The sequence below is a fragment of the Amphiura filiformis genome, chromosome 17, assembly GCF_039555335.1.
Source record: "Amphiura filiformis chromosome 17, Afil_fr2py, whole genome shotgun sequence".
Lineage (NCBI taxonomy): Eukaryota > Metazoa > Echinodermata > Ophiuroidea > Amphilepidida > Amphiuridae > Amphiura > Amphiura filiformis.
This window is the reverse complement of record NC_092644.1, coordinates 5,289,279-5,356,724: the sequence shown is the minus strand read 5'-3', so window position 1 is coordinate 5,356,724 and position 67,446 is coordinate 5,289,279. Positions and strand designations below refer to the sequence as shown.

The 67,446-nt window shown below is 37.6% G+C and overlaps 3 protein-coding genes across 3 annotated transcripts; all 3 read right to left on the bottom strand.

The window, feature by feature from the left end:
* Nucleotides 1–12,930: 12,930 nt before the first annotated feature.
* On the bottom strand, nt 12,931–47,254 carry LOC140136842 (serine/threonine-protein kinase greatwall-like). The gene is made up of 13 exons (XM_072158441.1): nt 47,054–47,254; nt 42,202–42,257; nt 41,568–41,757; nt 39,126–39,265; nt 37,334–37,422; nt 35,040–35,152; nt 30,029–30,443; nt 23,405–24,369; nt 21,086–21,290; nt 19,775–19,888; nt 18,402–18,503; nt 16,382–16,492; nt 12,931–14,883 (listed from the first exon to the last, which is right to left on the bottom strand). Exons 1-13 carry the CDS (start codon nt 47,111–47,113, stop codon nt 14,825–14,827), a joined length of 2,619 nt encoding a protein of 872 aa, XP_072014542.1. The 5' UTR covers nt 47,114–47,254; the 3' UTR covers nt 12,931–14,824.
* Nucleotides 47,255–49,928: 2,674 nt separating this feature from the next.
* On the bottom strand, nt 49,929–50,730 carry LOC140138338 (uncharacterized). The gene is made up of 2 exons (XM_072160244.1): nt 50,369–50,730; nt 49,929–50,232 (listed from the first exon to the last, which is right to left on the bottom strand). The coding sequence occupies exons 1-2, from the start codon at nt 50,728–50,730 to the stop codon at nt 49,929–49,931; spliced, it is 666 nt and encodes a 221-aa protein (XP_072016345.1).
* A 15,980-nt stretch (nt 50,731–66,710) lies between these two features.
* On the bottom strand, nt 66,711–67,157 carry LOC140138337 (uncharacterized). Its single transcript, XM_072160243.1, has one exon. The coding sequence runs from the start codon at nt 67,155–67,157 to the stop codon at nt 66,711–66,713; it is 447 nt and encodes a 148-aa protein (XP_072016344.1).
* Between the last annotated feature and the right edge of the window lie 289 nt (nt 67,158–67,446).

Genomic DNA, 67,446 nt, shown 5'->3' with positions numbered 1-67,446 from the left:
TAAGTTCCTGCATTTGGAGGGTTATATAGGCCTACGATGCTCAGAAAATCTATGATGAAATGAAAGTTATCTACGGTGATGATTGCCCATCATATGGCACTGTTGCTTTTTGAAAAAGGAATTTCCAAACTGGACACATATCCCTCACAGATGAGCCAAGAAGTGGACGTCAATCATTTATGGATGATGCGGCCACAGTGAAGAAACTCAAGAAAGTGGAGGATCTTATTATGAAAAGGTTATGCGCCTACCGCCCATCATAGCGCCACCTGTAAAAAATTAAACATACTTATGAGACCATTTTTGGATCATAATGTACATAAGGACCAGTGATTACACTGACAAAATTTCATCAATATAGCTCTTTTCCTTCTAGGTGATGTCAAAAACGTTTGGATACCCCCTCGTATGTTAATTTCTTTCTCTTCCTCAATCTTTCAACCAATATTGTTTGAAACACTTGTTTCATTATACTTATTAAATTTATGTGCCTATTCGCCAGTGAAGTGTTACGTGTAATCCGATTATCACCATGTCAACTGGATCACACTTTTGAGTTCTACACCACGATCGAAATGATCACAATACAAAGTCTATGGCATGTACTATCATTTCCAAAAGGTGTGTGATCCAGTTACCAGGGAGTTACATAACCACTTCGCTGGCGAATTATGTATTTGATAGATTGATATGAACATGTTGAATGCCATCTTTCTTATTTATAATGTAATAACTAAAAGTGAAATTTCTAGAAAAGTAGACTTTATTATACCATATCAATGATTTATTTTTATATCAATTTATACCTAAAGTATTGACTTTGTTTAATAGCAATAATTTACAACATTCCAAATTTTGTAGCTTTAAGTGTAGTTTTAAGCTTTAGTCATATTATTTATGTTAAGTGTAACCTGTTATCACAAAATGAGCATAAATTCGCCCTGGTGATTTCAAGACCTTCCAATTGACCTTTTTGGTAAATCCTAAAGCCTTTGTGAGTACACCTGAGATGTCATTATTTGACGTCAGTATACATCAAGCCAATGCGTACATCGTTTAGCGAACATTGTTACTGTGTATTGCAAGGCGGCATGACATCAAATGACAACATCTCAGGTGAAATTGCACAGGCTGATGGGATTTACCAAAAAGCTCAATTGTTGAGTTGCTATTTTTTGTTTGAAGATGCCTGTAATGATGTCCTTTGTGAATGGGGACATAATATCAAGGGGGTGACACTAGATTCACGGTTGTTCTATTATCAACGCAAACCTATGACATATCCCGCTGGCTTGCTACTTAAAAAATGAGGCCAGTTATCGATCGGTTATGAATAATTAATTTCGATCCCTTGATCATGTTAATTAGGGTTGGCAAATAACGGCGCCGTTAGTTTTGCGAACTCTGCCTGTTGAATCACGAGCAGCAAGCTTAAAGAGCGCCAGCTAGCAGAGCTGAGAGCAATCCGGTGATGGCGTACTAGTATTTCCCATCAGGCACCAATGATTTGTTTTTTTACAGAAAGTCTACTAATTTGATAATGGAATAACCTTTCGCAATAGTAATGTCGAAATTAGAAATTGGTGTCAATAATACGACGGTAGTGTATCACTTGAATTTGATACGATATCCAGCCAGCGATTTAGCGATAAAAAACCTTTGACCACTGACCTGACCTACCGTCACGTGAAGCGCCATATTCGTTTGTTTTTATTTCCTCGTGTGATAATAAATATCATTCAAACTATAGTAGTCGGCCGTAAACGTAGTTTATTACTGGCCTAAGAAGTTTATTTTTAAAAACAAGTAAATAATCATTACTCACCGTTCTATTTGATCTTGTGGATTTCTAAACAAGTAATAAATTGAAACGCCGCCACGGATTGCTCTCTCCGGTAGTAAAGCGGCGCACTTTCAAGCTTTGAAGCTTGCTGTTCACTACCGGTAGTAATATTAATTAAGTGATGTCACTGATGTGCAGAGTTTCTGGAATACCACTTGTATCGTGCATGTATAATTTGAATGCAACTTGCTGTATTTAATATGTGTAGGCCTATTACAAGAGTTTAGGCCCATCGAAAAAAGCAATTGAATAATTTTGGAGATTATCAGGGGCTGTGCAATAGTTTTGAGTCCTGGGGAGGGTAAAATGGGGGGTGCGATTTAAAACGCTTTATAAAAGGCTTAGGATAACCTGGGGGGTACTTGGATTATTTTTCGCGGGATGTGCCCGAGCTTCGAACCCATAACCATTTCTAAGGGTCACGATTTTACCGAAAATAGGTACCCATATCTAAGGATTGTCAGGAAAGTAAGGACCCATATCTAAGGATTTGAGCTTGAAAATAGTAAAAGCAACATGTTTTTCCGCATGTTTTTCCTTTTCACACATAGCACGGAAAAGGGAGACCCATGTCTAAGGATTTTTTCTTCAGTAGACCCATGTTTTAGGATTTTTCGTGGGAAACCTTTATGCGAGTACCCCGGGGAGGATAACAGTAAATGTCCGGAAACGCTTATGATATGGAAATTTAAATTTAAACAAAAATTCTTTAATCACTATTGATGATTTACGCCTACCATGGTCAATAATGAGTAAAATTTTTTTAGTTTTCTTATTGTAGGCCTACATCTACAAATCTGATGTATTTAATCATTATTTGGAATCCCACTAATTTGAATGTCCAACAGGGGGGTGGTCACAATATTTTGGCAGGCTGAGAGGGGAAGCTATTTATTTATTTATTTATTTATTTATTTATTTATTTATTTATTTATTTATTTATTTATTTATTTATTTATTTATTTATTTATTTATTTATTTATTTATTTATTTATTTATTTATTTATTTATTTATTTATTTATTTATTTATTTATTTATTTATTTATTTATTTATTTATTTATTTATTTAGTTATTTAGTTATTTAGTTATTTAGTTATTTATTTAGTTAGTTAGTTAGTTAGTTAGTTAGTTAGTTAGTTAGTTAGTTAGTTAGTTAGTTAGTTAGTTAGTTAGTTAGTTAGTTAGTTAGTTAGTTAGTTAGTTAGTTAGTTAGTTAGTTAGTTAGTTAGTTAGTTAGTTAGTTAGTTACTTAGTTAGTTACTTAGTTAGTTAGTTAGTTAGTTAGTTAGTTAGTTAGTTAGTTATTATAATTATTAAGGCTTGTTCAAGTAACTCGCCTCTACGCACTCACTTGCACCGGCTCAACAAATCATTCAATCAGTTAATCAATCAATCAATCAATCAAGCAATCAATCAATTCACAAACAATGAATATGAATAAATTATATTCAATTTCGATCAACAGGCGTATCACAACCATCAAACAATGAATAAATGAACTGATGGACCAAGAGCCCTCTTTGAGTGTGAGTGAGTGATTAAACAAAATAAATACATAATTATTTACATTAAAAAACAACAACAAATAAACAAATAAATAAATAAATAAATAAAAATTTTGAACAAATGGTATCGTAGCATTGCATTCACAAAAATAAATGTTGCTGACAGGAGGACTCGAACCAACAATCTTGGCATCATCAGTCTGATGCTCTACCACTGACCTACGACGGCGGGTAGTGGTGAGGATCTAGTTTTTAGCCTATACAGTGTTCGTCTGTGATAATGCTATTTTGATATCAATCTTTTTTTTTTCAATAGAGCCGTAACATTTTGTTTAAAGATCTCAATTTTTATTTTCTTTAGAGCAGGGAAAAACATTTCCCCTTTTCTACAATTTGAGCCCAAAATAAGAATCTACTTCTTTTATTACTGATTTAATGTTACACATCTCACAACAGATATTTAGCTGGCTTAATGGTGTTGCACTGTGCTTTTTAACCGGGAGGTACCGAGATCGATTCCCACCTCTACCTACAATTTTTTTTAAGCCTGGGAAATAATAAGTTTATTTGGCTTCTGGCAACGCTAAATTATTCATGACTTGCCCGATCTGGTGGTGTAAAGTGCTCTCCATAACATATGAATATTAAGCAATAACAAAGTGGCTAATTTAAATAAGAATGCGGCACATGCAAATGAGGGATTGCCCTCTCCAGGAATTGCTTCATGATAATATGCTGTACTCTGTATTCAGTTTAGTCCCTATTCACAAAGGACGTACCACGGACTAGACAGGTGTCTTCAAACAAAGGACATCAACTCAGAATGTCTTGAAACTTCCAACTTGCAACACTACACTCATTTTGTGGGCACAGGTCACAAATGGTTCTGCAGTTGAGTAGTATATGTAGTTAATTGAAGTGTAGACATCTGTTGGGAATGAAGTATTTGTGTTTGTTTGTGATTTTCTTTGAATTGTATGAAGTGTTTCATGACTGATAATTATCCAAGAATTTAATTCACTACAGTTCATGTGTAAAACAAACTCCAATTTATTTTGTATTATGGTTTCTATCAACAGTGACATCTCATAACTTAAATTAATACACATGTTACAAAAGTCTCCATCTTTTTTGGAGTTACCGCGGCAATGAGGATTGGCACGTTCCTCCTTTGTTCAGGCCCTAGCCACTATTGGCAAGTTGGAAAGGGGGATAAGAGTTCAGGGACAACATATGCATCAAATTTTCAGTCAGCCTAATCAGGAAGCTCCCATGGCCAAGTAGGCAAATGTTTTGTAAACCCCTGGGTGTATAAACCCAAGGCCCTGGCTGGGTTGACTCCCAGTGGGATCCCGGGGTGGGATCACTTTATTAATTTCCTATTTTGTGGAAAGTTGTGGATTATCGCACTGTTGAAACCTTATGAAACCAAGTAGCATAACTGTACTATCAAGAGTCGGACCAAAGTATATTATTTATATATTTCAGGACTTCTTTCTTTTGTATTACAACCATTTAATGTACTGTAAAAGTAGAAATTTTCATGAGGTTTTATTTTCGCTTGAATTTCATGAGTGGACATAAAATCGCGAAAATAAAAACTCATGAAAATAACCTTTTGCATTAGGTTTCTATTGTATCAATATCAAAACCGCGAAATTTAATTCTCGCACAATTGACAAAATCTTCAAAATCGCGAAAATATCTTCTCGCGAAAATATTGACTTTTACAGTATGCTGTGCATATAAAATGTGTATATATTTTATATTTTTGTATATTTTTTTCAATCTAATAATTATGCAAATTCTTGCTATATTGAGTTATAATTTGATTAACATATCCGATTTGTCACTGAATGGAAATATTTTTGTATATTGTTTGAAAAAATATTGACTGAATTCTAGGTTATTCCTTCATGTAATTTTACACAAAATTAGGGTTAAGGTTAGGGTTAGTTTAGGATTAGTTTAGGATTAGGGTTAGGATTAGGCTTAGGGTTAGGGTTAGAGTTAGGATTAGATTACACAAAATAATTACATGAAGGATCGACCGAATTCTATTTAAATTGGAAGGACATTATAAATTGTCATTGAATTGAAATATTTTTGTACATTGTCTGAAAAATGACTGTGAATTGAAATGCAATATTTGTATATAGTGTGCTAGTTAAATACCATAGAGTGCCTAAGTGTTAAAATAGTTGGACCCATCTGCAATTTTACCATTGTCCTAAAATAGCAGTATCCCCCTCCTTTGTAAATGATATTGATTCAGGCTCCCTATATGCTCCAGTACATTATGTGTAAATGATTGATATCCTTGTCGGCTGTTACATGTGTCTTTTTATATAATATAGGGTGTCCCTGGAAGAACTGTATCGTCGGAAACTTAATTGTTTGGGTATTTTAACGCCACAACTAAACATAACTATAAATAACTAGGGTGGTTGTGGAATAAATCAGCTATCACACACTCTTTGAATTTTGACAATTGACTAGCTATTATGTGTAAAGACTAAAGAGACACATGTAGCAGCCGACAAGTGCATCCTTTTGATATAGATGTACACATATTAAACATGAAACATTCTGACAATTCCACATCCTTGGCATTGCAATCAGAGTTCAAGGGATGCATGATGCAGTTTTGAGAATATGCTGTGACACGACATACATTGAGAATGTACACTGGTGTTGTTGACATGGAGTTGCTTTAGAAGAGGATTTCAGATTACCAAAATATTATTGTACATTTGGTAAAGATGGAATTTCATTGGTGGTTATAGTAAAATCAACCCTGTGAAACTGATTTTAATTTTTTTTGTACGTAGAACGCTGAAAGCAAAAACATTTGAAATTGTGCACTCACTAATTTCAAAATGTTGATATCACACATATTTGAAGCCTATTTAGGCGAAATACGAAATTCATGTTAGTCCACATATTTCAGGAATTTGTAGCTACATGGGTAGCCATTGTTTAGTTATTAAACATGCTCATGTGTACCCATGGTAACACCCATCCCTGAATGCCACTTTACCTCTTTTCTTATCCTAAATAACGTACCGCTTGTATTGAGTCCCTCACATTCCAGTGTAGTAACTGGATTCCTTGCCCCTATTATATACAGAACTTTTGTTACCAGTGTTATTATTTTTTTGAGAATAATGCTATAATAGTCACAAATTTATCAAGAGGTGTAGTACCACCTTAATGTGGATATCAATGTGCATTTCCATTGGGGTTTGCTTTGTCAGCCTTGCTGTAATGCAGTCATGGTTTACACAGTCATGCATACAAAGTTTTGCTGTGAAGCGCTACATATTTTTTATCTTTTCCACAAGGCACCGAGATGCCTTGTGCTTTTTTTTTTTGCGCTACATATTGGATTACCAAATGGCCTATTTGTAGATTTCACTCACGCACAGACCTTCACCTCAGGATATCCTAAATGACCACACCCAGTATGATGTTTATACCAATCAGTTAGCCACACCCAGTGTGATGGTTTTATCATACCAACCAGTTAGTTATTAACTGATGATTTTGTTTCATGTTGCTCTGTCATGTTAGTGATGGAACTGAATATTGATTCGCTATCATTACTCCCCATATTCCAGAAAAATACAGCACTAATCTTATTTGGGGATTAAAAAATATAATCAAGTTCTGCTAAATGAAACACAACTAAATCCTAATCCTTTATTTACTGCTGTAGTTCCAACTGGCAATGAAAGTCAAATTTTAATATTTTGTAAATTTTTGGAAATAAGGGCCAAAAACATGCATTTTTAGGGTGTTTTTCATAGGCTGTGACAATCAAGCCCAAAGACTTGTATAAAAGACTAATTTCAAGTTATGCATTCTAACTTTTGGAAAACACATTTTCTAATATTTTCCATAACCAATTATCAAAAATATAAACCATAAAATATTTAAATTTTGAGCTCACTCTTAGCCTATAATCAAGATTTTGAATGCATAGACTTGTGCCAGGTCTTAGAATGTTGTGACTACAATTGTAAGAAAACATGCAAAATTGCATGTTTTTGGCCCATTTTCCCTCAAATTGTCCAAATATTAAAATTAAACTAAAAGATTATGTTTCATTTGGCAAAACAAGATAATATTTACGAGTGGATATTCATACGTAGTGGTAGATAAAATGATTAAAGAGTTTAACTTCAACACTGCACTATTTTTTCGCTCACCTGGAACGTTTTCACTAGTTCGACTAGTGTAACATCCTATGACGTCATTCTGTCAATCATATGACGCCATCAGTGAAGGTTATCCCGATCGTAGACAAGATACCATCACAGCATCACCATCTTTAATCAAGATAATATTGTTTTTAATTACAAAAAATTAGTGCTGTATTTTTCTGGAATATAGGGAGTATTTGTTACAAGTAAGTGAAATTTTAAGATAAGTGACAATGCTGATTTGCATTGTTTCTTCTCTGTTCTCAACATGGCGCTGACCAAAGTGCTTTTCAGTGTCATAGAATTTCAGTACTTGGTACTGCAAGTGTGCAGTTGCTGAACATTCCTGAATGATTTACAGTGACGAAAAAAAACCTGAAAACATTTTTTTTAAACATTTATAGTCAAAATGAATCAATTTGATTTGTCTTACTCTCCCACATCATGCAATTACTGAAAAACAATAAAACAATTAATAACCAAGAAGGGGGGATCTACTTTTACTTCCACAAAGCATTTGTGTAATATGTTAACAAATAAATTGTACCAAAATGCCTAAAATAAGTTAGGCCAACAAATATGTCTTTATAGTTGTTTGTTTTTTAATTGATGTTGTCAAACCAATGTTTATCATTGATTAACATCTGAAGATGCAATGGGCTATTCCATTTATAATCCATACTCCCCATGTGGAAGATTTTGGAAAAATCTTCCACATGGGGAGTATGTTTTTCAAATATAATTGGCCAGGGTCAATCATTGTGAAACCCATACTCCCCCTGTATTATGGCTTTACCTATCTTCCATAACTGGAGTGAGTATTTCAAATTGAAGTTACCCAATTGTTTATTCTATTCAAAACTCATACTCCCTCTGTGGAAGGCTTTAACTAAATGGTGTGGATTTTAAATGGAATAGCCCCAATTGAGACGTTTACCAAATAAGCTAATCTGGCATGATTTTATCCGCAAAGGTTTTTATGGCCACTATGTTTTTGTTGTTTTTAATATTGGCATCATTCGCTACTTGCATGATTCCGCCATTATGCACTATGTGCGGGGAGAGCCACGAATTGGCAGCATACATGAATGGAAGAATTACGTAACCTTACACAGAATGTTATATGACTGGTTCAATTCCCATTCATCAGGGGTGTGAGTGACCTCTATTGAAAAAAGAGGAACTTGGTTCAAAAAAAAGAGGAGAAGCACTAAAATGTGCTCAAAATGAAAGAAAATGCTAAAATTTTGCCTCAAAGAAATTTCCAAAAAAGAGTAATTCACACCCCTGATTCATGTATGCTGCCAGTTCGAGGCTCTCCCTGCACAAAGTGCATAATGGTGGAACCATGCAGGTAGCAAATTACTCAAGTAATAGAAATAAGACCAATAATTTCTGTAAACTATGCCAAAATTAATATATTGGTAGATTATAAACTTTATTATTAAACTTGATTTTTTTCCGTTTGCACATATTAATAACAATTATCACAATTTTATATACCTATGATCATTAATTAATAAATTATGAATTAATAACTATACTCATTGTGTGAGCGCAAGGTTGTAAGTGCATAGTAACAACAAAGCACTTAACACCTTCTTGCACTCAGCTGATGTATCATAATGTCAACATTTATCATTATCTTCTGTTCAAAATATCCTGCCCAGCCCAGGGCTATTCCAGTTGAAATCCATACCCCCCCTATGGCAGACGTGACCTTAATCTCCCACACAGGGGATTAAGATTTCAAATGGAGTCACCTTTAGGTAACCCCATTTGAAATTCACACTCCCTGTGTGAGAGATTAAGGTCATGTCTTCCATAGGGGGTGTATGGATTTTAACTGAAACAGCCCATTCTGACATGTGACCACAAATCAGAGGATTTTCATCTTTATCGTCGTGAATTAAGCTTAAGCTTTCATTTAAAAAAAAAAAAAAAAACACTGAAAACTTTCACCCCTGTATTCATTGATTTCTCTATCATTCAATTCTCTATATCATGATTGCACCAAAACAATAGAACTGTATGAAAACAGTTCCACACACACAATTCTTAAATATATTTCTGATCTAAGCAAAAGACTGCTTTACTGTTGAACAAATGTCACATAGCATTCAAATGCTGACATGGTTCCAATGCAACTACAAAATGTTTGCTACATCATGATTCAATGCAATGAAATGGAATTGAAATTAATTTTGGTGATTTTGAATATTTGAAATGAAAATCATATGCATTGGAATTGAATTGGAATAACAAAAAATAGTTTGGCTTGAGCATGAACTGGATTGGAATTGAAATAATTGTGAGCAATGACAAATTGAATTGGATTGGATTGGATTGAAATCAATATTTTGGAGTGAAATAACATTAATCATGATAGCAAACATTTGTAATTGCATTGGCATACCATCAGCTATTTAGGGTGTGAATTTGTTCATGACAATACTTATATATTGGCACACTACCTAATCTTACGAATTAGGACTAATATATGGTGTCTCAAATCAAGTTGAGAGTAACGCCATGTTGTATTGCAGTGGCAGTTTTGAATCGTGGGCGCTAACCAAATCTTACTGGGTGTATAAACACTCGTAGAAGTGGGGTTTGTCCGTAGGCTGGCCACGCAACTGCATAAATGCACCAATGGTACTCTCAACTTACACACCGAATACCACCACCAATTCTATACTGTAAATGGGCTGTTTCATTTAAAATCCACACTACCCCTGTGGAGGATTTTGAAAATATCTTTCACAGGGGGAGTAAAAATTTCTAATGGAATGAACACATTAGGCAGCTCTATTTGATTTCATACACCCACTGAGAAAGATTCAATCTGAATCTCCGATGGAGGGAAGGTGAGTTTCAAATGGGAGTTGGCTAATGTGCTAATTCCATTTGAAATTCATACTCCCCCTGTGGAAGACATTTCCAAAATCATTCACAGGTGCAGTGTTAACTTTAAATGGAATAGCCCTAAAAGCAGTGACATTAACATACAATTTGATCAACAAATTAACCCCCTGGACACTACTGGCCATCTAACAGCATTTCTGATTGGTTGATAACTTGAAATACTCATTTCAATTGCCAATTATGACTTGGCTTTAAACTATTTATGGTCAAACTTGCATTTGCAGATGGTCTTATTAACCTCCTTGATTGGTTCAAAATTGGACACAATATTCATTTCGGCAGGTAGTTCTCATGGGGTTAACCCACCTGATATCGTGTGTGCATATACAAGACAAAAAGTTCCAACACCACTGGAGAAAAGAACCGCACCATTATTTTGAGAAAGTGTACACTAAAACGCCCAACAATCTATGTTCTAAACATTTGAATTGGACTATACCAGTTGAAATCCATACATCCCCTATGGAAGACATGACCTTAAACTTCCTACCACATTTCGTTTCACCAGTCCCAATACATGCATGTGTGCATCAAATTAAATCAGAGTGGCTTCAGTACTATTTCTACTCTACAGAACAGTGAAAACAAAGTATTTGATAACAGAAAAGTGACTTAATAATAATATTGTGTGTTCTCTATACAGCGTGTACCTCAAAAAATGTCACAATCAAAAAAGATATATTAAAAATATGAGGACTCTTTGTTTTCTTGACTCAAATGTCAGTACAAAGCAGAAAAATTACTCAGCAGGGCTTTTATCCCATCCCATTTAAGCATCTACATATTTCCAAAGATATGGTGATTTTCATGTATAGAAAATACTAGTTTGTAACTTTTTTTCTATAATAAGGTGGTGTGATCAATTATAATACCTCTTCAATTGCTGAAAGGTCCGTTCATACTACGCCGCAATTGTTTTGGGGTGCATTGCCGATATATCAGTTACTTTTTGCCGCAACTCTTCGCATTACCAAGTTAAAATGTATTTAACTTTATTGCGATACCGCAATGCAGTATTTTGCAGAACGATGCAGTGCGGCAACGCAGTGCATCACAAAGCAATTGTAGCATAGTATGAAGGGGCTAGACATGCTAGATGTATAGAAACTTGACCAGATGAAAAACCCAGTAGATTGACTGTCACTTTAGAACAAAAGCTCTAAATTACACAGGAAAAATTAACCCTTCTTGGCCAACATCAGACTACACACCACCAAGGAAAAATAGTTTTGATATCCCTTTCTTCTAATAGGAAAAAATTTTGAAATTGTAAAATTTTCGAGATACACCCTGTACGTTCAACTTATGGAGATCACATTGTTAGTAATAATTGCATTGGTTACAGCAATAAGAATATAATATATAATATAATTTACACCTTTTAACAGAATGCAGCAATAAAGGTGTTTGGAATCACAGCAGCTGAAGGGAGTATCCCATTATGCTTTGCGATACCATTATAGGACTGATTATGCCATAGAAAATGTACACAAAATCCCACACTTCAACTTTCAATTACTCTCTTAAATCAGGGAAGCTTAGACTTTTGTTTGAAAATATATCACCCATAGAGTGTTGTGACTCTATCAATAGCTCTCAATATCTAAGCGGCTCTTGTGTATATTTTGTATACATTTGCTATGGAGCATGCAGATATACTGCAATGCATGATGGGATACTCCTTTCAGCTGCTGTGGTTTGGAATGATGAAAAACAAGATGCCTCCCTCCCTATAGAATGATCAAGGCTACAACCAGCGTTTGACCGATTTACCTGCTACACAAATTTTAGTTTGTACATTGTACAATTTTTTACAATGTAAACATATAATATCATAAGAAAATCACCTAATGTTTTCACTGAAAATTGCTATGCACATTTTTTTTCAAGTAAATCGAACCCTGGCTACAACACATATTAATACCTGCATGATCCATGCAACTAATAACATTTCATCGACAGAATACAAGACTATTGTAAGAGACATTTTTGGCTAAATTTATATTTTGATGAACTTTGAAAGAGCACACACTTTAAATCATGTTGTAAAGTTGATTAATTATGTTTTAATTAATTAAATCAGATTTTGTCAGTGTAGTTTAGTTTTGCTTTTTTTTCTGCTACCTACAGCTCTTACACATGATAGTCTGCATTGGGCGAATCCAGTTCAAATCCATGTATCCCCTATGAAAGACATGACCTTAATCTTCCACACAGGGAGTGTAGATTTCAAATGCAGTTGCCCATTCAAGGTCGTCTGCTCCGAAATGGGCGATTCCAGTTGAAATCCATACACCCCCTATGGAAGACATAACCTTAATCTTCCACACACAGGGAGTGTGAATTTCAAATGGGGTTACCTGAATAGGCAACTCCATTTGAAATCCACACCCCTGTGTGAAGATTAAGGTCATGTCTTCCATAGGGGTGTATGGATTTCAACTGAATAACCCATTCTCACAATTGACCTTTTTGGTAAATCCCATAAGCCTTTGCGAGTATACCTGAGATGTCGTCATTTGATGTCACACCGATGTGCACATTGTTTAGCAAACATCGTTTCTGCGCATTTCAAAGCCGTAAAGTGTGCAGTAACGATGCGCGCATCGGGGTGACAACGTCTCAAGTGTACTCGCAAAGGCTTATGGGATTTACTGAAAAGGTCAATTGCTCTCCACATTCCACAAACATAATCAAGAAATGATAACAATCAACACAAAATATAGCTCTATAATAAGCATAGTGAGAAAGATACATGAAGTCTTACTGTGAATAGTAGCAGCATAGCACCATTAATTATATATTATTAAATACTCTGTAAGATGAAAATGATCAGTTTGCTGGTTTGTAAAGCTGTTTTAAGATCAAGTTATAATGTTGTGAACAGCTTACACAAAAAGTCATTGTGACAAACAAATACTGTTTTGATTTTTTTTAAAGTTCATGAAAAAGTATATTTAACCCCTGAGCACTACCTGCCGATCTAACATTGCCTCTGATTGGTCAATTACATGATATCTTCACTTTAATCACCAATCAGAATGGAGCTTTGCAAATAATTCACCCCAATTTTTTTGTGTGGTGAAATGTTTCTAACAATGTTGCTGATTGGGCCAATTGATAATGAAAACTTCTTTTTGGCCAATCGGCAGGTAGTTCTCATGAGGTTAAAGCATGATGCTCTAGTCATTGTCAACTTGGATTACATAGCAATTATGTTGCATTACATGCACAAAATGCAAATATAATGATTATTTGGCAAAATCTGAGACACTGTATAACTGACATTTTTTGCGAGGGTTTAATTTTCACACTTTTTTGCAGTCAAACAGGCAGCCACAAATTTTAACCCTGCAAAAATATTGATTACACATAGAAATTAATGTGAATGTATTTGGAAGCGTGAATTAAACACCTACTAATATGTCAAGAATAAAATCGCAAAAAAATTGACCCAGCGAAAATATCCCAATATGCAGTAATCTCAGGCTAAATTATATATCGAATTTAGTAAAACCTGCATATCGTTTATATTGCATAGATTTAATATCAATAATAATGATACAAAATACACCTTCCTAGACCATGTAAACACACCCCTACAATACACGTAATACATGTTGTTATATCTTGGTTCTCAAATTTGTCCAATATTTTTTGTGAATTTTATCAGTTATTTTAATAACTTAAAAGTGCCAAGTTTTCAAAATTAAAATGCATGGTATACCCAACTCATCTCATCTAGTATTAGTGTACACATATTAATTGCCCATGAATTGTAATGAGTTGAAATATAATTATTTTACTAAATGATTAAATAATCTATTTCTACCAAAGACTACATTGTATTTTTAAATACAATGTAGTCTTTAAAATGCTCTTTGGACAACACAATGCAGCCCACCCCCCCATCACCAAAGTCCAAAAAGGTCCACGCGAGCGAAAAACAACCCAGGCTTTTTCGGTCAAAGAAGGTACTTTCTTGGTCAAAAAAAGTCCAAATTTTGGGAAAGGTTCACTTTTTTTGGGAAAAAGGTCCACTTTTCTAAAAATCCACCCCCAAATATATCCCGGCACCAGATTTGCAAGGTTATAAGTTTGGCGAGAACTGTAATGCCTGAATCAAAGCCCATTTTTGTATATTTTCAAAATCTATCCAGTAGGTAATTTGTAAAAATCCATGATTCCTAATTTCTTTGTAAAGATGACGATTTATTCTCGCATTATGAGATGAAATTCAGGCCATTGATTCACCATAGCAGAAACTCAATGCCTTACACTTAACAGGTTACTTTCAGTGCATTGATGATGAGGCTGAAGAACGGTGGCACTAGATTGATGCTGTCAGCTTGGAATGTCTGGTGAGAAGTGAGACAGTTGTAGATGTTGCATATCATTACGTGCTGAAAAATAATACGAAAGAGGTTCATTTTATTAGACTTTTACATTACAACGAAAGGGATGCTGCTGATTTCAAACTTCCACTGATTGCAACTTTTCAATTTTGATAATTGATGATATATGTGTATATCCATATCAAAATGATGCACTTGTCGGCTGCTACATGCGTTTCATTTCATATAATAGCTAAGAATAAATACCAGACTCATCTCAAGTGGAGGTCACTTCCAATCATCCCCAAGTCACATGGATAAGGAATGTTCTCTGCATTCCTAAACAATGTGACTTAGGATGATTTGAAATGACCTCCACTTGAGATGAGTTTGCATGGTATTTAATATTTCTAACTATTATGTGAAATGAAACGCATGTAGCAGCCGCCAAGTGCATCAAGGTGTGTCACTAGGGAGAAACATAAATTTTTGGTGGGTGTGCTCCCTGGAATTTTGAGAGGGTGGGTCTTAGCCTGACGGCGTGAGTGGGTCTTTTGGAGCTGCAGGTAAAACAGGGTCTTTTGGAGCTGCGAACAGTTAAAATCAAGGGTCTTTTTTGGCTTTTTGGTTGAAAGTCGCCTGAAAAAAAATGTGAGGAATGAGCAAATTATGGGTATTTAGAGCTGAAATTTTCAAAATCAAGGGCCTTGAGCACTCTGTTTTGGTCAAACTCAGGGGTCTTTCGAAGCTGCGTGGTCCAAACACAGGGGTCTTTCCGGGGGAGCATACCTGATGGTCATTTGTGTTGAGTGACGACCAGTGTGTCAATCTTTAGGTAATAAGAATATGACAAGATTACTGCCCAAAATTTGTGTTACATATATGTTACAGAAGTTGGAAAATTTAAATGAAATACTCTGCATGCTAGCCATAAAACTTTAACATAAAAAGTTTTGAGATATTTTCTCAAAATATCAAAAGCTATCTCAAAAACCACTGAATCAATACTAGGCTTGTTTGTACTCATTTTAATGCATTTTGCATGCTGATTCCAAATATGTGATGCGATCAAGCAAAATCAGTCGGAACTCGAAAATATTAAATTTTCAGTTTCTTATAGGATAGTAAAAAACATTTACAAAGCTGCATTTTGCAGAAAACCCCATTGAATTTGAACAACCAGTTCTAAAGATACGAGCAATTAAAGAGTTTCCAAAACAAGAGGAAACAAAAGGAAATATTTACTTTGTTTGCCTATATCTCAAAATCAATATTTCCGAGTTCCGACTGATTTTGCTTGATCGCATCACATGAAAACTGACTATTCTGAAATTTTGTTATTAAAAAAATTTGAAACTTGTTGTCTGCTGTTGACACCCGTGTGGAAAGAGTTGAGTACGCGGCATAGAACATTTGTTATTGACTTGTGTTCAAAGTATGGTGAACTTCAACTTGTGAGCAGCACGACAAAAGCTTTAGATTAAAAAAATATATAAATGTTAGTTGATCGATCGATCAGGCCCGTAAAACAGGTTTTTTTTCATCGCTTGATATCATAATACGCTACCTTGAAAATACGTAGTGTCTAGTTCATCATCTGGATCTGGTACAAATGGTGGTTCCTGATCTCTTATGTTGTTCCAATCAATACCAGCAAACAAGGCATGATATTGCAGCTCTGTGATTAAAAATAGATACAAATATTTAATTTTTTATAATAATCAATAAGTCTGCATGACAGTAGTATTTATGATGTGATGAAGGCGGGACACAGTGTCATCGCCATAGACATACCACCTAGACCTATGACTGCCCATCCCTTACCACAGCGGGAGGTGAAGCCCCGTATCCAAGGTGATTTTGGTCGGGTGGTCGGACGTGGAGAAATAAGCGTTCATGTCTGGAGAGAAAGACGCGCTCATTTGCGTGATTGTTGCGCCATTATCGCTCGCGTCAAATGCGACATGTTCCATAGACGCGATTATATCTGCTTGCTTGCGTCCGGGTATGCGTCCTTGTCAAAGTCGTTGCTAAGCAGTGTCGGCTTCACTACGCGAGTCAAAGTCATTGGTCTAGGTTCTTGTTTGTCTGGGGTCATCGCCCGATATCTTCATGGCAGAAATCGCCATGGTAGGTTGAATCCACAGCCACGCATGGCCATTTTGTTCCGACCTTTGAGACGCATAATGAGCCGAGGGACATCTGACTATAAGGTTACTGACAATAGCCTGGTAATTGACCTCTCTGTGTGTGAGTGAGCATGTATACGCCATTATGAGGTCAATGGTCATATGCTTTTAGACTGCTTGCACGAGTGAGTGCAGCTAGCCTATGCTGCGCTATAGTTTGGCACATATAAAATCAGAATTTTTGTCAGTTTTTGAGTTCAAGACGCACAGTTCTTTCTCAAGACGCACGCTAACGACTATCATATCCGTTCAACACATATATTCAAGTGCAAGGATCTAAATATGGCTTCTTTAGAATAAACAAATTACGGGAGATATTCAACATTTTCTACCCCGGTATCCAAAGATTTATCGTCTGAATATCAAATTGTGCATAGCACATTTACGTGTATCTATCCCGGGTATTTATTTTAGTATCTCTGCTGTACCAAGTAATTATTAGCCAGGCGATGTCGGTGTGTAGCGCTGTTTGCATTCAAATATTGAGACAAATAAAGCTGACATTTCTGTTGTATTATCGAGAAAATGATGATATTATTATTAGCCCAGAAATGAATGCACAAACAAGCACACATAATTACCATGAGTAAGCCTGTGTACATGCGCATTAAAACAGTGAATGGAAGATACATTTTCAATAGTCTTTTAAGCAAAAAAAATTGTGTTAATGTGTAAACTGGCAGTAATGAATGACAACAATAACTTTACACCATCTTTGAGTAAATGTTCATACAGGCCAGGGCTTTGAAATCCCGACATTGTACACTTCATTGATTAGACCTAAGGTCATTTTGGGTCAATCGTGAAGTCAACTCCTTCACAACATCTTTGGAGTTCTCCTGATGAGGAGGACATGTGTCACACATCGAAATATTAAGGTCAGATCTCAATAATTGTTGTATTGAATGGCTGTTTAAACTTTACCTGCAGTTTACACCATCTGTTTTACAGTCATTACGTGAATTTGTCAGGTTTCGTGTTTCAGGGTTTGGTTTGGGCCTCGATTTTTTTGGAAAATTACCACAAAACAAACCCATCTGATATTTCCGCCATGACCTCAAATCTCTAATACATGTACAATGCATGCAGTATGATAATTATATCAGTATTTCAATAATTCGTCGTCTGCATCACATACTGTCGGTTGTATCTCAAAAGGCTGCCTTGTGTGATTTATATATTTATTATCTAATTGTGTTGAGATACATGGTAAAACTTAATATATTAATTTTGGGGTATTATCACAATAGTATTACAATCTCATGTTCTTTTGTAAAAGAAGACGCATGCCGAGATATAAATAACAATATGTAATGCACAATGATAATAAAAATCACACAAGGCAGCCTTTTGAGATACGACCGACAGTATGTGATGCAGATGACAAATTATACATACCTTTGCCAGTTGCTCTTCTTTCTGGCTCTGTAACCAGTAAGATATTGATGGCGTTCTGGGCTTGGTCAGATAAGGCTTCAGCACCCTCTGGCCATGGCAGGTCTGTTAGAAAGCAAAGAAACCGTATGGTTGCATTGTCAATGTCTTTATTATCACGCACTAACGGGCATGATAATGGCAGCATATATTACCCAATCCAAGCTTTGCACATCTCACACACCACAATATTCTAGTATCAATCCAAATCTTGAAAATGATCTGGCCCTTAGCAAGACAGCCAAGTGCCTGCGAACAGCACCAAACATTTACAGCTCCTCCAGCGAATATGCTACAGAGTATCACTCCCACCTATTTTGTGAATTGTGCTCTTTTTATGCTAAATATCATATCCAATTACAGAAATACAACAAAAAATACATCCCTGTTCACATGAATTTATGATAAATTATCACTTTCAAATTGATCAATCAAACTATATATTCGTCAGATTAGCTGCGACTTCCTCATGTAAATTAGTAGCAGTAGTTATACAATTTGACAAGAAATTAAAGTCAAACCTGATGTAAGCATGACTTGTGCACAATTGAATACATGAATTAAAAACCCACCCAAGTCCATGGGAAGTGATTTTTAGAAAAAAAACTGTATCATTTTAATTCCTTCAGTTAGATTTACCTGGTCAATATGGTAAGTTTTACATGCAAATGAGTGGGTTAAAATGTATTAGGTATGACGATTAGCATTTCAAGGACTTCGTAGGGGTTCATTTTAAATGCTGGACTTGGGTGGTTTTTTGAATCATATACATAAGTCAACAATGTTGGAATGAGATTACCACTAGTAAGATAATTATAGGTTAATGAACTTGTATTACTTGTTGGGAGAGAAATTAGACAAAATAATGCACGCGCGCTGATGTGGATGCGTCTAATGCACGAGCCCCGATGCACGAGCCCCAAAGGGGGGAATGCATTAGACGCAAATTTGAAACTGAGATAAAGGTAAAAATATGGAGTAAAAAACAATAAAATACATACGAAAATAGACATCAAATAAACTTCATAACTTTAGAACCAAGTATGCTAGACCTTTGGTGTTTTCACTAAATGATAGCCTATTGTATGTATAATGTAATAATTAGAGGAACTCAATTTTCAAAAATGCCTCCTTTGGACCAGATTGTGTCATATTACATACAATAGGCTATCATTTACTGAAAGCACCAAAGGTCTAGCATACTTGGTTTTAAAGTTATGAAGTTTTTTTGATGTCTATTTTCTTATGTATTTTATTGTTTTTTTACTCCATATTTTTAAATTTGCCGCCTTTGGCCCCCATGGACCAGATTGTGTCATATATGCCCTTTTACTCACCTCTTTTGAGTATGTTCTGAAAGATGAGATCTGGTGATTGATCATTAAAGGGTGGTATCCCAGTGAGGAATTCAAATAAACACACACCAAGAGCCCACCAGTCTACAGCAGCACCTAGAAAACATGCAATATTAACATAAGTAGATTAAATAAATTATGTGGTGCATAAAACCTGTCTATGCCAAAAGGGCAGTTTTCAAATCACAATGCTGGATCCTGGAGCTTTGACCAGCTTTCGCGACTCATGGTTCATAAAAAAATTGATTTTTTTAAAAAACATACTTGTAAAAATAAAAATGACCTCAAATAACCTTTAGATGATCTTTGACCTCACACCTGGTGACATAACACATGTCAACGTACCCAAGGGTCATTGTGTTGAAGTACCATTGAAATCTATCAAAGCATGTGGGAGAAATCAACAAAAGCCAAGGGTTCACATTTTTTGCACAAACATTATATTAACAGCTTCTCACACATACAGATACTGTATTTCGTCAAATAAACGCCCGGGCGTTACATTTTCCCAAGGGGGGGGCATTTATTCAAGGTCAATTTTAGAACAAAAAAACCTAAAATGACGAAATATGAACTAGAAACACAGACTTCTGGCTCACTTCCGGGTTTCCAATCCAGATTTTCGCCAATTATTGATGCTATTATCGACCATGTGGGGAACTTGGGGAACAAGATGGCATGGAAATATCAGCATTTTGAAACATCTTGGTTGAAAAAAGTGGTGGGGGCGTTTATTTGAGGGGGGCGACTATTTGACGAAATATGGTATACATCATTTCATAGTCCCCTTTACAAACTTTGTTAGGTTTGTCTGGTGGGGCATAACATCTGTGAAGTGTTTCAATAAACTTTTAAGACTTGGAGTCAGATTGATTTTATTGAGATTATCATCTCATCTGTCAGCAATAATTTCTGAACTTACTACCCGATTTACAGCGGTTGGTAATAATGAAATCACATCACCATCATCCCGGCACCTCATTTGGCCAACAAGCTGCGTAACATTGTGTGAGGCAGGTATGAACTAGTACTTTTGAGGCAAATATGATCAGTACAAGCATTCATATCAAAATATTTTACAGGAATTCATACTTAACTCTTTTCTCATCTTCTTTTCTTTGATCAAGTTCATTTGGAATGTTAATTTCAAATGTGGATTTTGTTCATTTTGTTCATTTTGTACATTCAAAATCAACAAAAAAATCCACAGTTAATACTTAAAAAAATTAATTGAGTATTTCATGACCTTACATTCCAATTTATTTTCCCCACAATTTCTTTGTGAGAACATACCATGTGGTTTTTGTGTTAAGAGCTCAGGAGCAAGATAATCCGGTGTACCAAGGATCCTCTCTGTCGCTACAGCTGCCAATGGAGCCTGCCCTCGACGACAGCTCTTTGGTGTACGGAATGGAGTACGGCATCCCGGTGTACGGAAAGGAGTCTGCATAGTACTTAATCTGCGAACTATTCTCTGTGCAGGAGTCTCAGGGAGCCCCTGTGGTATATAGAGCGTTGACATGTACTTGTTAAAGGTAGGTGGTCAGATTGGTTTTTATTTGTGTTTTGTACCTTACATTGAGACCTGTACCAAAATAATCTGATCCCCAATTTTTGATATAAAATTGAATGGTTTTTTCACCCTATACAAAATTTATTGGTCGAGCTATGAGTTTTAAAATATTGGACAAGACAAAGTCAAGTCCAATATTTATAAACTCATAGCAAGACCAATAAATTTTGTATTGGGTGAAAAAACCATCCAATTTTATCATTATTATGTTTTCAGAATCTTTTCTTGGTCAAAAACATGACTTTTGGTAAAAAATGTGATTTTTGGTCAAAAATGTGATTTTGGTCAAAAATTAGTGAGTCAAAAATGAGTTTTGGTCAAAAAATTGTAGAAAACAAAATTTTTGGGGAAAAAGTGAGCCTATCCAACACAGTCCAAGTTTTGAGTCAAAGTGTTGATTATGTTGGACTCTTCAACTCTGTACAAAGTATAGGAAGGAAGATTCTGAGAACATAATAATGATATAAATTGCACTACAAAGCTGTATCAAAATGATTGGTACCCATCAGTTTTCATTGATAATGGATGAGCCTGACATCAAAATTCAACATAGGATCCAAATAATTTGTAGATTAATTGTAAGACAAGTCATAAACTATACTTTTTGGATATATTTCAAGAGTATTCACAGTTGTATTTTGAAGAGGCAGGGTTTTCAATCAACATCAAAATTGATGGGTGCCAATTATTTTGATAAAGTATGTACCCATTTTGATATTAGAAGTAAAAATGTGTTTCACAAGAGCTATCACTTTTTCGTTCATAAAATCTAAACAGAATATATTTTAGGCCTAATATTTCACTGGGATTATGAGAAAAATATGAGCAACATTAAAATGACCATATCTCTAGAACCTTAAGTCCAATTGTGATGAAGCTTTCGGCAAAATAAAGCTCTGAAAATGGCTCATGTAATGAAATTGAAAACTAAATTTAGATTTTGTCCAACAAATGACTAATTTTGCTTGATCGCATCACAACCAGGTTTTTGAAAGGGTGGGCCATTCTTGAAAAAATTGATCGCTTTTTTCGCCTCGCCGAAGTGTTTTATGGCAAAAAAGTGCAAAATATCTGCATTTTATCATGTTTTTTGTCCACTATAAACTATGACAATCAAGCTCTTAAAGAGATGTGTGAGAATGTAATTTTTGCCCATTTTTTCAAACATTGGCCAAATATTGAAATTAAACTTGGGACTTTTTATGTTGAAGCCTATATGGGCTGGATTCTAGAAGCATGGTTACTTGTCAGGCTTCCTAAGCCATCAGGCTAAACCCAATTAGTCCTATATACAATTTACCAGTGATTACAATTTCACATCATACATCACCTAGAAAGATAAATCAATAAAATGGATCCACTTAGGAAGTCTGATCACTAGCCAAGTTTTGAGAAATTGGACCAATATGGCTAGTGCACAGAGCATTACAACAACCAGAATCAAGATGTACTTCAAGATTAAGGAAGCAATTGTGCTTGCACATGGGGCAGCCTCTTATCATATCTAAGGCCGGTGTCGACAGGTCTTCTGTCGGAATCCTGTCGACAAAGTGAATTATGTCAACATATCGACAGACCTTCGTCCATGGCGACACATTGCTCAGGCAATGGCCCAGTAAAACTTCGTCAGGCAAGCATTTCCAATGTATTTTCAACAAAATGCAATGCCAAATCTTATCTTTTACCTACTATTTTGCCAACTTATCTTGTTATTTGCCTTCAGGGGTCATACTTTTAACAGTGTTTTGCCTTGTTTTCCGGTGTAAATTGTACACTTTATCGCTATGTGCTTGCTATGAAAACGGCCATTTTGGTTTTTGCTGAAATTGCCGCTGGTGTTTGTAGATATTTTTAAGTTAAAATTTTTAAAATATTCCTAAAATCATGAAAAAAAGTCCTGGTATTTTTTCGGAACCCAAATGTATGTTGGCACACTGTCAACGTCAAGATACGAAATATGTCGACATCAAAAAACGAAGCTGACCCGGCCCTAATCATATCCCAATGCAACTTACATCATGATACAAAGAAATACTTACAAATGGTACAGGTGAATCTTCTGCAATTCTTGGATGCAATTTCTGCTTGGCTGGAGTCATATCACATGACATCGCGGCTGGAGTTGATAGGTCAGACGACCGAAGTATACTTCTTCTTCTCATCTGTTCAATACTGCTGGCGCTAGAATGATCCGACGGTCCAAACGAAAAATTCCTAGAATCCAAAGACACACGCTTTCGAAACTGCTCCAAGCTGCCCGATCTGGGAATCGCTGAATGGAATGATGATTTCATTTCGTACAGTTGGTCTTGGGCCTCACCGGCTTCAATGTTTGCAATGTCAATACTAGGTGTACCTAAAGCCATCGCTTCCACACTTTTGTCAAATTCGAAGCTTACCTTTCGGGTTGGAGAGCTAGTTTTGATCTGCCCTCTCATCCCAGTCTGCATATCATCACTTTGTTTCAAACCCTCTATATCAGCCTCAAGTCTCTCATCTGCACTGCTATCTGCCATGCTCACATCAGCCTCCTCACCGCTATCCCAACCCAATTCTTGATGATGACCACTATCATCTTTTCCTACCGCCATTTCTGTAAAATCCATAGTTAGACCAGTTTCTTGATAACCCATGCTGCAGACACCCTTTCTCCTCCTATTACACGCAGCTGGACTAGTGTCGACAAATGCAATGCTGCGTTTTCTGTTCCCTGACCCCAAGGCGGCGTCTGACGATCTTCCTTCAACGCTACCAGCAGGTTTCTTATAATCCTTCTTACTCTCACTACCACTAGACTCTGAAAAGGTGGCAAATTCATTGCTGTCGGTGCTGAATCGAGTTCTGACCGGATGATCTGGTTTTCGGAAGGCAAACTCATCCTGTTCACCCGCATCTTCCTCCCAATCCAGACTGGAGTTGTGTCCATCCTTGGTGCTCTCATGAGACTGGCATCTTTCTTGTGGAAGATAAAACTTTACCCTGTCCTTATTTGGTTTGAGTAATTCTGTGAATAAAATCAAACCTAAACATGATAAATACATATATATGGAGTGTCACATGGGTCAATATCACATGATCGATCATGTGACTCCAGTCACTCCACTAACCCCAACGTCATCCACCAGTCAGCTGATGAAATTAACTCGGATGAGTCAAAAATATTTCTATTAAAAGTTTTCAATTTGTTTGTGTGAAGAAGTTAAAGTATGACTTTAAAATAACCTAATGCTCATGATTTTACTAAATGTTATCCGTGCAAGAGCTATGAGACAAAGGATTGTTTTTAATATAGCCTAATCTCAATAAATAATTTGGATCTGCGGTGTTTCCTTTTGAATCCCTTCCCATGGTGGAGTAAGTATTCCAGAAAACATAATCTTTTTTAAATGTTATAAACATGTTTTGGTTTTGGTTGTTTCAATAACATTTAAAGCCATGTACGATCTTAGAATTCGCTGGCGTACCGAACCACTGATCAAAATGATCACAATAGTACGATGAATCCTCTCGTTTTTGAAAAGCTACGCATGGTGATTTTGTTCGAGATAGGCCGAGCGACTCAGGCTAAGCATACCATTTACACGATATGCGATACCACAGAGTTTATATTTTACACATTTTTACGATTTGCGCATGCTCAGTACCCCATATGATGTTGCCATTACAAGAAAATTCGATATGTTGTCAGGTAAAACCAAGGTTGTTTTCAATATACTAACTGGAAATTCAATACACTCACTTGCAAGGATGAGGGGCCTACACACTCAACAAAATCTTTGACCAACTCATCACACCCTCTACGGCGGTGCCTATAAAAGTAAACGGTCAGATGTGATGGGTTGCCTTCGAGAAAACATACCCGAACCTCAAGGTCAAAGTATTCAGATCAAACACCGGACAGCGACTCCTACGTCCGAAAGACACGTCAGCAGCGATAACGCTTCAAAACATGACAGCACCAGGCACGAAACCAATCCAACTACAGCGCCTGCAAGACTCTCGTCAAGCAGTCCTGTGCAAAGTACCAGTAAACATCACAGAACAAGACATAATAGATATAATCCCAGAGGTCACGAAGGCAGAGCGTCTCACAGTCTACGACCAAAAAGCACGTACGACATAGTACAGCACAACATCAATGCGCGTCACATGGGCAAGCAGGACACTACCGAGCATAGTCAAGACAACATTTCTAGGAACACTCGAGATCCGGCCTTGGACCCTAGCACCTACCAGATGTTACCGATGCCAGCAGTACCGCCATTTAGCAAGGGAATGTACGACCAGACAGCAGAAATGCGGAATTTCAACAACAAACCTGACACAGTCCGCCAACAAAAATACGACCAAGCAAACACTAGTTCAAATAGCCACGACACCAAAGAAAGACACAACAAAGACATCCACAGTAAACAAACAACAACCGGCATCACAACCAGCGTGGATAGAAGCTCTAGCCGGAACCCGACCGATCAAACAAAACACACCAGTACAACCAGAACCAGCACGCACCATTCCGGTTACCATGTCAACAGCGAACACACAATCTACAGCACACAATGCCAAGCCAACACCAGTCAACAACAAACAGGACAACAATGAGATATTCAAACAAATTCTACCAGCATGCAAATCACTAGTCCAGATATTCAACAACAGACAAGTAAGCACAAAAACAAAGACACTACTGAACTTCCTCAACATCACCATCCAGCTCCTCGAGGATGAACTTGGACAACTACAGTATAAAGAGACATCAACCTGCTACACTTTAACTGCCAAGGAGCCGACGGAAAACTTAAACATTCAATTCTCGACAGCAAATTCGACATCGTATGCCTACAAGACACTCGCCTTGAACCATATAAGGATAACGCCTCGTGCTCTAAATTTAACATCGCAAATTTTGACATACATCACCCCCCAAAATCTGAAAACTGTCATGGCATCTGGACAGGAATCCACCGGGATCTACCAAACCAAGATGTCAGTTCCACCTACAATTTTGGACCAAACACAGAACATATCCGTATCCGCGTTCAATTCATCTAAAATCTTCCACATTCATTGTTCACAACATATACAGTTTAGACGGGAAACCTGACCTAAGTCAAGCTACCGCAGATCAGGAGTCATCTATTCTATGCGGTGACTTCAATGCTCACCATCTTGTCTGGGGCCTGACCCAAGACCGTTTAGGGGAAGATCTACTTGAGCAAATCGAAACAGCAACAAGCCACACAATACTAAACACAGGCGAACCAACACACATATCGGACAAAGGAATCGACATTACAATCGCTTCAAACAACATTGCTGCTAAATGTGAGTGGGGAATCCATCCATATCTAGTCAGTGATCACAATGCAATCCAGACAACTATTCGTAACATACCACTTCTACCTCCGGAATGCTTCAAATCCAGATGGAAACTACACAAAGCTGACTGGTTGAAGAAACCATGTCACACCAACCGCCACCAACAGAAAATCAAACACTTGAGGATAAATGCCAGTACATTACGAATATCATCAACACAGCAGCAATCAAGTCAATACCTACATTTTTTGTAGAACAACAACAGGTCAAAAACTACACAACGCTTGATACAGAAACAACGCCATGAAAATCACAGGTCAACTACAGACTAAAGCAATATAGGAAAACACCTACTGAAAACACCAAAAGTGAATTGACCAAAGCCATCAACATACATCGTCAAACATGCTTAAAAGCTATTTACATTCATGGATAAAATGGACAGAAAAACTTAACAACCAAACAAACGCCAAAGACCTCTGGCAGCGTATCAAAATGGTCAATGGCTCCAGAACAACAACACAACATCCAGACCCAACAAGCAAAGCTGAAGAACTGCGCAAAACGTTCGCCGATCGATCCAGTTCAGACAACATCCCTGCTGATGTCCGCCAGAAGCTCCAAGCCCTGGCAGGTGTTAGAACATTTAGGCAGAAGAAGCAATCCACAAAGAACATCCATACGACACTTCTTTCCCATTACATGAACTCAACAATGCAACTGAACACCGACAAGACACCAGCCCTGGAGAAGACCAAGTCTCTTTCTCTATGGTCAGACATGCACCGGATTCACTGAAGACCTTCGTTCTTCATATGATCAACCAGTCTTGGGATGAAATGACTCTTCCTGAAACTTGGAAAAAGGCCAACATCACAGCAATACCAAAACCAGCACAAGACGCAGTTAGGCCTATTTCGCTGTTATCATGCATCTGGAATCGACAGTTCTCCGACGAATCAACAGCGCGGCTAGGCCATTCCATCCAAACCTCTTAGGCTTTCGCCAAGGAGTAGGCACAGAAGACGCAGTCGCATCACTCATCAGTCACATTGCTAGTGCAAAGAACGCAAAATCACACCGCAAAGTCACAACAGTCTATCTAGATCTCGAAAAAGCATTTGAACTCGCGAACAAAGACGCCATTATCCAAACTATGATCAACGCTGGACTTGGAGGCAAACTCTTTGGGTGGTGCGGTGATTTTCTCACCAACAGGCAAGCAAGGGTCGAATTCCAAGGTGCATACTCACAATACCAAACATTCCACAACGGCAGTTACGGCACCCCACAAGGCAGCCCACTCAGCCCAACTCTCTTCAATTTTCTAATTCATGACATTCTCAGAAACACACAACTTCCACCAATGACACACACGTTTACCTACGCTGACAACTTGGTTATAGTCTCTTCCAAGTACGCAGCTGCCAGAAAGCACTCAACTCGCTTAAGAACGTCACAGACACACTAGGTCTCAAATTCTCAACTACCAAAACAAAGGCTTATGAGCTTCCAAAAAGGCATACCAGATTCCCAGCTCAAATTGTGCAATGAAGCCATTGAATGGGTCTCTGAATACAAGTATCTAGGTGTCATCATCAACAAAAACCTCAACTTCTCCAGTCACATCAAATACATAACCAAGAGTTTGATGCCGTCTGAATGCCATGAGAGCAATAAGCGGCCTCTCTGGGGGAGCGAACTCCAAGGTCATCAAAAAAGTATACCAAGCAACTGTGCGCCCCATACTAGACTATGGACTATGACTTTGCTCCAAAGACAACATATGAACAACTCAAAAAACTACAGAATCAAGCTATACGTATCATCCTCGGTGTTCCACGCTGGTCCTGTACCGCTACATGCCAACTTGAAACAGACATCATGCTTCTCCAGTTCTGACACGAAGCCCGTCAGGCAATCTTCGCTGATAAGGTTTGCCGCAACCCAGAACACACAAACAACTTTCTTCAAGCATAAACAAGTCCAGAGAAGTTTTCACTGACAACACATGGCTATACAAAACATCCGACGCATGGCACCTTCATAACACAGACAACCAGCCACCAGTCACGGAAACCATGCAGGTTCCTGACCCCTGGTCACCTCCTCTTGCAGACATTCGAGTACACCGACCATATGATAACAAATCAACTGCACCTCCCGACGAAGTGTCAGAGGTCGCATACAAGAGCATCGCAGACGCAGAACACTCTACCAACGCACCACCACTACTTTACTACACAGATGGCTCAGTCAACGAAGATGGCACATTGGATAAGCTTTTGTAGCATCACATATCACAAAATCATTCAGAGCATCAGATGGCTGTTCAACAGTACAAACTGAACTCGCAGCCATTCGAGAAGCAATTCGTGACTCCAAAAGCAAACCAGAAACAAACATTATAATCCACACAGACAGCCAAGGCGCCATTGACAATATTCGCAAACCACATCGAGACAACATCGCCCTGAACAAAGACATTCAAACAGACATACAAAACAGTAACAAAAACTTCATCATTAACTGGATCCCCAGTCACCTTGGTATCCCAGGCAACGAAGACGCAGATATAGATGTGGCAGCGAAAGCCGGTACTGCCAAATCACAAACAGACACCATCATACCAACAAGTCGCCGACAGGCAAGGGCCTCCATCCATGACATTGCACACCAAAGACGGCAAGAATCATCCCAGTCAACATCTGTCCACTGGAGATTCTCACTACCAAATACATCAGATGCCACTGCTGCTCTGAACACATTACCCAGATGAACACAAATCGATATCAACTCATTGAGAGATAAAGCCAACACCAGCAGAATAGTCATTGATAAGAACAAAACTTGCGCCTACTGCAAACAAGACATTTCATGCCAATGCATTCACGATCTCACCGAATGTCCCAGAACAAGCAAACTTCGACAGAATCTCCTTGAACACTTAAAACCAGAAAAACATGTCACTGATAAGCAACATTTGTCAATCAACATACTAAGTACACAAACCCTTAGACAATATCAGGAACTAAAAGACTACACCATTTACAAACCACATCCACAACAGTAAATCAACTGAAGAAATAATCAAGTTACCCAGCAAACAATATAATTAAACTTTAGCAATCCAGGGTCAAGCAAAAGCAATGACCCAGCTCTGCATGCGGAACGAACCACAACAACAACAACAACAACATGATGGGTTGCCAGTCTGAGGCAACCACTAGTGTAGTGGGGAAATATCACTAAAATGTGAGTTAAAACATCTTGGAATTGTTCAAAATTAACAAAATACACAGTTGAAATTTACATTCCTAATGAACTTGTTCAAAGATTCTTACCTGATTGCTCACCACTGTACAAAGGAGTAAGTGGTGGTGGAGACCCACTTATCTGACACTTGTCCCACTGCACCCGTGCCGTGACCCTTGACCCGGAGTTCACAACCAGGGGATCAATCGCAAACTTCAGTTTTTTCTTCTCACATGGACGGCTATAAGTTGTCACTGGCGATACGTGTTCTGCATTTTCCTTCTCACTATCGCTCTCACTCTTAATACCGTCTACATAGTCTTGACGAGATGTGACCTGATGGCCTTTGACCTCCTCTTGACCTTCAATAATTTGTTGTAATTCGGGCTTTGCTGATTGGAGTCGTGGGGAATCGACATCCATTTCAGAGAGAGTTGAGAGATTAGTTCTGTTGCCAGTTTTATTTTCCATGGCTGCAAGTGGAGTGTGACCAACTGAACTATCCTGGAGTAAACAAACATTTGGGAAGAAAATTAATATTTGGTTAAATTCTATGCAAAACCATGTTACTGTAAGAATGTGTGGATGTACAATAGTTGAGAGATTTGAATGCATAATCAGAAATTGCCTTGTCAACACATTTTAGCCACGGATCCGTCCAGGGACTAAAATGTATGATACCACATGGTTCCAATAATACTGCCCTCGGTGTTTTATATGCCAAATATAAGTCAGTGCACAGCTAGCTAGCGTGTCAGTTGGAACAGGGATGTGAGTTTACTCTCACATCCCTGAGTCAAAGTTGGGTTACTCCTTCATGTAATTATACACGAAATTAGGGTTAGGGTTAGGATTAATTTAGGGTTATGATTAGGGTTAGGGTTATGATTAGAGTTAGGATTAGCTTATATGAAATAATTGCATGAAGGATCGACCCAAAGTTGAAGCTCGGAGTTGAAGCTACGAGTTGAGTTCTGCTAGCGAGTTGGTATAAGCTCTATGCTATTAACTGAAATATAGGTGTCTAAATCGAGTTGGCATGATTTAAGCAACAAGTTATTGGAAACATGTCCTAAAGGTTTGGGCCAGAGCAAAGCTGCATCTTTAGCTTTGAGTGCTCGCATGAATAGAACAATATCATGGAGATGAGAACATGAAATGGACTGAGTGTGTGTATGTGGTGTAGTGTTTCTCTGATCTATCTAACGAACCCATATGTAGGCCCATTTGTGATGTTATTGTCAGCACGATAAGCTATTAACAAGTGTATTTGTTTGTTATAGTTGAGAGGATCATAGCCTGAGTAATCGACATTCCTACAGACTGATACCCTACATTACAAACAGGCATAATTTTACACTGGCCTGTCAGTCATTGGCTGGTTACTTTACTGTTGGACTGGCAACCTTGCAAATTATATGCTCAATTGATTGGAATCACAATTACCATACCTGCCAACATTGAAAACCTAGAAAACAGAGTACATGGCGAACATAGGGCGCGAAGCGCCCGTAGTATCGCCTCTGACGGCGGGGGGTCCAGGCTAGAGGGTTTCTACACTGTAAAAACCCTTATAAGCCCCTTCACAGAAGACACATTTTATAGAAAAACAACAATAAAGAACAAGGTGAAAATGAAGCCCTAGGCTTTTATACACTTTGAGGAGGGATTTATACTCCATATCTAACAACAATTTCAACACATGACTACAACCTTTGAAAAAAATGTGAAAAAACATTCTGGGACCTGTTTTTATAAGTTTGAAAAATATGCTTCCTTCACACAGAAAATGTGCTTTTAAAAATGCAGTTTCCTATACTTTTGTACATAACGATCATTCGTTGAAGCAATTTTATGGCTTTATAACAAGGCCTACGTGACTGATAGGACATTGATATGATGCACAATACAAAGGTGAACATTTTTTTTTTTTAATCCATTTTTTCTTAATTTTTTTCAAAGTTTTTGGCAACTTTAGAGAACCTCTAGACCTATTCTGAAGGTTTGTATTTGAGGAGGTATTTATACTCCATATCTGGCAAAACTTTCAACACATATTTGATGACTGCAACCTTTGAAAAAATGTGAAAAAAAAACATTCTGGGACCTGTTTTTACAAGTTTGAAAAATATGCTTCCTTCACATAGAAAATGTGCTTTGAAAAATGCAGATTCCTCAACTTTTGTACATAACGATCATTCGTTGAAGCGATTTTTTGGCTTTATAACAAGGCCTACGTGACTGATAGGACACTGATATGATGCACAATACAAAGTTAAAAATTCAGAAAAAAAAATCCATTTAACAAAAAACATGTCAAGTTTTTGTTGACTTTGGAGAACCACTAGACGTATTCAGAAGTGCTAGGATCAATCACAGTTAATTTGAAAAATATTGGAAAAAAATTACAAAAAAATTACAGTTTGTTATCCTTAATATGGAAACCACTAACTAATTTTTTTTTTTTTTTTCCAGAAAATCGGGAGTACTCAGATTTTCGGGGGTTTAAAACTCGGGAAATCGGAGTAACTCCGCGAAAATCAGAGTAGTTGGCAGGTATGAATTACCGTATTCGTCCGAGTATAGTCCAACCCCCCCCATGGTTGACCTAAAAATATAAAAAAATCAAGATGTTTTGTATTTTAATATGAAAATTGATAATTTGTATTCATGTCATACTCTATTAATGATTTCAAAAATGCATTCAAATATGACAGGTTATGCTACAGGCGTTTTATTTATAGACTTAAAGAAAGCATTTGATACTGTAAATCATGATATTCTGATTAGGAAACTTAAACAATATGGGGTATATGGGGATGAATTATTATGGTTTAAATCATACTTAAACAACAGAGAACAAACTGTTAATGTTAACTCAACTCTTTCTGACTTTAGGCCAATTGATATTGGTATTCCTCAGGGCTCAATTTTAGGTCCATTACTGTTTATCATTTTTGTTAACTGTTTACCTAATGCTGTGTCTGAATGTAAAACTGTAATGTATGCTGATGATACCTCTTTAATGTGTAAAGCTAAAACTGAATCTGATCTTAAAATTCAAATGGAGTCATGTCTAAGTAGGGTAGCTGAATGGTTCAAAGTAAACAAACTCACTTTAAATGTTGAAAAGACTAAGTTTATGATCTTTGGTACAAACAAAATGCTTGAAAAGTTCAACAATGTACATTTATTATATAACAACAATGATATTGAAAGAGTAGATGAGTTTAAATATCTAGGTGTAAAATTTGATAGCAAGATGTCTTGGTCAGCTCACGTTGATAATGTTAGTAAAACTATTTCCAAAAGAACTGGTATAATAAAACGTATAAAATATTTCCTTCCATACAAAACCACTGTAATGTTATCCAATGCTCTTGTTATTCCCCACTTTGATTATGGCAGCCTGGTCTGGTCAAATTTTAGTGTAGAGTACCATAATAGGCTTCAGGTACTTCATAATAATTTAGCTAGAATAATTCTCTCAGCAGATATAAGGACACCAACTAATGATTTAATGAATACTTTGCAGTGGGTTAAACTTGATCAAAGATGGCATAATACTCTATTAATGACTGTTTTCAAATGTTTAAAGAATGAATATCCATCATACTTAACTTCTCAATTTGATTTTGTTCATGATAACCATAATCATATAACTAGAAATCATACTTCTAATACATTGATTGTTCCAAAATTTAAATCAAATTCAGGTCAACGTATTTTTTCACGTCAGGGCAGCCTATGCATGGAATTCTTTGCCACCGACAGTAAGAGCGCAGATGGAAAATATGACTTTAGGCCAATTTCAGTCAAAAATTAAAGAAATTTAGGCCTGTCTTTATCTACATTTTGTTCATTTGCTTGCTTATTTTTTGTATAAATATAATTATTGTATTTCTGTATTTTGAATCATGGTATTTATAATTTTCTTGTATTTGATGATACCATTATACTTATTTGTAATACTAGTATATTATGTATGCTATTTTTGTAAATATTGTGTATCGTAATATATTTTGTTGCTATAACATGTATACAATGAGGGCCTGCTTGAAAAGCAGTGCTTGTCACTGAAGCAGTATTACCCTCAATAAAGAAAGAATAAATAATAAAATAATAATAATAATACAAATTATCAATTTTCATATTAAAAATACAAAACATCTTGAATTTTTCTTTTTTTTAAGGTCAACCATGAATGATCCTAGCATCTAGGTCTAGGTCCAGGGACACTCCAAAACCAAAAAAAACAACTTTGATATATAATCCCACCCCCCAATTGTGAAAAATTTTCACCTAAAAAACGGGTGGGACTATACTCGGACCAATACGATAATCAGGGTTTTTTTTCAAAGTTGGAACTGTCAAGCTTAGCTCTAACTTCTTCAGGACAAAGTACCTAAGAATGAGACATGTAGGTCAGCCCCACAAATTTCGAAAAGGAAACATATGTGATGCGATCAAGCAAAATCAGTCGGATTCGGAAATATTAAATTTTCAGTTTCTTATAGAATAGTAAAAGACATAAATTTTGAATTTTGCAGAAAACCCCATTGAAATTGAACAACCAGTTCCATGTTGAGTTTTGCACGCGGCCCGTAGCTCTCTCCAATCTGACACGCACGTGTGTAACCCGGAAGTGTTGAGTTTTGCACACGGCCCGAGCTCTCTCCAATCTGACACGCACGTGTGTAACCCGGAAGTAAGAACTACAATTGTACATATGCATGCGGGGAATTACCTGATTATCTCAGCTGCGTGCCTGAATCACGGTATGATTTTATATATGTTTATCGCCTACAAAGCTTGTTCTTTTGCTAAATTTCGCTTGATTTAAAGAAAGAAATATACCAATAAATGAATACTTGTTCAGCTTCAACAATTACTTTCATGATATTGGGTGATCGGTGCATTACATCGGCGGATGAAGGAAAAATCGGCCGATGCAGATCACTACCGATAAGCTAATAATCGGCCCGATTAGGAAGCTCCCGATCTGATCGGTCAGTCTCTACTCAAAATCGATATTTCCGAGTTCGACTGATTTTGCTTGATTGCATCATATATTTAGCTCTACATTCATACTATACTTACAAAGGCGAAATCTGTTGTGAGTGATAGAATCTGTCCAGGCGTTCTGAAGAAGTCTTTCTTATGTTGAGGAATTGTCTGTGATGGTGTTGACATGAGGTCAGATGCACTAATGCCTGAAATGGTTAAAGTAGTAGCAGAATATTGGTTTATACTGCTGAAGGTGGTATGGGAAATAGTCTGGAGTAAGACTATGATTTTCAGGTAATTTTATGCCCGGGTACCCTATGTAACTTATGGGCTGGTACATGGGTACAAGTACCACCAGGGATCAATTCAAAGTGGAATGCAAAATTTGCACTTATTTTTTTTTTTTTATGGGCTCCAAATAAAACAGTAGTAATTATATATATATACCTGCCAAATATTTCATGTAAACAAGTTAAGGGCAGAGTAATGGGAGAGAACATGGACCTTTTCGAGCATCATTATTTCTGAATTGTATGTCCAAAGTATATAAAACTATACATTTTTCGAAAGGAAATGAGTCAAGGAATCCCATGGTGACGTCAGATTTGTTCAAAAATCTTGAGTTTTTGAAAAAATCACAAAAATTCACTTTTTTACCCTAATTTTTTTGTGACAACTTAGAAAAAAAATCCGTTAGGAGTAAAAAAAATTCAGTTAGCTTTTCATGAAGAAGATAAATGAACTTAGGGAAGGTTTTTTTAATTTTTTTGAAATTTGTCTCTTTTTTCGAAATATTGAAAAAAACATGTGAAAAAAGCAATTTTGTCACTCTATTAAGCTAAAAATTGCACATAATGGTGTATATTTTTGTTTAAAACAAATATTTTGAAAAAATGAGAAAACCTTCCCTAGAATTTGATGTACTCTAAATGATAGTGCAAAAAGTTTACCATTTGCTTGCATATTTTTCGATTTATCTTGTCACAAAAATCGTGCACTATTGTCAAAAGTGAACTCTGAGAAATCGATGTTTTTGTAAAAATTGTCAAAATTATGCACAAAACGTCCTTATATTTTAAAACGGTAAGACTTTCACGCTTGTAAAAGCTGTATCTGGTGCATGGTCTAAATATGCATCTTTTTGCATCAATGAATCTAGTATGTCTGCTTTCAGTGCGCCAAAATTCAAAATAATTAAAAAATCTAAGTGGCATTTTGACTGCAAATTTTGTTTTGTTTACACCACATTTGCTGGCGTTAACAACATACTGAATGCGCCTTGACTGCGTTGTGCATACGCGCAGAGTTGCGCCGCGTCACACAACACGAATCGCGCGCGTAATCACAATATTACGCATTCGCGCATTTCTGACTCATTATTTCCTGCCAATTTACTCAGCTGTCTTGAGCCATGTGACTTTTTAAAGTTGAAAAGAGTGAAATAAATCAAGCAAAAATACGAGTAAATATTAGAAAGTTGTATTTTATCAGCTTCAAGTGAAAGAATACATCTTAGTGTTGATAAATATCAAGAAATCTCAAATTCGGGCATGGACGAATGTGTCTCCCATTACTCTGGCCTTAAACAAAAGCTTTCTTTTACATTTCATGCAAACTGGGTCAGGGGAAGGCTGGTCAACATATGATAATAATGTCCTTTGAGTATTTTTGATTTCCCAGGTATTACTCCCAGGCTTAGTAAGGGTAATTTAATTCAAATGGAGCTGCCTAATGTGTTCATTCCATTTTAAATTCATACTCCCCCTGTGGAAGATATTTCCAAAATCTTCCACAGGAGGAGTGTAGATTTTAAATGGAATAGCCCATCATAATACTAATCACGGCGTGTCCGTCCCTCTGTCCGCGCGCTATCGCGTACGCGCGGCTCGCTAACGCGTACTCGCGGTGCGCTATCGCGTAGTACGCAGAGTACCGACGGGCGAAGTGCGAGCATCGGAAAGCATTACAGTGTGGCTAATCGTGCAGTTGCATCTCATAGGATCATTTCCACACATATACGGCACACGACGTGCAGAGGTCTATTACAGCAGAACTATTTCCGGGGTTAACATTTGAATAGGAGAAACTTAAATCCTAACCCTAACCTATTACCCCTACTAAGTTGATTATTGTGTCTAATTGGGTCTTGATCATTGAGAAACGTATATCATAGTATAGTTTAAAAGGTCAGGGCAGGTAGGCCTATATGGGTAACGGCACTGTCGGGTGTTGGGTAAAGAGTCCTATCACGAGAATTACCCAACCCAAGAACCACGAAATCTAGTTGTGTATGTTACTGAATTTATCCTAAAATAATCAGTCACTTACTCATTAAATCACATGCTCTATCATGCAATGAAACAATGTCTTCATTATTGTCAACTTACTTCTATTGAGTGAAAGATGTGATAGTCCAAAATCTGTGAGTTTAATGTGACCATCATTGGCTATCAGCAAGTTGTCTGGTTTCAAATCCCTGTATCAAATAATACACATGACAAAACTACATTTAATAACATCAAGATGCTACAGGTCGAGTGTCCTGGTGAAAGTGGGTCCCAACTAGTATGTGCCAACCATCACTCATTGAGCTATCCCAGTTAAAATCCATACACCCCCTATAGAAAACATGACCTTAATCTTCCACACAGGAGTGTGAATTTCAAATGGGGCTATCTGATTGGGTGACTCCATTTGCAATCTACACCCCCCTGTGTGGGAGATTTCTTCCATAGGGGGTGTATGGATTTTAACCGGAATAGCCCATTGTTTTGCCACCCACCTTTTCATATTTATTTCAATGCTGCCATCCAGCATTGAAAATTGAAATACAATGGTACTACGCTCAATTTGGTCAACTCTCCCCAAACCCATAATTCGCCAGTGAAGTGGTTACATAACCCCCAGGTAACTGGGTCACACATCTTTTGGAATTGATAGTACATGCCATAGACTTTGTGTTGCGATCATTTCAATCGTGGTGCAGTACTCAAAAGCGTGATCCAGTTGGCATAGTGATAATTGGATTACATGTAACACTTCGCTGGCAAATTTCTTTCATGAAGCACCCAATGTGGGAGTATTGCAGCGTTTAGTTCTACATGCATTCTGATCAAAACAAAAACAAAGAACTGTTTAAAAAATCTCTGTATAATCAAAACTTTGTCCCCATGAATGCCATGCCTGAACAAAGCCTGTTGTCTGGATTTCTGTTTCTGTGGTAAAAGGAGTCTTTCAGCTAATATTGCAATAGATATCGTATCCTGAAAAGTATTTGATTTTAACTAAATCTTTCAAGAGCAGCTACTAAAATTTTTTTTAAATAAAATAAAATGTTGGTATAAAAATACAGCACCTTTCACATGAGCACATGTACCAAAGCGTTTTACATTTATTCCGCTGTCGTTAGATTATGTCAGCTGCCATGCAATGCCCAAGGCATGCTAATACCTTTGGGCAGCGCTCAATGGACAATATTCATAACAGCTCCCCATTTCACCCCTGGGTAGAGAGGAAATTAAGGTAAAGTGCCTTGCCCAAGAGCACAATACGAACAAGCAATCCACTGATTGCAAGGCAGAGCCCGTACCGCTGCACCACCGTGCCCCTAAAAGTATTTTACAGGTCCTGTTTGCAAAGCAAAGCAAAGCAATATGAATCAGGCGGCATGCGACGTACGAGGCTGACAAAACTACAAATCCGACAGCCCCGTTCAAAATAGGTGGTTAGCAGTTACAAATTGGATGACAACATACTTACAGTTGGGCACTTTGTCGTGCCCCAACAGTTTTAATCCCCTGAGCACTACCTGCCGATCTAACATTGCCTCTAATTGGTCAATTACATGATATCTTCACTTTAATCACTAATCAGAATGGAGCTTTGCAAATAATTCACCCCAATTTTTTTGCGTGGTGAAATTATTCTAACAATATTGCCGAATGGGCCAATTGATAATGAAAACTTCTTTTTGGCCAATCGGCAGGTAGTTCTCATGGGGTTAAATTAACATAATTTTGTTTGGACACCATATAACACATTTAGAATTGTTTTTGAAGAATTCATGATTATGTGTTATAATCAAATGGTGACGTCAAAAATGGTGATAACGCATCTGATCCCCCTGATATGAATGGTGAATTTTCCACAAAGATATGGTCCCCTGGGGCCCCCTTTTACCTGTGAATAATGCCATGACTATGTAGATATTGCAATGCTAACACTACTTCTGCCGTGTACATTACAGCCATGTCTTCATCAAAATAACCGCACACGTGTAAGAGAGACTTGACATCGCCGCCAATAAGGTACTCCATGACCTGCAATTGAAACATGCAAAATGAACCAATTTATAATTCGCCGTCAAAGTGATGTAATAATCGGATTAACTACCATAATATAGGTGAAAAGAATTTTTGAATATGTGACACGATCTGATCCATGGGGGCCAAAGGCAGCAAATTTGAAATTAAAATTAAACAAAAAAATGGAGTATAAAACAATAAATACATAAGAAAATAGACATCACAAAACTTCATAACTTTAGAACAAAATATACCAATGACCAATGGTGTTTTCAGTATATGATAGCCTAATGTTTGTATAAGTATAAGGTAATAGCTATAGTAGCCTCCTTTGGCCCCCATGGACCAGATCGTGTCACATATATCACACTGTATTATTATACATATACTGCCATGAGAGGTTCTGGTTAAACTATAGGCCCGAGGTGAGATCAATAGTATTAATTGATCTCAACGAGGGACCATAGTTTTAACCAGAACTTTGAATAAAGGCAGTATTTGTTTTATATACTTCATTAATATATTCTTTGTTTATTGATTGGCTAAAAAAGAAAATTATTTGACGTTTCTATCCTGAGTGAATAGCAAAACCAATTTAAGCACAATCTATATTTTGCCCTTCAAAAAAAAATCGAATAGGCTAAAATCGGGCTAACCAATTACAGCAGCGAAATCACGCTATGGCAGTTTCGGCATGCGGGAACCGTTCCTCGCGATCAAATGCGCAAGCACGCCGAAGGCATGGTCAAAACTACTATTTACTGCTTGGAGGTACTATTTACGGCTCATCCGGTACATTGAAAATACTATTTATGGCTTAGAGACTATTTACGTATATGAGAACTGATGGTAGAACTATTTTTGGTCATGTGATCCACTTTTAACCAATCAATGAACAAGAATATATTAATGAAGTATATAATACCGTTTAACGTGGTACGTCTGCATAGAGCCATAGATGTCAAAGAGCAGAGATAAAGACCTGGATCGTAATTCTATAGAATTAAGAATTAAGCATTCTCCCTGTCCTCATATAGAATATTCATATATCATGCTGATCACCTGTAAGATTAGTATCTTTGAAAAGAGCGGTATCTATGATTGCAGACATACACAGGTGATGAGTGTAACCTGCTTGTACTGCAGGGCGATATACATGTACAAAGATTGCTTTCACCTATTGCTACATGGTAGTAAATCCGATTACATCACTTTGACCGCGAATACAAACTTACTGAAATCTAACCCTACAAAAGCTACGCCCATCCAAGGATAAGATATCAGATCATGGATACAATACTGTCATATGGACAAAAGAAAGTTGTACCCAGAATTGATTGATAAAAATACCAACATTAAATTGATCCGGGGGGAGGGGAGGGTCTCATGGATTTTCTGGGTACCCATGCTAGATCCAGGGTTCCTGGAGGCCTAGTGTTAAGTAAAAATATACCCCTAGTGGGCCAGATTGCTATAAAATTAATAGAAATTTGATTAAAAACATACCCCTAACAGGACTACATTATAAGACCAAGTGCACAAAAATGTGCAGTATTGTACCAGAAACAACTTTAGAAAGTCTAAAAGCCACATTTTGTTTTATTTTTTTTATTAAAAATTCAAAAAAATAAGATACATGAGCATGGAATCAGAAATATTTGCTACCCCTTTGGAGACTAGAAGAGGTGAATTTGATATCCCTAGCAGGACTAGAAGAGGTACCAGGTTACAGTGTAGTAGTGCTATATAGTCTCTCTATTTTTGGATCGAGCATATGGGTACCCCTCGAAAACTGATAATAAAGAAAAATCGTTTGATGAAGTAAACATAGAAACCATGTGGATTATAACAGTGTGATTGTGATCTCTAACATAATTATTAATGTTTATTTTTACTCTTGGGTTAACAGCTTCCAATTTGAAGGGTGCAACTTGCTAGACTCGAGTCCAGTCCTCATTTACGAAAGTTTAGGGTTTCGGGTTGGATAGTGCAGTCTTGTAATGAGACTAGTAGAGTTTCACCCTATTCGGTAATCGCTCTAAATTTTTATGATCCTTTTTAAAAGCAACCCATCACTACAGTATCTACTTTGAGTCACTGACACTAGCTTTGAAGTTCAGCATGTGCTGCATTGGCGTTGTTTCTTGCATGTACATACGCGCCACTTTGATCGTGTGCGTAAAAGTATGTACATGCACCAACTAACGCAAAGCTAACACAGAACACGATGAACTTGAAAACTAGTGCCGTTGTCTGGAGTACTGTAAAGCAATCACATGTAAATTCACCAAGTATGAATTTCAATACACTTCCTTACCAAGTAGATATAGCGTGCAGATTGTATAGAGTAGAAAAGGTTGACAATGAAAGGACTCTTAGAGAGTGCCAAAGCATTGCGTTCTGCCGTAACCTGCCCAACCATGTTCTTGTTGACCATGTCGGCTTTCTTCATGACCTTGATTGCATAGATCTCATCTTTCCCGTTGCGGAAGCCTAGGTACACCTTGCTATAAGTAACAGATTGAAGAAATAAATATTAAAACAGAGAAGTGATGTTTGATATAACTGTAAATTGTACTTTTAGCTTACTTAAAGATGGGTGACCTGATTTATATCCTCATCCCCATTTTTCCTATCAAAATAGAGATTTTGACATTGGAAGAAAGCTCATATTTTTTTCATAATCCCAGTGAATTTAGGCCTAAAATATATTCTGTTTAGATGTAATGGATGAAAAAGTGCTAGCTTCATCCGGTCATCCCCAATTGTGGTATACCACGCATACCATTCTATGGGCCGTTGTGAAGCACGTTTTTACTTCTAATATCAAAACGGCTTACCTCAGAACTTGAGAATAAAATAATTTTGGTGCAGGCCTCAATATGAGGTACATGTACAAAACATGATACAAAAATATCTGACCATCCACCTTTAATTGGCTGTGTACTTACCCAAATGCCCCACGGCTTATTGGTTTTATTACACGGAAATCTTCAATGCTTGGTGCCTGAGGAAAAGAAAAGAATTAAGAGATCACTCAGATCAGCTTTAAAATTTTTTTTTTTTTCTAAAACATGTTATTATCAAGAGGGGAGGTACGGTACATACATATTTTAAGACTGCCTAAGATAATGCAAAAAAAAATTGTTTGCTTGTCCTCCAGTGGGATTTTTGGGGTGGGTCGATGGGTCGGCCGGAAAAATATATATTAATGACTCACTGCTGTATAGGTATGTAGGCAATGAACATTGGTCATGTGGAAAGATACTTCACTTCAGACCTTCAATATGCAAGATACACCATGGAAAATGATTCAATTAGAAAGACTGTATATTTACAGGCAATAGCAGGCATAAGACCCCAAGTTTATTGGAAATGTTGATGCAGGAATGGACAGTTATAAATATTATGAGTTTACAGTAATGATATTCTTCTAACTTCTAAGTAAGAAAAATATTGGTCAAATTTAGCTTTGAAAAGAAATATAGCCATAGAAAAACTAATAAAAGAACCATTAAAATAAAAAAAACAAAGTAGGCAAAATACAAAGAAGGGCAGCACATATGGTGCATAATAAATACGACTGGAAGACTAACTAGTGTAAATGAACTCATACAGGAGCTAGATTGAGACCAGTTCCAACAATTGAAACTCCAACAAGTTCCAACAGCCTCAGGTGTGTGTATGTGTTTATATGTGTTTAATGTGCATTCACATACATACATGTACGTAGCCGTCGGTACAAAGAAATCGTTGCTCCATAAATGATTGCAAATTACACATTTGTCATCATTTTTCACTACAAAATATAATATGATAACACAGGTGACTAATGTATGAATATATGGAGAGGTGAAACAGGTTGTTAATTATTGACTTGTCAATATTAATATTTTATGACTTGTCAATATTAATATTTTACGACATCTGGAGAGGTTTAAGCTATCGAGGATGATAGTATCAAAGAGACCTGAAGAGAGGCTAGGAGCTCCACACTTATGGTCATGTTTTTTATGTTGGGCACCAGTTACGTTGCATGTGTATTTTTCAAACAAATCACATGCTTCTACAGGTCTGGTACTATAACTTCAAAAGTTTATGTTAGAACCCAATAAAAGTATATATTCTGAGAGCATATACACGATTTCAGAAACCATACAATGGGAGTAATTATACAGGGTGACCCATATAATATACAGGGTGTAACAAGCAAAATAAGAATGAAAATATTAATTCAGTTAGGGGTGTCACCCCTCGACGTACATTGATAATGTAAAGTTTTGACACATGTTTTTAGTTAAAATTGGTATACCATCTTTAATATGGGAGAACAAGTTGATCAGCCAAGCAAAGCAGAAGTTCTTGCCCAGCAATACAAGTCTGTTTTCACAATTGAAAACATGATCTCCACTCCAACAAAGGGACCGTATACCACAGCGTCAATGCCTGACATTAACATAACTGTCAACATGGTCAACGGAGTTGAGAAACTTCTTGCCTCTTTAAATCCTAAAAAGGCCATCTAGGCCCTGATCAGGTATCAACATGGATGCTGAAGAACTTTGCTACTGTCTTGGCCCCAATACTGCAAGAAATCTTTTGTCAATCACTAAGAACAGGAGACTTGCCATCCGACTGGAAAAAAGCTAATGTGTCTGCCATATTCAAGAAAAGGGAAAGGAGTGATCCAGCCAACTACCACCCGGTATCTTTGAGGAGTGTCACCTGTCATCTTGGCCAGTAAGTAATATCAGACAGCACCTTGATCAGCATGGTATACTTTCTCCAACTCAGCATGGTTTCCGCAAAAGACACAGCTGTGAAGCCCAGCTGTTATCCACCATAGAAGATCTCGCAAATGGGTTAGACAACCGTGAACAGATTGACTACCTCATATTGGACTTCACAAAGACCTTTGATTCGGTGCCTCACCAAAGACTTTTGCACAAACTCAACTGGTATGGTATTCGGGGAGAAACATTAACTTGGATAACAGATTGGCTCACAAACAGAACCCAAACTGTCATCGTGGATGGGGAAAAATCAGATGAGACTGCTGTGATTTCTGTTGTGCCCCAACAGTTAGCAACCTGGACAACCGATTCTTTTGTTATGCTAGGCTCACTCAGTTATTTTGCCGAGATTACTGATGGATAATAACACACGAATTTGACGTTTTATGAAACAAAATGTTATTTATTGAAAGCCGAAAAAGAAAATTAGAATAATATCTAGGTCAAAATGTAAATATTGATTGAACATAAACCCGCAATAAAATCAGGTAAGCAAAATATTAAGTTTATTTACCATGCCGGCCGGCACGTTGACTGGTGTGTTTTTTACTTTTGTTTACGATTTTACCGTGATAGTGAAAATATTTATGATATATAGTAAAACAAATACAACATGTTTCATTTCGTTCGGGGAAGTAGTCAAAACTACTGGTCCCTCTAGCTCGAGATACTCTACCTAAAATACAGGTTTACATTTACTATCTTAGGCCAAGTAAAAAAAGAAACAAGTTTCTCGTCCGGACTTTTTAAAAAAAGGAGGAGGCAGGGCTTTACTATTTACTATTTTTCAATTTTTTGCTATTTTTTCCAAGATGGCCGCCATGCTAAATATGGCTAATCAATGTATGTTTAATCACCGATATTGTGCTATTTGAGTATACTGATGCAATGTATAACAAAACAAATTATTTGAATCATTTTTAGTCCGCTTGCTAAGCATCTTTCAAAATTCAGAAACAGTGAAAATGTACATTTGTTCAGCTTGACAATAGGCATATTCGATATACCCCGGTACCCAATTTCCTGGTTTATATCGGTTTGAAATCAATACCAAACTTAAACCGATACCGAACATTTTCCTACCCTTACATAAACTCTAACCCATTCCCAAATATACACCCACCCAAGCCAAACTAACCTTTTTATCCAAAACCCTTGCCCTTACCCCCCAAAAGGGAATTAGGGGAGAACTGATTTCACCTGAAAATCAGACCTATATATTTAATGTTTTAAAATGCATGAATGTGTTAAATTTTTAATTACTTTATTTTGCCTCAATTCATCGAAATTGTTATTTTTATCGCTAAAATAAAAGAGAAACCTTTCATATTATTTTGGAAATTTAATTTTTTTCTAAAATTCTAAAAATACCAAAAAAATACATTCGAGCGCAAAAGCTTTTTTATTGCATGTTAGAAACTTGATAAATAGGTCATCATATACAAAATGCATGCATGGGCCTATTTATCAAATTTCTAACCTGCAAGAAAAAAGCTGTGGCATGTAAGAAAAAAATTCTTACCCAGAAGAAAAAAGCTTTTGTACTTGAATGTATTTTTCGTGTATTTTTAGAATTTTAGAATTTTTTTTCTAATTTCCAAAATTTTGTGAAAGGTTTCTCCTTCCTATAATTAGCCATAAAAATTGCCATGAGATGAGATGAGGCTAAATAAAGTACAGTAATTGAAACTATTAATATATTCATGCATTTACTAAGTTTAAAAGCTAAATATAGGTCCGATTTTGGGGTGAAATCAATTTCACCCCTAATTCCCTTTTGGGGGTTGGGTCAAGGGTGTTTGGCTAGTTGGGCTTGGGTGGGTTTGTATACATGTAGTAAGGTTTGGGGTGGTTTAGAGTTTGTGCAAGGGTAGGAAAAACAGACAGTTAAAAACTTTTTCAAAAAAAAAAAAAAAAAAAAAAAAATTTTTTTTTTTTTTTTTTTAAATAGTAAATAGTAAACAAAGAGGCGTGCCAAAAAAGGAGGCGGGCGGGACGAGAAACTTGTATTTTATTTTACTTGGCCTTACATTATCTTGCTGTATTTCAGCTAGAGCTCCAAACGACAAGCTTCCGGTTTTTTTTGGTGTACAATACTGTTACGTAAGATGAAGAAGAAACCCGCCTCGGAGCCCGCTCTACTCATTATTTCATTGTACTTATTGCAATTTGCCTCACACATTACGTAATCAACACAAAGCTTTTGTGAGGATTAGTGAGTGGATAAGAAATTGACAGTGGAGGATACTGAAGGACATGCCGATTGTTAGTTGTCAATCATGATTTGCCGCAACGTATTAATATTTTACTGCATGGCATTCCGCAAACACCAAGACAAATTATGCCGTATTTTTCCAAAGATGATCTCATATGAAGTAAGCTGAATGCGATCTGTACTTTTGTAACATTCCGATCGCTTTCGATCACCTATTATCAGCTTAATTTGCTTGAAAACACGAAGTTCATGTTGTGTAAACATAATTAGCATAGACACAAATGAAATTACGATGCAATACAATGCAATTTGAATGCGCAGCAGATCTATAGAAATAACGTTGCCCGGTTTTATGCAGAATTAGGCCCTGTCTGGGTCCCTCGGTGTTGGATGATTTGACTACTTCCCTCCGCTGGCGCCTCGGGAAGTAGTCAAATCATCCAACACCGAGGGACCAGTAGTTTTGACTTCTTCCCCTCAAAACATGTTGTATTTGTATACTTAAAGTCTATGACTGCTATACTAAAATGCAGCAAACCTTTTACGAGCGCGACTACCGTGATGTTGCAAATTCGGCGCTAACAACGCGTACGGCGCACAGTTCATTCATAAATTTCCACTCAGCAACAATATATCGCCTTAGCAGCCAATCAGAGACAAGTGCGGCAACGCAGTATATACGCTGATGTATCCTTACAATACGCGCTCGTCTAAGGTTTTCTGCATTTTAGTATACATGACCTATATTATTTTATAGCATATTGTATAGCATGCATGTCGAATTCAACACCCTACCTTTATTGTTGCGTTCTCTACATTTGATTGGGGAATCGCCCCATCTTTAAGCAATTCCATGTTTAATAACAGAGAGATAGTGAGAGTTAAGCTCCCAACAACTAAATTATATCATCATTTTGTGATAACCATCAGTAAGAATCGTGGAATCTGACTGTGAAAATCCGACACGAAATCATCAGCTGATTTCTCTTTCGAATTTGGCGCATCGTCGGCGTATGATGGCGCTCTTCAAAAGTGCTCTGAGGTAGCCAGGCCAGGCGGTGTAGGTCATTCCACGTTCACATGGAGCTTATCAAAAATCAGCCGGTGTAGCATCGGGTGTAGCATTCTATTCTACATACTTACCAAGTATGATATTTTGCATAGTTTCATTTTGCATAAAGAAACACCGTGCAATTTGTGTTGCAAGGGTACATACTACCCCGGTACCAATTACTGTGCTTCATCACTTTATGATTTACAGCTCAACTTACCGTACTTTGCCTAAGCAGACAGTCCATGCCAAAATTGTTACTACACCTTTACATTTCATCGAATCTCTTTTTGATGTCTGTCATTTTGAACATCATACTTGAAAGATGTATGCTATGTAGCCTAGAAACTTTATTTTGCAATTTCATAATTTGCATATTATTAGCATATTTGCAAGAAAAAACATGAAAATCAATAAATACCTATATTTTTCACAATTTCAATATTTTATTAGAAATTAAGCATGTAGGCCGTTTGTTATGACTTGATGAATGAAACTGTTAGACAGATTTTGATATTTTTGCTTATTTTTCCTTTTTTGCCCCAAAATGTGTAAAAATCACAATTTTTTGGATGACCTATAGGCCCTATTTTCTTTGAACTTACTTTACTTTTGTCCTCCGTTTGTTCCTCTCAGAGTCGCGGGGAAATGATGGGACGTCTGTCTTGGGCTGCATGGGTAGCATCTGTCAGGTTGGTATTGTGCCTTGTCAGGATTTTCTTGACCCCTCAATCCATCTTCTTCTTGGTCTTCCTACAGGCTTGGTACCGGACAGTTTGCTGTTGTAGGTCCGCAGGGCTGGTTGATTTGTGGGCATGCGCATAAGATGCCCAAACCATTTGATGCGATGGCTTAATCTGGTCTAGCATAGGCTTGGTGCCAACCATGTCTCTGATGACTTCATTTCTAATTTTGTCCCGCCGTGTCTTGTTTACAGCTTTTCGTAGGCATTTCATTTCACAGGTGGTGATCTTCCGTTCAGTCTTTTGTTCATAGCCCATGTTTGTGCCTGGTAGCAGAGAGTCGGAGTATAGATTGCATTGATGATTGTTCTTTTTGCATCCATTGGCACAGCTGGGTGGGAAAGTATAGGCCCAAGCATGAAGGTGATGTTGTTTGCTTTCTGGCATCTGGTTTCAATTTCTCGGTCTATCTTCCCGTCTTCAGTAAAGATGCTGCCCAGGTACTTAAACTCCTTTGATTGCTGGAGGGTTGTGTTGTCAATCTTGATGTCCAAGGTCTTTTGGGATCGGCTGATCAGCATGGTTTCTGTCTTTGGGATGCTTATGCTCATGCCATACTTCTGGCAGGTTGCGTGCAGTCTGTTGGTGTGGTTTTGTAAGCTAAGGCTGTCTTGGTGGATGAGACATTGATCATCTGCAAACAGTAGTTCATTGAGAGCTTCTTCATCTAGATTTGCTTCTTGGGTGATCCTGTCCATAAAAATGAGGAACAGGAGGGGCGAGAGGACACATCCTTGTCGGACACCTGACTTCACAGGAAACCACTTGGTGAGTCCTGTCCTTGTCCTGACAGTACAGAGGCTGTCCCTGTAGATGGCTCTCACACTGTCCAGTAGTTGCCCTTTTACACCGTAGTCTTCTAGCACAGTCCAGAGTAGATCTCTGTTTACTCGATCAAACGCCTTTTCTTGGTCTATGAATATAGTGTACAGATCTTGGTTGTACTTAATACTCCTTTCGCACAGCGGTCTCAGAGCAAATATGGCATCAGTGCACCCTCTGTTCTTCCTGAACCCAAACTGCGCTTCGCTCAGCTGATGTTCAACAACTGGTCGTGTTCGTTTCTCTAAGATCTTTCCATAAATCTTCCCAGTATGGCTGAGCAGAGAGATTCCTCTGTATTTGCTACAATCTCTTTTACTCCCTTTTTTCTTCCAGATGGGGACAATTATTGCACGTTGCCAGTCATCGGGTACAGCTCGCTCCTCCCAAGCCCTGTTGAACACTCTTGTCAACCATTTGACTCCTGTATCTCCACAAGCACGTATGGCTTCTGTTGTGATGTCATCAATTCCAGCTGCCTTGTTTTTGGGACTGGTTTTAATGGCATTTCTGACTTCCTCCTGGAGTATGGGTGGATCAACTTCCTCTTGGAACCGAGGATGGAAGGCTGCTGCTGTTGTCTGTCACCGTCACCGCTTGGGTTGAGCAAATCTTCGAAGTATTCTCCCCATCTGTTGGTGATTTCGCAGCTGTCTGTGAGGGGGTTTCCATCCTTGTCGTTTATGATGGCGGTTGGGTCAAAAGGCTCGTCCCGCTGTTTGTAGGCTTTAACTGCTTTAAAGAACTCTCTGCTTGAGCTACTTGATTTTTCTGCCAGATCTTCCCCCTATGTTTTCCAAGACTGGTCTTTGGCTTCTTTGATAGTCTTCTTGCAGTTACGCCGGGCTTCCCTGTACTCGTTGTAGTCTGCTTCCAGGTTGCTTTTGGACCATTTCTTGAAGAGTCTTTTCTTCTCTTTGGTTGCTGCTTTGACCGTGTCATTCCACCAGGATGTCCCTTTCACTTGTCCTGTTTTTCTTTTCTTAGTCCCACAGTTTGCTTTAAGGGTGTCTGTTAGAGCATCTTTGAACCATGCCCACTCTTCTTCTGTATTTCATTCCTGATCTGGTAGTTTTTGGAATAGCTGATCCATCTGTTGTTCGATGGCTGCCTTCACAGGTTCTTCTGCTAATTTTCTGAGGTTTATTGTCTCAGGTTGCTGCCTTTTATTTGGCCGTGGTCTTCTCCTGGCACTTGTTTCCATCATGACTGGTCTGTGATCAGTATCTATGTGGATGTTTGGCATTGCTTTAGAGTCATTCACTTTGCATCGATCTGTCTTTCTAATGAGGATGAAGTCAAGCTGAGAAGCTTTGGTGAGGTCATTCCACTTGTACCATGTGAATATTTGGCTACTCCTATGTTGGAAGAATGTGTTTGTGACAAAGAGATCATGTTGGGCACAAAGTTCCAAGATGAGTTGTCCATTGTAGTTCCGACTTGTGTTTGGTGCACTGTGGGGTCCTAGGTAATCTTCCCAAGGTGATCGTTCACTTCCCACGTGTCCATTCATGTCTCCCATTTACCACCAGCATATCCTGATTCTTTGTACTGTTTATAACATCAGATAACTCTTCAAAGAATGTATCCTTGTCTTCATCTGAGTAGGAATCATTGCATGGAGCATACACTTGGATGTATGTTGTAACCTCTTTCTCTTGTTGTATTCTGAGTCTGATTATTCTTTCGGATATGTAGTCAACTTCCATAATGTTCTTAGCTAATTCTGGGTGTAGGTAGAAACCCACTCCATGGACGGCTCTTTTGTTCTTGTCCACTCCAGACCAGATGAGTACATAGTCGTTGTGCGATTCCTTCATGCCTTTTCCTTTAAGTCTTGTATCAGATATTCCCATGATTGAGATGCTATACCTCTGCATTGTTTCAACAATCTCTGGTTCCTTCTGTCCAATTCCACTGACATTCCATGTTGCAGTCCTAGTCGTTGGGCTATTTCGTTGTCTTTTAACAGTTCCGTGTCGTTTTCCATTTGAATCCGTCCGTTTACATTTCCTTTGTTTACTTTGAGCGGTAGTTTATCAGCTGCAGGCTTGCTGGGCCATTCGCAGCTTCCCCGGTCCATAAATGGAGCCGAGACAGTTTCCTGCTTATTGGGCAGGTGGGTAGCAGCCGAGGTCCACTAGTTAAAGGGTGGATCGCCTCTCCCACGGAAACACGATGACTGTTGAACCTTAGCAGAGACTGTTGAATCTAGAAGGTTTCCTCCACTCACACTGTCATGTTTCAATCAGTGGCTAAGGATGGTGAGTACCAGGGCGTGTCCACTCGCTGGTGGGCCATACGTACTGCACCTCTGGGGCCCTTAGCTGCTCCGAGATCCCCTACATGCTAGCCTGGAAATCGCAAGATGACCAGTTACCATCGGTGACCGCTGGGAGGCCATGTAGGAGTCTTGAGTAAGGAGAGGCTATGTACTGGCAGGAAGAGACTTACACACTCGGCTCTTCTTTTCACCCGAAGGCTAGCCAGCGGCTTCGGTTGCAATTGATCAGAGGTTGAGAGTTATGCTACTAGATAAAAGAAGGAAGGGAAAAAAGAACTAGACAGACAGGGGAAAGAAGGAGGAGCATGCATCTACAACTACTTCTACAACTACAACTACATACGCACTAGACGCATCACTTACCCCTATGACCTGGCTTATACGTGCACATCCTTTTAGTCACTCCTGTGACTTTTAAGCCTGTCACCCACCGACTTTGAATTTTTCTTTGAATATTTATCAAATTTCTTAATTTAGGTATAATACAGTGCAGAAAAAGATGTCAAAAAATCTGTTAAAACAGATTTCCAATAAATTGTTCCATTTTCATTTTTGGGTTAAATACTCAATTTTCATGCGCGGGATATTTGAAACATAAAATGAAAACATGTCCATTGCACTTTTTCCTCGAGATGTACTATAATATCAAGGTTACGGATAGGCCTATATTATAATCCCTTCTTATCTTCACTGATCCATCAGATACCTATTGTTATGAATGATCAATGAAAAGGTTCAGAACTGGGCTACTATTAGTAGTACTAATGGTCTTGTCAAGTATCTATAGTTATTTTCATGACTGTAGCCTTGTTCACACAGTCGGACTTAAACCACTTAATACCGGACTTAAATTACGTCGGTAATAGTATCGGGTATAAGTGGCAGTGTGAATGAGCGTCGGATATAACTAGATCCGACGTAATGTGGTTTAAATCCGACAATTTAAATCCGAAGATGACCAGGGTTAAGAGCTGTTAAGACCGATCGAAACGTTACGATCGGTAATAGTAATTACGTGTGAACACTGAACAGCGCTTTTGGGCTGTCGGATATAACTGTGACCTTTCACCTTTCTGCGTGATTCAGCGTGAAGAACACTTCCGGGTTAAATTAAATCACTCGCGCAACTGATTTGAAGCAGAGTATAAATAGTGTGACCAGTGAGAGATAAAACAAAATGGATGCAGGTGCGAATATCAAACGCAATAGAGGAATGAACTGGCAAGAGAAGGAGACATTAGCTCTGCTGACCATTTCCGGTTAGTTATGACCGGTAATAGCTCGGATATAAACACGTCGGACATAGAGCTATTGCCGACTCGTCGTGTTCACACAGTCGGACCATATCAAAACGTTTTAGCTGTGATAGACCCTTCACAAACTGCGACTTATTACTTATTTCCAACACTCTTTATAGGGATCACAAGGTCAAACCGAGATCTGTGCATATCTTTCTGTGCAGGCTCATGTTACCAGTCTTAACCTTTTTGAAATCTCACTATACCAACCGCTGCACTGCACGGATTGTATACAGAGTGCGGAAAGACCAATGATATCTGGTTCACGCAGAGGTGATTTGGCTGTTGCTGCATAAAAGTTCAATACTAGTTTTTTAGTTTTTCCGCTGTTTGCGAGTGAGTTACTTGACAAATCAGATTATTTCTTAGATGATAAGTTTGGAAACATCCCAAGCTCCAATTGGATACCAGGAAGCAGGCATAAAAATGGTGTCATGACGTTGAAATGCTTTGAGATAAATGGTCAAAATACGTAGAAAATCAGTGAAAAAGCTGAAAAACGCGGATCGCAGCAGAGAATGAAGCATTATTAATGCATAGGTGAAGGTGAATAAAAATTATTTGCGAGTGAACAATATCATCTACATTATTTTCGATACAATCATAAATTGCAGGACATTCTCACGATTCTTGTGGTGTAAAGAAGCATGATATAGGACTAATAATTTCGAAGTTATGATTTTAGTAATACAAATATTTTGAGAAAATGTCTGATTTTTGTTGATGTCAATGGATGGTTGTAATGGAATGAAATAAGAAAACGATCAATGGCGCTTAGGGTACCCCAACGTTTTGATATGTATTACCGGACTTAAATTACGTCGGTAATAGTATCGGATATAAGTGGCAGTGTGAATGAGCGTCGGATATAAAAAAAATTACTATAGGCCTATCCGACGTAATGTGCTTTAAATTCGACAATTTAAGGCTGAAGATGACCAGAGTTAAGAGCTGTTAAGACCGATCGAAACGTTACGTCCGGTAATAGTAATTACGTGTGGACACGCAGCACTATTGGGCTGTCGGATATAATTGAATACCTGAGTGGAAGAAGGGCCCAACTCCATCAAAACTGTTTTTGAGATATTAAGAAAAAACTTAATATTTGGAAAAGTTTTATAGACAGAATGTTTTCATCTTCAGGGGACCTTTAATACATGAACATACAATACTACATACATTCGAAATTACATATGATGTTTCCATGGCAACGCTACAGGTCTTAATACGAGCTGGAGTTGGGCCCTTCTTCCACTAATATACTGCAAGTGCCAGTTCCGTGAGCAGATGTGTTATAAATAGCCACATAAATTTGATAATTATCCATTAATTGCACAAGTAGAAGCATGTAATATCTTAGCAAGAAAGTTTATTGTAGTGAAAAGCAGATTTCTTGGGTGAACAAAATTTCTCTTATATTCCAATATTTGTGGAAGAAGGGCCCAACTCCATGGAGTTGGGACTTTCTTCCATAAAATCCATGATTAAGTGTACATTTTTCACTTTCTGCGCTTGGAGGGAGTACAGCATCGATTAAATACTGAAATGGCTGATTCAGTGGCTGATTTTGGGAGATTCGCAGCGAGTGATATTTAGTGTCTATGGCGAGTGGAAAATCGCTCACTAAAAATCGAGTTTGGGCGAGCGGCGGCGAGCGAGAGCGATCGCTCGCCTCAAACGGCAAGGCCTGGGGATGCGATTATTTTTTCGTACATCACCGTTAGATGGGTAAATGGGAGCGTTCACTATAACAGGAAGAATTACTGAACAGGTAGAATCATTGAAAATGAACATTAAAATCTGTTCTTTCTTACATTTCCTTTTAGCTTTTTTTTTATTTGCTGCTTGTGATTTCCCGTTTCCATAGAGGGGTCAATTGGAATGACAAGGAAACATTGGCTTTACTCAAAATTTGGAGAGACACGGAAAGTATTTCTGGGATAAAAAAAAGCTTTGGGAGGAGATAGCCACGCTATTACATGACATGGGGGGGTCCTGATACGGTCGGGGAGCAGATACCTGTAGTGATAAAGGCACTGAAAACTCTCCATCGCACCCTCCATGATCGGGTGAAAAATTCAGGCGCAGGAGCAATTGACCATCCTTATTGGGATAACCTACACGAGTTTCGGGGGGGTAGCAAATGTTAACCCCAGAGGGTTCAGTGGGGGGGGGCAGTATGGCCCTGGATGTAGATGGAGATGAAATTTATTAAGCCATAAGCATGATAACAGAAAGGCATGCAATTGCATTTTATAAGATGATTAGGGGGTCCCAAATATATACGGAAAGAAAAATAGGGGTGTCATAAAATATTTTTGATGACCAAAATGTAGGAGTCACAACACAGCATGACTACAGATAGTGTGTTTATTTTATTCAAAAGACTGATGCCTGTTTTTTGGGGGGTGTAAACGGGGGGGGTCATAAAATATTTGCTGCCGAGGGGAGGTCGCAATTTTATTGAAGCCGACTTTTTGTAAATTTGGGACCCCCCCAAGAAAAAAATAGCATGATGATGGGAGTCAGTGTAATTTTTTTTATTTTTGTCATTTTTTCAAAGATGTCCACCATAGTAGGGCCTACACGTATAAAAATGCGATATAGAGCTAAGTCTACTGTAAAATGGGACTACTTTGTCAAACTAAAATAATAATAATAATAATAATAATAATAATAATAATAATAATAATAGAACCTACATAAATACAAAATTGGTCTTAATTTTGGAACTTTTGAATTTGCATTTTTCTTACATGACATACCTACCGCATTGTCTGTAATTTGTTCTAAAGAGGGGCGTTTTATTAATTTTCTGATGATGCTCATGTAGAAAGAAGAGATTTATGACCGGTAATAGGCTTTAACGGACATAACACGTCGGGCATACGCTGGCGAAGTTACGTCATTTATCGGATTAATTACCATAGCAATAGGTGAAAACAATTTTGAACATTTCGCGCTGTACTACAAGCAGGTTGCACTCATCACCTGTATGTCTGCAATCATAGATTGAATACAATACCGGTCTTTTCAAAGATACTAATCTTACAGGTGCAACTAATCAGCATGATTCACCTATTGCTATGCTAGTTAATCCGATTATTACGTAACTTCGCCAGCGTAGGCCTATAGCGCTATTGCCGACAAATGTGGACGCACTAAGGGATTAGCGGAAATATTTAATTCGATCGAACATAAGCCTAGATAAAATATTACCGGTAATAAGTGCATGTGTGAACACAGCTTGTGTCAACTCAAAAATCATGCAAGGTCGAATGTAGGAAAAGTATGATCAGTTGAGCTGTAGTATATAGTAGTAAATGATTAATAGGTCTGCATACATGATACACGAGTCATACCATAGATGAACTCCTGGATGGGGCAGCTTTAATTAGCATTAGGCCGCATTGATATGTAAATAGCGTATTGTTATTTAAATTTGTGCCCAGACGTATTGAGGGCGACAGTCATGTTATCCAGACGGAGAATGGCTGCATGATATGCCGGGCATGTCAAATTGCTGAGTGAAGGCTGATAATCACCTTTCGGTATAGGTAATAAGCTAGTATATTTCGTGTACCAGTTGGTTATAACACAAAATTAGTATCATATTAAATATATTAAGTGTACATACTGCAGTTACTGTTTAGATGTTTGGAAATATTCGTACTTTGGTGTTTTAGTTAATGTTATAGGTAATAGTACATTGCCTAGTTAACGTCGCTGTGTGAAAAATAACCGGCCAATATTAAAAGTACTCTTCTAAAATTCTAGACAATATAGTTTTGTAACATGTCCTAAATTTTTAGCTAATTTAGGTGTTTGGAGAGGGTCGTACTTTTGTGTTTTAGGAAGGATATGTAAACGACAGATAACACCAAAAATATGAAGAAATTATTTCCAAACCGTGTTAAGTCAACAATCATTATGTTGCTCATTTTCAAGAATGCTGGTTTACAAAAAGCAGGCAATTGTCTCATTTCGTGAACAAAAAAGCAGGCAATTGTCTCATTTCGTGAACAAAGCTACACATACCATTGTTTCCTTTCGTTTCCTTTATAATCGGTTACCCAACCATGCCAACTGAAGCTATAATACCAGCTTTATTGCGATATCGCACATGAAAACAGACACTTGTGCACAACCAGAGAAGATCCGATTTAATCAGTTGAGCTGTTTCAATGAGTGTTATCTTGGTTTAATAGCTTTTAATGGGGTTAAGTCCTGCAAAGGTCGAGATGAATTCTACTGTAGACATGACTGCATCATGATAAACTTTGAAATTTACATGAATTTGAAGAGCAGAGCTTCGAAATCTAGCTAAGTCAGGTGATGTGAAATTCTGCTGCGTGACCCCCTCTGCGTGGTAGAATTATATTCATAAAACATTGAATTTAACCAGGTGGTGTATGACGTGCATTCCTAAATTCAGTAAATTTTCATCGTCAACCGTGTAATTGAATGGGATTATTTTGAAATTTTAAAACGCTTGAAATATCACAAACAAATAGGCCTATGTTGATAAATAATATAAATACAAGCTAAAACCGTTGGGGTTCGATAATGAACCCCACAAAACTAACCGAGTATATGGAAAATGCCATACGGCCGGGCGGTTTCACGAGTTGCCGGCTCGATCGTGTCATCCGCCGCCTGAATTTTGAACAGATATCATGGGCAGCCAACCACGATTTATCAGCATTTAATATATATGTTAATTAACAAAGATACATAATAAAGAGTACAATTGGCAATTAACTAGTTAACATGCCTGAAATCTTAAAATGTTGCCACGTGATATCCCGAACACATGATATGTCAACATGTGACCACTATTCAGATTTACCGTAAATATTTTGAGTATTGTTGCACGGCTTGCACATACACTGTGCATTTCTTTACCTCCGTATAAAATCAATAATTCATGCTGGGAGCAAAGTAACATTCTGTCTGCTTAGTGCAGATTAGTATTTTATTTTACTTGAGAGCATAATAGAAATACATAAGACGAACAAGACGCCATGATGGAAGGTCAGGTCGGGTATCAAAGGTTACTATAACTTCAAATACTACTTGTATTTCACACCTTGCCTTTGTCACATATTTCCTTCATATTATTGACAGCAAGTCCTAATTTTGACTTTGCTATTGCAAAATGTCATTTCATATCAAATTAGTAGACTTTCTTTGAAAAAACATATCACTGGTGCCTGATGGAATACCCGTCCGCCATTTCAACTGGATCGTTTTCGCCTGGTTTGTGCCCAGATGTATTGGGGGCGCGCTATACTCTCATTGAACAGGCAAAGTTCGCAAAACTAACAACGTTGTTATTTGCCAATTTCAATTAACATGATCCAAGGGGTCGAACATGAATTATTCATAACGGATCGATAACTGGCCTCACTTTCTAGCTAGTAAACCAGCTGAATTTTTCATAGGTTTTGCGTTGCTAATAGAACAACCGTGAATTTAGTGTCGCCCCCTTGGTCATACCGATACCGTGTGAAACGTCTTTAAACAACAGCATGGGTCATTTTAACCCAATGATGCACACATGATGCAGTCAATCCAGTCATGTCTACAGTATAATTCACCACGACCGTTGCAGGACTTAAGCCCCATTAAGGTGGCTGTATCGGCTACGGTGTCATGCTCAGAATTCCTTGAAAATGATATAGGATGTGTGTATTGATGAGAAAACCTTACTTGCCAAGTTTTAATTTTTTCCAACAAAGCGTTTTTGAGTTACGCAATTTTTTGTCATCTCAAAATCCCATTGAATTACTACATGGAAGGGCTTTTGGCACTTTGCCAATTTCTCAAAATAGCAACATTTTTGAAAACAAAGATTTTATTAAAACTGATTTTTCTCTCCTTTATAGCAGTTGTATATTAAAGTTTTAAATTTCATTTTGCTGCCAACATATCACAGAATAATACAAACCAAGTTTACTTTCGGACTTAGTGTTACTTAAGTATATATTTAACAGGAATGTTGGTACTTTTTTATGATTTTTGATTTTTCTAGAAACACTAAATTACCTAAATTCTAGGATTTTTAGCCAACAGGAAGGGTGCTATGGTTACCAAACTTGCAGGGATGGTAAATAAGATTAATATCTAAATTCTCTCGTCAGTTTTTTCCAATTAAGTGTTTCTATTTTAAGCTACAGTGTTTTGAACATTCCCTAAAATTAAAAATGGAAATTTTTTTTTTTCAAAAAGTAAACACTTTATCCAAAAAAACTGACGAGAGAATTTAGATATTAAGCTTATTTACTATCCCTGAAAGTTTGGTAACCATAGCTCCTACCTAAGTGGGCAAAAAAAATCAAAAACTGTCAAAATTAAGGGAATTTTCAAAAAATAAAGAAAAACATAAGAATTGTTACAATTCTTATAAGACTCTTAAAATAGGTGGGGAAAATACTTTTCTTTGTTATGTTAAAGATTTAGATGAATAGACCTGATTGATCAGACACAGGAGCTATTTTTCTGCAAGGGTGTTGTATCCCAGGCAGCACATTCATTGAAAACAGCTCAACTGATTAAATCAGATCTAGTCTGGTTCCACACTACACATGTTTTTTTATTTGATTTGATTTGTTCGGGTTTTGACAACCCTGGATAACCCAAGAAAGCCTCTATTGAAGCTTATTTCCATTGGGGTCCATTTGAACACCGGGACGGGTTGGGAACAGTCAGGGGTTAACACCCTACTCTTTTCGAAACTGGCTGCGAGTTACATGTACAGGTATGGCTCTCTGTACACGGGACCGACGGCTTAACGTCCCCTCCGAAGGACGGAGTACTTTCATGATTCATTTACCCAATTCTAAATGAACCATGGGGAGAGCGGAAGTCTGAATTTAATCTACAGAAGTTGCCAATTAATTTCAGACTTTTTTTTCCAAGTCAATATCCCAGCAAATCGCCACCGCCGGGAATCGAACCCGGGACCTCATGCACTAAAAGCAAGTACTCTAACCATTGCGCCACGCTCTCCCCTTTGTTTTACCTGTGCAATGAGCAATGAGCTGGTATTATAGTTTCAGTTGGGTGAACGATTATAAAGCAAACGGAAGGTAACAATACTGTGTGAGCTTCAAGTTGTTTACGAAATGAGACAATAGTCTGCTTATTGTTAACCAGCATTCTTGAAAATGAGAAGCATAATGGTTGCAGACTTAACACGGTTTGGAAATAATTTCTTCATATTTTTTGGTGTATGATCTGTCGTTTATATATCCTTCCTAAAACACAAAAGTGCGAATATTTCCAAACACCTAAATTAGCTAAAAATTTAGGACATGTTACAAAACTATATTTTTTAGAATTTCAGAGAATACTTTAAATATTGGCCGGTTATTTTTCACACAGTGACGTTAACTAGGCAATTGCCTATATTTCTAACATACACTATTTGTAGAGGTCACGCGGAAAACGGACAGTAACTGCAGTGTGAATTAATAGTGCACCCATTGTCTCATTTCGTAAACCATTGCCTTGGTCATGCCTTGGTTTTCTTGACGTTCATGCTGAGACCGACTGTTAAGCTGTGTTCACACATGCCCTTATTACCGGTAATATTTTATCTAGGCTTATGTCCGATCGAATTAAATATATCCGCTAATCCCTTAGCGCGTCCACATTTGTCGGCAATAGCGCTATACGCTGTCGAAGTTACGTAATAATCGGATTAACTACCATAGCAATAGGTGAATCATGATGATTACTTGCACCTGTACGATTAGTGTCTTTGAAAAGACCAGTATTGTATTCAATCTATATGTTCAAAATTGTTTTCACCTATTGCTATGGTAATTAATCCGATAAATTGCGTAACTTCGCCAGCGTATGTTCGACGTGTTATGTCCGATATAGCCTATTACCGGTCATAAATCCCTATTACCGGTCATAAAATTTATCCCGATTTTAAATTTTTTTCACTTTCAATAAACGCCCCTCTTTAGAAAAAATTACAGACCATGCGGTAGGTATGTCATGTAAGAAAAATGCAAATGCAAAAGTTCCAAAATTCAGACCAATTTTGTATTTATGTAGATTCTATTATTATTATTATTATTATTATTATTATTATTATTATTATTATTATTATTATTATTATTATTATTATTTTAGTTTGACAAAGTAGTCCCATTTTACAGTAGACTTAGCTCTATATCGCATTTTATACATGTAGGCCCTACATGGTGGACATCTTTGAAAAAATGACAAAAATAAAAAAATAACAATGACTCCCATCATCATGCTATCTTTTTTCTTGGGGGGGGGGGTGTCCCAAATTTACAAAACGTCGGCTTCAATAAAATTGCGACCTCCCCTATTTCGTCAGCAAAGATTTTATGCCCCCACCGTTTGCACCCCCCCCCCCCCCCAAACAGGCATCAGTCTTTTGGAATAAAATAAACACACTATCTGTAGTCATGTTGAGTTGTGACTCCCTACATTTTGGTCATCAAAAATATTTTATGACCCTCCCTATTTTTCTTTCCGTATTTGGGACCCCCCTAATCATCTTATAAAATCCAATTACATGCCTTTCTGTTATCATGCTTATGGCTTAATAAATGTCATCTCCATCTACTTCCAGGGCCATACTGCCCCCCCCCCCACCACCACTTGTAGGTCATCCCAATAAAGATGGTCAATTGCTCCTGCGCCTGAACTTTTTACCCGATCATGGAGGGTGCGATGGAGAGTTTTCAGTGCCTTTATCTTCGCATGTACCTGCTCCCCAACCGTATGGGGAATCCCCCCCTTGTCATGTAATAGCGTGGCTATCTCCTCCCAAAGCTTTTTTTTATCCCAGAAATACTTTCCGTGTCTCTCCAAATTTTGAGGATAGCCAATGTTCCTTGTCATTCCAATTGACCCCTCTATTGCGTTTATTTATATTAACATTTGCAGCTGCAGCCATGATGACATCACGCAGTAAATTACTCTGCTCAGTGGCGTAGATTTCTTTTTGTTTGACATTGGGGGATGGAGTTGGGAAAAAAATCAAGTATAGTCAATCCAGCACCTTTTGGCGACAGAATAAGTTTCTGGTTCAATTGTGCGCGAAGCGCGAGAAAAATTTTGCTATTTTGAAGCTAAATTGATGAAATAATGGTGTAAAAGTAAAATGCGCGCGAAGCGCGAAAATTTTACTTTGGGGGGCAAAAAATGGGCAAATATGAGGTTAATTTGGTCAGAAACCCATTATCAGGCGTCAACATGGGGGGGGGGTGTGATTGAATGGACCACCCCCTGGCAAAATATGGGGGGATTTATCCCCTCCCCATCCCCCCGGGCTCTACGCCTATGACTCTGCTTAAAATTTTGCGCGAGTGATATACTCCCAGTTATATCCGACAGCCCAATAGTGCTGCATGTCCACATGTAATTACTATTACCGGACGTAACGTTTCGATCGGTCTTAACAGCTCTTAACCCTGGATATCTTCAGCCTTAAATTTTCGGATTTAAAGCACATTACGTCGGATATAGTAATTTTTTTATATCCGACGCTCATTCACACTGCCACTTATATCCGATACTATTACCGACGTAATTTAAGTCCGACTGTGTGAACAAATTGTCGGATTTAAAGCACATTACGTCGGATATAGTATTTTTTTTATATCCGACGCTAATTCACACTGCCACTTATATCCGATACTATTACCGACGTAATTTAAGACCGGTAATAAGTGATTTAAGTCCGACTTTGTGAACACGACTTTAGTGCACAAGCGGCTACGGGACAACAGGTAACCTTCCGCTCAGCTATTGTTGTCATTGTCACGCAGTAATCCGTTGACCGCTATCCTGTGAATCGACATCTATTCTAATTGATCGATGGGTGATTCTCTGAAAAGGGGAACTTTTAAGTCCCGCGACTTTCGGCGCTCATAAAAGTTTTAAAAGCGGATTTTTTTTTTCTTTTTTGGCTTAGTCATGGACTTTTGTATGTATAAAAATAGTTAAGAACATCCAAGTGGGGAAAAATTAATTTCTTGGAGTCAAAAAATTCTTCAATATCTGACGACCCCCCTGAAAACCCCATGTCCCGATGTCACGTACCGAATTTTAGTGATTTTGTAGTATTTTTGTGAGCAAGTGTGGGAAGTGAAAATTACCACTGACTGGGGTAAATATCATGTCTAAGAAGGTTTAAATGCTTAAAACCACTTCTAAAGTCAATTTTATGGAATAATTCAAACATTTGTGTCAAAAAATTGCTGTCCCCAGTTGGTTTTGCATCATTGCCGTCACATTGGCATCAAAACGGCTGGAGGTGAAGACCAAATATCAGAGGTCAATAATTTGACCCTGTACGCTGCCTTTTACAGACGACGAAAAACATCAACCCGGAATAGGTCCACATTGGCACTCTTTTCCTGCCAATTTTGAGGGTATCTTCAAGTATACACGCGCGTACCTTTATTCAACATCATCTCCAAACGTTTCTGATCAATTTGATATAAGTCTTATTGTTGAATTTTTCCGGAAAATAATGATGGTTGAATATGTCCCACAAGCTGTTGTGGTGATATGTAACACGTGGGTAAGCTTAACCCTGCTATTAATCGTAAGCAATGTCTCAATTTGCCGTGGCGGAGATGATTCTCTATATGAATTCGTGTAGAAATATCATCTCCGTCACATCACCATCACATCACCGGATCTTGAGATACAGCGAAGTCCAGTTTAGTTTATCAGAAAATGCTTACCAATTCTAAACCTTCTCATCTGTATGAATTTCATTTTCAAGTAGTGTGAAAACATTACTTAAATCAAATGTCTGTGACGGAGATGATTCTCTATAGGAATTTGTGTAGAAATATCATCTCCGTCACATCACTATCATCTCCATCACAGCATTGTCATCTCCATCACAATTGTTGTTGACCTTTATTTGACCTTTGACCCAGACAACATGGAATTTACTATTTGGAAATGTAATTGATATTGTATGTGTTTATTATGTCAATAGAAATTTATTTAGTTATTTCAAGCAAAATTATGAATATACTTAAGTTTGTATAAAAAAAATACTAACAGAAATGACATTTTCCGTACAGCCTGCCTCTCATTGTCCCAACTAAATGACGAAAGTACAAAATCATATTTTTTTTAAATGAAAAAAGCAAACATGAATCAAGCAACTTACAAGTTATCCATAAAACTCATAATTAAGAGTTTTAACAATTTTTGTCCTTTTTTCCTTTTTTGGCCTAAATGTGACGGAGATGATGCTCACCTGGCACAACCTGCAGATTACGCCCTCTATAATATAGAGGGCGCCCTAAAGATTGCGCCAAATATTGTTTTCATGCACTAGAGACTTACATCCTTACAGATATGTAAAGGAAACATTTTTATAATCATTTTCAAATTCATATTTGCCTATCTTCCAATAGTACACCTTTTCAGAGAAATACCCTAATAATAATATTAATAATACAAATTTATTCTGATGGTGGAATTTTCTTTCTTTACTTTATTTCTGATCATTAGTTTCTGTTTGTTAGGCCAACACTTTATTTTCTTCTTTCTTCCTTTCATTTTGTTTATTCTTCTCATCACGGAGAATTTATTTTGTCCTTTTCTTCAAAATATGTAGTTCTTTTCGTTTTATTCGATTTTTCGTGATTTAATTTGTCTTATTTTCTTCTCTTTTCTTTTGCTTTAATCTTTTTCTCTTTATTCATTTCTTTGTACACATTTGCTTGCATTAAAGCCCTATTTGTTTTAATACTTTATCAAATATTTTTTCTTCTTTCATTTAGTAATTCTTTATATAGGCCCTATTATTTTTCTTTATTTTAATTTAGATTTTCTTTTTCTGTTCTCGTCCCCGGGTTCTCGTCGGCTTTCTGCCTATTTCTTCAAAAATAAATATTTCTTTTCTCCTTGTGATTGAAATTTCTCATTCCTTTTTTATTATTGGCCTATTTTAACTTTGACCATGCAGTTTTCTTTATAAGACACAATTACTTACTTTATTATAAGTAGGCCTATAATATTTTTACTTCTTAACCTATTATAATGCTATAGGCCTATACTATTATGATATATTTCAGCTTATTTTATTTTATTTTATTTAATGTAATTTTATTTTGTGTTTGTTTTATTTCAATTTTGATTTGAGATTTGTACAAGCATTAGGGCGGGCCTATATACATAATTCTACTTTAAATGTTTATTTTCTCTTTAATTATGAATTAATTAAATTTATTTATTATTATTTTTTACAATTAATTATGTATATATATATATTTATTTATTTATTCATCATTTTATTTCTCTTCTTTCTTTCTTGTTTCTTTTCTTTTTTCTTCTTTTTTTTCCAGTCCAGATTGTCCCCTTATGGCGTTTGGGGGCCTTTGGTATCAGTTCTTCAGTAACCTCCCTGTTTGCCTGTATGAAACATTGATATGTGGATGTAGCATCTTCATCGCCCTCACTTTCATGTTGCAGAGCACTGAATCTATTCCGTATACTTTAACAGCACACAGGTCTTGTAATTGCGTGTCTTGTGCCAAAACCTTCCAGTTGTACCTGATCTTCCGTGGTGGTGTCTTGCCATTTGATCTCAAGCTGAGACGCACTTTTGCTGTAACAACACGGTGATCCGATCCAACGCTTGTGAAGGAGTTGTAGGTGCAACAGTTCAGAATGCTATTCCTCCACTTCCTGCGTAAAAGGATGTAGTCAAGTTGTGCCTTAAAACCAGATGGTAATACTTACTTACTCTTACTCCGTCGACTCTTGCTGTCGGGCATCAATGATGGCTCGCCATAACCGCCTGTCCTGCATGCTGGTCTCAATTTCTGCCACTGTGTATCCTGTGTCTTGTTGAAGCAGGTCCACAAAGGTCTTCTTGGGACGTCCTTTGGTTCGTTTTCCTTGGGTGGGCGCGGCGTCCATGTAACCAGATCAGATGTAATCCTCCCTTTGGCTCTCTTACAGTGTCCCGCAAACCGTAGCCGTCTTGTGCGGATTTTTGAGGTCACAGGTGGAATGTCCCCATACAATTCCTTATTGGTCATATGCATTTTCCAGCTCACATTTAGTGCTGATCTTAACATTCTTGTATAGCAGCCATCCATTGCTTTGCCAATTTTCTTGGTAATGGTCCAGGTTTCACAACCATACAGCAGGACGCTTTCTACAGTAGCTTGGAATAGGTGTCACAGTGTTTTGAGGTGTCTGGGTAGAGACGATTTCCAAATATTATTGAGCTTGTTACAAGCTTTCCATGCCATTGCCTTTCTTACTCTGATGTCTTGCTCAGTACTCCTGACCCACGACCCCAAGTACTTGAAGTCTTTTACTTCTTCCAGGAAGCTGCCATCCTCGGTTTGGATTTCAACATCTGTTGAATGGTTGTACACCATGAATTGTGTTTTCTTCGCATTCATGTGTAATCCCCACGAAGTGCAGCGTTTTCTACGTTTTTGAGCAGTTCCTGTGCTTGGTTGGCAGTATCAGATAGTAGCGCAATGTCGTCTGCGAAGTCAAGATCAGTTATATTCAGTGGACCAACTCGTCGGCTTTTTCTAGGTTTTATTGTGAAGCCTAATCTCTCCTCCCTGCCATCTATTGCAGATCTGAGGCAATAGTCTAGGACGATGATGAACAGATATGGTGCCAGCGTATCACCTTGTAACACACCTGCTAAAATGTCAAATTCATCTGTGTCACCATCTGGGGTCATCACGTTAGCCTCTGTACCCTGGTAGGTGTCTTCAATTGCATTCACAATGATATCTGGGATAGCTTTCAAGATCTTGATCATTTTCCCTCTGTGGACGGTATCGAAAGCTTTTTTGAAATCAATAAATGTTACCACTGCAGAGAGGTTCTTTTCTTCAATGCCCTCAATAATCCTTCTCAAGGCAAGAATCTGCTCAGTGGTCGATCTCTTTTCTCTAAAGCCACATTGATTCTGTCTGAGTTTACCATCAAGGTGTGGTCTGATCCTGTTCAAGAGCATCCTGTTGAATGTTTTAGCAACTATTGAGCTTAGGCTGATTCCCCTGTAGTTGGCTGTTAGGCTGAGATGGTAATGTACATGTCCATAATCTGGATTTTTTCTTGCAGAAGCTCACATTTGCTATTTCCAGTTCATTCTCTATTAGCTTCTATTGCCAGAGTGTGCAGCAATTCTCCATTTCTGTTGGTGGAATCATGGTAGGGGAATTTGTAGTGCTCTTTGCCAACTCTTGCATTGAAGTCACCCATTACCATAAGGAAGTTGTGAGCTGGAACTTGTTTGATGGACTTGTCCAGTAGCATATAGTGTTCTTCGGACTCTTTTCTCATCATACACATTAGTTGGGCAGTATGTGACAATGATGGTGGTATTGGGACTTCCTCCAAAGGTAGCACATATTATCCTTGGTGTTATGCATATGCAGGAGAGAAGGATCTTCTTTGCCTTGGCACTCATTAGAATCCCAACACCTCCAACCGCTATGCCGGCTCTATTCCTCCATGCTGATGATGATACTAGTTGATATCCATCAAAGAGGTCATGATGTCTGATTGGTTCATCAGGGTGAACTATTTTGTGCTCCTGTAATCCAATGATGTCTTGGTTGTAACGCTTAGCTAAGCCACATAGTTCCTCTTGAAGGTATATACTTCTTAGTGTTCTTGTATTTAAGGTTGATACAAACATTGATTGCTTACATTTTAGTAGATTTTCTTTCCTTGTTCCTCCTCTCTCCGTGCAGTGCACACCCGTCCGTGAGGCTTTAAGGTGGTCACATCATTAATATTAGTAGCTAATACAGATTCAGAACTTGGATTTAGGGTAGGGGCTTTAACCCTAGTGCGTTTAGTTGTAGCCATCATTTAAAGTCTTTCAATTGCTGAATACTGTTGATGGTCGCAGCTCCTATCAACAGTTGTCCAGTGGCCGTTGAGAATGTGCAGTGCACTGAATTCTTCATCCGCCCTTTGCTCTT

What these genes read in the sequence shown, in the direction of transcription:
- LOC140138337 (XM_072160243.1), bottom strand. Translation starts at nt 67,157, where the DNA reads ATGTTTGTATCAACCTTAAATACAAGAACACTAAGAAGTATATACCTT.
- LOC140136842 (XM_072158441.1), bottom strand. Translation starts at nt 47,113, where the DNA reads ATGGAATTGCTTAAAGATGGGGCGATTCCCCAATCAAATGTAGAGAAC. An exon ending in CTTAACACAAAAACCACATG is followed by an intron (nt 19,889 to 21,085) that starts GTATGTTCTCAC and finishes CATGTTTTCTAG; the next exon opens with GTGCTGCTGTAGACTGGTGG. An exon ending in AGACACTACGTATTTTCAAG is followed by an intron (nt 14,884 to 16,381) that starts GTAGCGTATTAT and finishes ATTATTTTTCAG; the next exon opens with CACGTAATGATATGCAACAT.
- LOC140138338 (XM_072160244.1), bottom strand. Translation starts at nt 50,730, where the DNA reads ATGGGAATATCTGATACAAGACTTAAAGGAAAAGGCATGAAGGAATCG. An exon ending in CATGAATGGACACGTGGGAA is followed by an intron (nt 50,233 to 50,368) that starts GTGAACGATCAC and finishes CTTCCAACATAG; the next exon opens with GAGTAGCCAAATATTCACAT.